This window comes from Apodemus sylvaticus, chromosome 7 (genome assembly GCF_947179515.1).
Source record: "Apodemus sylvaticus chromosome 7, mApoSyl1.1, whole genome shotgun sequence".
NCBI lineage: Eukaryota > Metazoa > Chordata > Mammalia > Rodentia > Muridae > Apodemus > Apodemus sylvaticus.
The window spans coordinates 115813384-115885472 of NC_067478.1; the positions used below are offsets into that span (position 1 = coordinate 115813384).

Genomic DNA, 72089 nt, shown 5'->3' on the forward strand with positions numbered 1-72089 from the left:
ATGTGTATTGATGGTGTGCTTTCAGACAGGAGCCTATCATGTTGGCCCTCTTAGAGGCTAAACAAACAGGTGAAAGAGCCAGATGCAAATATTTATATCCAACCAATGGACAGAAGACAGGGACTCCTTTTGTTGAGTTTGAGAAAGGTGGGAAGAAGCTGAGGAGGAGGGAGAATCAAAGGAAGAACATCAGTCTAAACTAACCTGGTCCACAAGATCTCTCAGATGTTGAGTCACCAATCAGGCAGAATACACTAGCTGATATGAGGTCCCCTACACATATACATCTGAGGACTGCCTGCTCTGGCCTCAGTGAGAAAAGAAGCACATAACCCTTGAGAGACTTGAGGCCCCAGGAATGGTGGAGGTCTGGTTCATTGAGGGAGGGGGTAGGACATTCTCCTGGAGATGGAGGAGGAGGAATGGCATTAGTAACTCTTAGAGGGAGGACCTTTAATGAGATAATAACTGGAGTATAAAAAAGTTCAAAGAATAATAATATTAATAAATAGAAAGAACTGATGATAATTAAATATGCATATATTTAAATATGCATATATATGCATATGTATTTTGCGCAACATTTTATTATTTTATTATCCTGCTTGTGGATGACTAGACTGGTTATATTGCCTCTCCTTGTTGATGGAAAAGCAATAAATATGGATTTGTCACTTTTTATGACAAGTATATAGACTTTTAGATGAAGTATAAACTGATATTCAGGATGCACGAACATTTATTTATTTATTTTCATTGTATATGCATGCATGTTTTATCTTCATTTACATCTATCATTTTTTCAAAACTTTTATTTGGAAAAATTGAATTTATAACATGAATATTAACTAGTATAGCTGAAGAAAAATGAAAATGTGTTATGAAAGCAGGAGCCCTTGATGTACAGTTCATCGGAATAGATATTAGGTTCACAGAAAATTCAGGAGTTGATTCAGGATTATTGCAAGTTACATAGAGATGTGTTTGATTTAACTGAATCTTGTGGCTGAATATGAGCTGCATTTCTTAGATTAGGCTATATGGTATGCACTGTTGGCATGAAGATCTCATTTGTAAAGGCCTAAAAAAATCAAAGAACTACAAAAATTAAACAAAGAGTGAAAAATTCTACAATGACCATCATAAATAGTACTATAACCTCCACCACAAGAGTAAAATTAAATGGAAGTTGAAGAAAAGTATATTGAATGAGGAATTCTCAAGTAGGTATTTATGTATCATATCTTAATATAGAGGATTCCATTGTATATATCTTTGTCACCTTGAGGAAAGTTCTATTTCTTATTACTTCAGATATTTTATCTTGAATAATTTTTAATTTCATCAAGTCACATCTGTATCATTTGAGATGATATGATTTCCTTCCTTATTAATATAAAATATTACATTTGTTTGTTAGGACATGATGCTAAGCATTGATTCTCTGAAATAAATTGTAAATGATCAATATCCATTATATTTTAAATTGTATTTATTATTTCAAATATTTATTTAGTCATATAATTTATCTTAATAACATATAACAATTATAGATCTTAGAAGGTGAGTTACTGGAGTTCTGTTTAGGGAATTTCTCCCTGTGCCAATGAGTTCAAACCTCTTTCCCAGTTTCTCTTCTATTAGATTCAGTGTGTCTGATTTTATATTGAGGTTCTTGATCGACTTGGACTTGAGCTTTGTGCAAGGTGACAAATTTGGGTCTATTTTCATTTTTCATAGACAGCCATTTAGACCAGCACCATTTATTAAAGATACTTTCTTTTCCACATTGTGTATTTTTTGGCTTCTTTGTCAAAGATTAAATGGCTGTAAGTGCATGGTTTTATTTCTGGGTCTTCGTTTATATTCCATTGATAAACATATCGGTTTCTAAACCAATATCAAGTAGATTTTATCACTATTGCACGATAATGTAACTTGGGATTATGGGTGATGATTTTTCCAGCAGTTCTTTTATTGTTAAGAATTGTTTTCACTATTCTGTTTTTTCACATTCAAGAAGGATTTGAGAGTTGTTCTTTACATGTGCTCGAAGAATTGTGTTGGGATTTTGATGGAAATTGCAGTGAGTCTGTAGATTGCCTTCAGTAGGATGGCCATTTTCACTATGTTAATTCTGTCAATCCATGAGCATGGGAGAATTTCAGTGCTATATAAAATAGATAGGGGGGAATGGGCATCTTGGTCTTGTCCAGCATTTTCATGGGATTACTTCAAGTGTCTCTCATTTAATTTGATATTGGATGTTGGTTTCCAGTAAATTGTATTTATTATGTTTAGGTATGGGGCTTGTATTGCTGATCACTTCAACACTTTTAGAATAAAGGGGTGTTGCATTTTGTCAAATGGTTTTTCAGCATTTAATGGGATGAATATTTGATTTTTTCCTTTTGGTATCTTTATATAGTGGATTCATTAAAAGATTTTAGTATATTGAACCAACCTTGCTTCTCTGTGATAAAGTCTACTCAATCGTGGTGAATGGTGGTTTTGATGTATTCTTGGATTTGGCTTTCAAGAATTATATTGGGTATATTTGCATCAATATTTATATGCCAATATGATCTGTAGTACTCTTTTTGTGTTGTGTCCTTATGTGGTTTGTGTATCAGAATGATTTTGGCTTCATAGAATAAACTAGATAGTGTTCCTTCTGATTCTATTTTATGGAACAGTTTGAGTAATTTTGATATTAGGTCTTCTTTGAATGTCTAGGAGAGTTCTGCACTAAAATCATCTGGCCCTGGGCTTTTATCAGTTAGGAGTTTTTTAATGACTTCTATTACCTTAGAGGATATGGACTTATTTTGATAGTTTACCTGTTCTTGATTTAACTTTGGAATATTGTATCTGTCTAGAAACCCATGCATTTCATCTTGATTTTTCAGTTTGGTTGAGTATAGGCTTTAGTAATAGGATCTGATGGGTTTTTTAAATTTCTTTTGTTTCTGTTTCTGTTATTATGCTCCTCTTTCGATTACTGATGTTTTTTTTTTTTTTTTTTTTTTTTTTTTTTTTTTTTTTTTTAGTTTGAATACTGCCTCAGGTTCCTTTAGTTAGATTCGCTAGGGGTTTATCTATCTTGTTGATTATCTCAAAGAACCAGATTATGGTTTTTATTGATTCTTTGTATCTTTCTCTTTGCTTCTGTTTGGTTGATTACTGCCTTGAATTTGAATATTTCCTGATATCTACTCCTGTTGGATATATATGCTTCCTTTTTTCTGGAGCACTCAGGTGTGCTGTTAAGTTGCTAGTGTATGATCTCTCCAGTTTGTTTACCGGGGTGATTAATGCTATGAATTTTCCTCTTAGTACTTCTTTCATTGTGTTACATAAATTTGGGTATGTTATGTCAGTGTTTTCATTGAATTCTAGGAAGTCTTCAATTTCTTTCCTTATTTCTTTCCTGACCAAGTTATTGTAAGTATAAAGTTGTTCAGTTTCTGCTAATATGTGGGTTTTTTGTTGTTATTTTGTTGTTGCTGTTGTTATTGAAGACCAGCCTTAGTCCATGGTGATCTGATAGGATTCATGGGATTATTTCCATCTTCTTCAATCAGATGAGGCTTGTTTTGTAACACATTACATGGTTGATTTTGGAGAACAAGTTGTATTCTTTTGTTTTAGGGTAAAATATTCTGTAGATGTCAGTTAAATCCATTTAGTTTATAACCTCTATTAGTTTTACAGTGTCTCTTTTTAATTTCTATTTCAATGACCTATACATTACTGAGAGTGGAGTTTTGAAGTCTTCCACTATTATTATGTGGTGTTCAATGTGCATTTTGAGCTTTAATAAAGTTTCCTTTAGGAATGTGGGTGCCCTTGCATTTTGAATCATAGATATTCAGAACAGAGTCTTTATCTTGGTGGGTTTTCCCTTTGATGAATATGAAGTAGCCTTCATCAATATCAGTAAAGCAAAGTCCATAGACAATAGGACAAATCGGTAACTCATTGGAAAAAACATCCTCACTAACCCCAAATCTAATAGAGAGCTAATATTCAAAATATATAAAGAACTCAAGAAGCTAAACACCACAAAAAAACACAACTCAATCAAAAATGGAATATAGAACTAAACAAAGAATTTACAAAGGAGCAATCTGGAATGTCTGAGAAGTACCTAAAGAAATGTTCAAAGTCCTTAGTATTCAGTGAAATGCAAATAAAAACAACCATAAGATTCAAACTTATACCAATTATAATGGTAAAAATCAAAACCTCATGTGGCAGAACATGTTAGTGAGGATGTGGAGAAAATGGAACTCTCCTCCATTGCTGGCGAGGTGGCAAATTGGTAATACCCTCTAGAAATCAATCTGCAGGATTCTCCAAAAATTGTAAATAAATCTACCTGAAGACAAAGCTTTATCTTTCTTTGGTATGTTCCCAAAAGGTGTCATACCAGGCTACTGGAGAATGTGCTTTACTATGTTCATAGTGGCCTTGTTTGTGATATCAAGAGGCTGGAAACAACCCAAATGTCCCACGACAGAAGAATGGATACAGAAAATGTTGTTCATTTAAACAATGGAATACTACTCAGCTGTTTAGAATGAGGACATTCTGAATTTTGCAGGCAAATGAATGGAACTAGAAAATATCTCCCTCCCATGTGGCAATGAGGTGTCCTCACTTGGGACCATTAGTTTGTGAACCTTTACTGAGTTTTGTGGACTTTCTCTTGGCTATTCTGTGATTATTTTGGATAATATCACTTACTAGTCAGTTTATACCATGAATGTCATTTTGGGTCTGAGTTCCCTGTGTTGTAAAGGGGGCAGAGAGGAGAAGAGGAAAACATTAGGTACTGGGGGGGAGGAGGTCCGAAGTCCTGAGGGCCAGTAGAAAGGATTGTAGCATGCAACCTCAGAGTGTAGAAGGTGGGGATACCATCCCAAAGGTGATAGAGACCTGGGAAATAAGAGATATTTAGGACTTCAATGGAGGGACATTAGGGAAATGTCCAACAGTAGGGGGAGAGAACTTACAGAGCCCACCCAGCAGAAAGACAGAGAATCAAGTGAGGTATGTTATTGCCATCCCACAGTCAAAACTCTGACCCATAATTTTTTCCTGCCTGAAACAACTGCAGGGGTGGAAAGGGAGAAAGTCTGGTGACAGACCCAAATTGTGATCCAGCTTAAGGGGAGGTCCCAAGGCCTAACACTATTACTTAGGCTATAGAGTTCTCACAAAAAGGGACCTATCATATCTGACCTACAAAAGACCCAACAAGCAGCTCAAAGAGTCAGACTCAGATATTTACACCCAACCAATGGAGAGAAGGTACTGACCCTTGTGATTGAATTAGGCAAAAGCTGGAAGAAGCTGAGGAGAAGACCTCTTCTATAGGAGGACCATCAGTCTCAATTAACCTGGATCCACAAGATCTCTCAAACACTGTAATACCAACCAGGCAGCATATACCAGTTGATATGAAGTCCCAAACACATATACAGCAGAGGACTGCCTGATTTGAGTTTAGTCAAAGAAAATCATCTAACCCTCAAGAGAATAGAGACCCTAGGGAGTGCATAGGTCTCTTTGGGTGGGTGGTGTATGGGGTGGGGACATCCTCATGGAGATAGGGCTGTGGGAATCAGGTATAGAATGGGGAACAGTCACAACTTAGAACAGGAGGGGAATACAATCTGTAGCATATAAAAATAAACTTTGAAAAAAGCACAGTAAGAAAAAGGTAATATATTCCTCTTAACCTTTATATGCTTCCTAGTGCATATCATCACGTGTCAGCATTAATTTAATTATAATTACATTAGTCTAATTACAATTTAATTAGTCTAAATCTTTCAAATGCTTAATTATACATATTATATTTTGAAATAATTGAACAAGAAAAACACTGATATATTCACCAATCAATATTGTATTTTATTAACACATAAAAATACCAAAGTACAAAAACACTAAAAGTTTCACAGTTAAGTCCACTATAGAACATCATCTCTACATATGGAATGAGTATGGGGTATCCAATGGAGGAGTTAGTGTAAGGACTGAAGGAGCTGAACTAACGCCATAGGAAGAACAAAATATCAAACAACCTGACTCCCAAGAGCTCTCAGGTGCTAAACCACCAATCAAAGTGTACACATCCAGAGACCCATGGCTCCTGCCATGTATGTAGCAGAGGATACCCTTGTCAGGATTCAGTGGGAGAGGCCCTTTTTCCTGTGAGGGCTCAGGAAATGCCAGGTTGGGGAGGTAGGATTGGGTGGATGGTGAGATGGGGGAATATTCTTCCTCATAGAAGTAGGGGGAGAAGTATGGGCTAGGGGATTCTGGAGAAGAAACTGGTAAAGAGAATAACATCTGTTTGGGTGGCTGGTGTATGGAATATATATCTATATATCTATATCTATATCTATATCTATATCTATATCTATATCTATATCTATATCATATCTATTTCTCTCTATCTCTATCTCTATCTCTATCTCTATCTCTATCTCTATCTATATCTATATATCTATATACTATTGAGTGAACTCTAATAGTCCATATACCAAATGTGACCAATAAAACTAATAAGATGTAATAAAGAGAAGAGAATATGGCATTTTTACCATCAGCTTTCTGAATCAGTGATTTCACAATCTCACTTCTGAGTGTATGTTAAATGTATTGTTTCCCTCTTGAGGTTAGAATATTAGTAAAAAACTAAGTCTAATGGGAATCTTTGGATATTGTTCCCATGGGATACATAAATTTTCAGAGTCAGACTATGACCACCTCATTAATGAACTTTTGTTGTTATAAGATAGCATGGGAGCTTACTGTATAACAGTGATTTTTTTCCCTCAAGAGGCTTTTGAATGAACTGATAGATCTATGGACTGAGAACAAACACTGAGCATCATCCAAGTATGATTCTGAACTTTACTCTTAGGGAAGAGAGCCAGGGACATCACTACTTCTCAGTCAAATATTTGTAGATGATAATGGGTGTTTTCATACAGTTATATCACAAAAACCAGTTAAAAAAGATTATGCATGAAGTTACAAGTTAGGCTACTTTTGCTGAGTGACTGACAATCTCTTAAAACAGTCTCAAAATAAGTTTGTGAGGACATTCACGTAGCTTCCATTAATATTGGCTTAATACTGGGCAGAAATCTACCCTTCTTCTATTTTTATAATGCATTAAAAATATTCAGATGTGTTTTTCTCCAAAAAACAAGTTATTGTGTCAGTGAAGAGATTTTAATGTTCACATTTATTTGCTAAGTCTTCCATAAAGATATTTATATAGCCTATATGACTGAAGAAAAGAATATTTCATTCCTTACTGTTCTAGTTACATGTTCAAGTTACAAGTAGCTAGAAGATCAGATGTAGTTTATTTCTTTTGATATTTAGAGATAATGTTCTAACATGACTCTCTCTCTCTCTCTCTGTTTTATTACTTTCTGATTACAAGGAAATAAGTTCCACACTACATGTTAGGTCACATCCTTAATTTCTTTCCCAAGAAACTTTTCCTAAGTAAAGTCAGATATTGAGGACTAGAAGCCTATCAATTGACCATATGGATTGTAAAAAGAACATCATCAGTTAATGACTGTGAGTAACTTCTTTTGTCCTTTCTTGTTTTTATTTAAAACTTTTCACAAAATGTTTAGAATGCCATTTATAGATACATTTAGAGAATATACTGGTTGAGGATATAGATGTTCAGAAAGCCTTATATTTCCGATCCAGTCTTTCTAATTCACTTTTAAACTTACCAAACTCTGAATAAGAGTGACTCATAATAACAATGGCAACATGTTAGTGTTTCCTCAGATTTAGCAGGTTTCTGATTATATAAACTGCTTAAAATGCAACAGATTTTAGAATTACTTAAGTAGAATGAAAATAAGAATAATAAGTTTGTATAAAATGACTATAAAATGGCACTACCAGGATTTTCCCTGAGTAAGGAATAAAATTCAGTTTTCTCCAAGTAGAAAACATGTGGAACTCAATCATGACTATATTATTTCCATATATTAAAAACCATTTAAAATAAGAAAATTAAAATATTAAAATATTTTGGTATTGATTGTCATGAAGTCAACTTTGCAATTTATATTATGAAGAAATAATTTTGAAAAACATTAGCCTGTACATGTTAAAAATTCTTTAAAAGTTCTTATCATGTAGATTTTTTCTAGAATATAATTCGTGTTTGAAGAAATTAGGATCTATGTTTAAAATGTTTGATATAGTATTTTAAAAACTTTTATATTTATACACACTCTGACATATGCTGACTAATTAAATATTGAAGTAGTTAGTGTTTACTTCTCTACCTACATAAAGAAGAGTCTCGCCAGGTGGTGGTGGTATATGCCTTTAATCCCAGGACTTGGGAGAGAGAGGTAGGTGAATTTCTGAGTTCGAGGCCAACCTGGTCTACAGAGTGAGTTCCAAGACAGCCAGGACTACACAGAAAAACCCTGTCTCAAAAAAAAAAAAGATTCTCAGAGATGGAGTCAAAATATTATTATAGGTCTTACCTCAAAAATAACCTCTGCTTAATGGTTGTGGTTACATATGTAATAACTAAAATGCTCCTGCTACCATTCCTGATGTTTACTGTCATGTTTTCTCTTCATCACTAATGATGATGTATTTTTATTTCCCTGTAACCTTAAGCTCAAATTAAAAACTTTTTTTCCATTAGTTGCTTTGGTTTGGATGTTTTATTATAACCACATAAAAATAAATCATGTGAGCTACATGTCATTTGTTACAGTTCCAGAGCCAAGGAGCCAGGCAGGAGTGAAGACTTGTCATAGATTTAAAACAGAATGTGGGAAATTTAGACACATTATATTTTTCTACCAGCTTAATTTATGTTTATGAAATTAATGCATGCATAAAAATTGATACTAGGAACTGATTCTGGAATTTGCTGAGTAGTTCAAAAAATTTGTGCCCATGCCAATTTTGGTGCCCATTGCTTTAGAGAAATAGGTTTACCATGTTATTTGTGATTTATTTTTCCCTTCTCTCTGTCTCTGTCTCTCTCTAGAAATAGCATGTGTTTTACTTTGTAATAGTACTGTCTGCCACTATATTTTCAAATGTTTCAATATTAATTGAAGAGAACTGAAATTTAAAACATAAGTGACATGAGAACTGGAGAACAAGTGTATGAAAACGTTGATAACTAATGCCAATTACAATAAAAATAAGGCATCCTAAAAAACTTAAAGGACTAGTTCTCAAGCTTCAAATATATCAAATTTAGTGACATTATTTACAAACTGCATTAATAATGTGATCCCAAAGAATATGTGAAAACTAAGAAAAAGATGTTACAGCAATTTTCAAACTCACCATATATTAATGAAACTGAGTAATTACTCCACATAATTCAGGTCATTTTTACCTTTTCATCTTGGTAATATCCATTAGCAATATGGAAATTTCAAACCAATCAGTTATTTCTGAATTTTTTCTCATTGGACTGACATATGCTCCAGACATTGAGTCATTTATCTTCAGCTTGTTCCTATCTATATATTTTGTTACCATCTTTGGAAACATTCCCATTATCCTGGCTATATACTTCGACTATCACCTTCATACACCCATGTACTTTTTTATTGCCAACCTGTCCTTTACTGACATTTGTATAAGCACAACAATAATCCCAAAGATGCTGTTGAACATTGAAACACAGAATCAGAGCATTACCTACACAGGCTGCTTGTCCCAGGTATGTTTTGTATTGATTTTTGGTGGCTTAGAAAGTTGTCTTCTTGCTGTGATGGCCTATGACCGTTACTTGGCCATAGTTCATCCTCTGAGGTATACAGTTATTATGAACCCTTGTCTCTGTGTGCTGTTAGTTTTATTCTCACTGTTTATCAGTACTATGAATGCACTACTACATAGTCTGATGTTGTTAAAACTGTCTTTCTGCAAAGACCAATATATCCTTCATTTCTTCTGTGAACTCGTTCAAGTAATCAGACATGCCTGTTCTGATACTTTTATCAATACCCTACTTATTTACACAGTGACTAGCATATTTGCTGGTGTTCCTCTTGTTGGGATTATGTTCTCTTATATTCAAATTGTGTCTTCCATTCTTAAGATATCATCAGTCCAGGGACGGAATAAAGCCTTTTCCACTTGTGGATCTCATCTCTCAGTAGTATCTTTATTCTATGGAACAGCTTTTGGAGTGTATATGAGTTCTGCAGTTTCTGACTCTTCTGTTAAAAATATGGTCTTTTCTATGATGTATATTATGGTCCCTCAAATGCTGAACCCTTTTATATACAGTTTGAGGAATAGAGAAATGAAGCAAGCCATGAGACACCTTCTCCTTTCTGTAGTCATAACATCTCCATAAAACGAGTTTACAGAAACAGAATGATAGAAATGTTGGTGAACCAGAGCAATCATTTAAATTGTCTAAACATATTTCTGTGGTACTTAACTTTTACAGCATATTCTTTTCTCTTTGTTTCTTTATTTCTCTCTTTCTTTCTCTCTTTGTTTCTTTCTTTGCTTCTTTCTTTCTTTCATTCTTTCTTCATTTGTGCTTTTTTTCCTTCCAGGGATATGAAAATATTCCATAAATAATTTTATGTGGTATTTTCAAGGTTCTTCTGGGCAAAAAGCAGTTGAGAATTTTGTTTTCTAAATAAAATTTTATTAGTGTGTTTCTGAAATGTAACCAATAATGACATATGTATAGATAAGAGGGATATGTAAATCACATTTATATGTCAAAATTGGAATGCATACTTATCTTATACTTTGGTTATAACCTATAGGGAGACTATGATCCACACTACCAGAAATTTAATATCTTGCAAATAATGACCAATAAAGACAGCAATCATTATAGAGTATACTACCACACACCTTGATTAGGTTTATTATTGTTTACTTCAACATTTTTATATTATCTGAGTGGCTTTAAATTTTTTGTGCTGTATTTTTCTGTTTTTAAATGCTGCTATAATTTCTCAAAGAGAAATGCATATTATCAAGTATATTGAGTATATTTAAAGCCATTTAGGCACTATTTGTACCTGTTAATTTTGATGAAAAGTTCTAGGGATTAAGGCTTCTTTAATTTCCACATCAATTCATGCTTTTGTAAAACATGATTTTGTTTTTTTGGGTCTTCATTTGTTTATTGGGTTTTTTCTTATTTTTTAAATAAGCTACAGGTATTTCACATAGACATGGTAAATCATTTGGTTTTTTTTAGGATAATAACAGATATTTATATGTGTGTTATGGTCTGTATCTAATGCAGTTTTTAAAAACTGGCTGTTGGCTAGGTGGTGGTGGTGCACGCCTTTAATCCCAGCACTTGGGTGGCAGAGATAGGAAGATTTCTGAGTTCAAGGCCAGCCTGGATTACAGAGTGAGTTCCAGGACAGCCAGGACTACACAGAGAAACCCTGTCTCGATAAACCACCACCACCAAACCCCCCCCCAAAAAAAAACCAAAAAAACAAACAAACAAACAAAAAAAAAACCTAATTGTAGTTAATGTTACTGATAACAAACAAAAGTTACATTTTCAATAAAACTATGAGCAACCTGTACTTAAATTTAATATATAATGTCAAAGAAATCATCATGATGATATCTGCATTTACAAATACACAAGAATTCTAAATGTCTTAAGTATTGGATATTATAAATGCAAAGAAATGGGAGCACAATTTTATACATGAAATGATTATTGGAATCTGAGCAAAAGTCCTGAGTGATTCAAAAACCGAATCCTATTGCAACATCTGGTGATTTTATTTCTTACTTTGCTTATATATTATGTTACTGCACAAAAATGTTTTATGATACAAATGCTACTGTGTTTTAAATATGTAGTACACCACATCAATTTAAATGATAAAATAAAATGTCAACAAAGTAACAATTTTTGAGGAAAATAATTAAAATTATTAAAATATATACATTATATTTATATACATACATAACCTACTAGGAACAAGATATAATGATATGTTCTTGACTTCTGATTGATCTGGGGATAAAATTTAGGACACATGATTCTATCATAAACTCTTTCCAAAATGAGATAATTTTCTAATTCCCATAATTTCTGATTATTTTGTCACTATTTGTTATGTACAACAGGAGACATAATCAAAAACTTCCAGGTTCTTATTGTACATGCTCTGTTCATTTTTACTGGGAATTCCCTTCTTCATACTCTTGTCTTGCTGCAGACATTTTTTGTGTGCATACTAGAAAAGACCAAACATTTTTTAAACTTCATTTCTGTATCATTTGAATTTTTTACTTTCTCTTTAAGTTTTTAATATTATATTTCCCTCACATACCTCATTTTCTCCTACACATTAAAAGCCTTTGTATTGTTTTGCATATGGATATGTTTATGATGCACATATACATGCACACATACACACAAACAAACAAAACACAATTACATGCACAGGTTTGTAGAGAAATTTTTAAGATGAACTTTTGGAAACTGCTAATTTTGTAGCAATTTTGATGTTGACACATGCATATGGAAAGTATTTTACCCCTCAATTTTTGATTAATTTTATAATGATTGGAAGACTTTAATATAAAGAAAGGGTATATCACAATTTGGAATTTGGTTCCAGGACTAATGTTTATGCCCATGTAGATGATTATACAAACATGAACATAAGAAGCACTAATAGATCTTTGTGTGTTCAAAATAAATGAATGTATAAATTCAGGGGAATAATTCATATTCAGGTATTTTTTAACATTAACTTGGACAATTACCCTTGGTTTTGACATTCAAGAATTGAATTATTTTCATTTAAAGAATATTTTTAAAAATTAATTAAGTTTTTATTTTAGCAAAGAACTTATTTTACTTTCATTCAAAATGTGATTTTGAAAATCCTAATGTGTGAGCACACAAACACATACACACATGTGATCACACACAATTGTATCATGTAATATAATCATGCTGTATATCCAAAGGATATATGATGTAATTTTGGTTTTGCTATAAGAACCAGTGTTATTACTTTAACTATTCTTAGTTGTCTGGATAAAATTAGAATGATTTTACTGTAAATGGTAGTGACAGTGCCTTCCCTAGTGTTATTACTTAGTTTGAAAAATATGCTTTGGTTTTCTCTTTTTTGCACAATATTGGTAACAATTCTGTCATATGTATTCTTTATTACATTCAGTTTTGTTCATTCAATTCTACATTTTTCAGTAATATTATATTTAATAGACATTCAGTTTGGCTAAGAACTTTCTTGGGCTGTGTTGATCAACACAATTTTCTTCAGAGGTATCTATTTCTTATTTATTTTTAAATAAATATTTTTTTCAGTGTACAATATAATTACAAAAATTTCTCCTGCTCATAATGCACTGAAAGCTTCTCATATATACCACTTCTCTTTATAAAATAATGGCCTGGAAAGGGTCCCACAGCCTCAGCAATCTTGACTCCTGGACAGACCAGACAGGCAACACCATGTACACAGAGATACCTGAGTTTAACATCGCTCAAGACACAGCCGTCCAGGCTTCTGCCTGTGCCCAAGGCCTGGGCAGCTCTGTGGGCCGTCTGTGTGCCAGTCCTGTCCTGGTCCGTTTGCCCTACAGAGTGATCAGCACTTAGAAAGGGTCCCACAACATCTGCCATCTTTGCTCCCAGATAGACCAGACAGGCAACATCATTTACAATGAGACAGCATGAGTATAACATTGCTTAGGGCAAGGCACACTATACCAGGGCTTCAAGGACACCCAAGAGTAGGGTAGCCCAGCAACAATCTGTGCCAGGGGAAACACAGTCATCCAGTGGTACGGAAATAGCCTTACAGGCTCACAGGAGGTTCAAGCACCAGCCAGTGACAACAGTACCAACTAACTCCAGAGATAACCAGATAGCAAAAGGCAAGCATAGGGATGTTACTGACAGAAATTAAGGGAATATGGCAGCGTCTGAACCCAATTCTCTGACAACAGCAAGTCCTGGATACCCCAACACACAAGAAAAACATGATATGGATTTAAAAATCATATATCATGATGCTATTAGAGGAATACAGGAAGGACCTATATAAATCTCTTTAAGAAATATGGGAGAATATGAATAAGGTAGAAGCCCTAACAAAGGAAACACAAAAATCACTTAAAGAAATTCAGGAGATTATGAGTCAACAGATAGGAGCCAATAAAGAGGAAATGCAAAAACACTTAAAGAAATGCAGGGAAAAAAATGGGTCAAAAGGCAGAAGTCATGAAAAATGAAACACAAAAACATCTCTTAAAGAATTACAGGAAAACACAAACAAACTAGTTTAGGAACTGAGCAAAACCATCCAGGATCTAATAACAGATGTAGAAACAACTAAGAAATCACAAAGGGAGACAACTTTGGAGATAGAAAACATTGGGAAGAAATCAGGGGTCATAGATGCAAATATCAACAACAGAATACAAAATATAAAAGAAAGAATCTCAGTTGTGAAAGATAGCATAGAAAGCATTGACTCAGCAGTCTAAAAAATGCAAAATGCAAAATGCAAAAAAAAAAAAACATGTAAAACAAAAAGTCCCTGAAATCCACGACAAAATGAGAAGACCAAACCTAAAGATTATAGATATAGATGAGACAGAGATTTACAATTTAAAGGGCCACCAAATATCTTCAAATATTTCTTCCACAAATTATGGAAGAAAACTTCCCTAAACTAAAGAGAGAGATGCCCATGAATATACAAGAAGCCTACAGAACTTCAAACAGACTGGACCAGAAAAGAAATACCTCCCGTCACATAGTAATCAAAACCCCAAATGTACAAATAAAGACTATTAAAGGAAGTAAGAGGAAAAGGCCAAGTAACATATGAAGGAAGATCTGTCAGAATTACACCATTTCTCACCGGAGACCATGAAAGCTAGAAGATCTTGGGCATATCGCATGCAGACTTTAAAAGAACACAAATGCCAGCCAAGAATACTACACCCAGCAAAACTCTCAATCACCATGATGGAGAAACCAGGATATTCCATGAGAAAACCAAAATATCACAATATCATTCCACAAACTCAGCCCTAAAAAGGATAATAGGTGGAAAACACCAATACAAGGAGGAAAACTACACCCTGGAAAAAGCAAGATAACCATGCAAATATAAAAATAACATCTAAAAGAGTAGAAAGTAATAATCACTATTCCTAGATATATCTTAACATAAATGGATTCAATTCCCCAATAAAAAGACATAGACTAAAAGACTGGATAGGTGAAAAAAGGACCCTACATTTTGCTGCATATAAGAAACACATCTCAGTGTCAAAGACAAACACAACCTCAGAGTAAAAGACTAGAAAACAGATTTACAAGCAAATGGTATCAGGAAACAAGCCAGAATATCCATTCTAATATCAGATAAAATTGACTTTCAACCTAAATTCTCCAAAAAAGACACAGGAGGCCACTTCTTAAAGGTCAAAGGAAAAATCCACCAAGAAGAACTATCAATTCTGAACATCTATGACCCAAATGCACGGGCACTCTAATTCATAAAAGAAACTTTAATAAATCTCAAAGCACACATTGCACCTAACACAATAATTGTGGGCGACTTCAACACTCTATGCTCCTCAATGAACCACTGAGGAAAACAGAAACTAAACACAAATACAGTGAAACTAATTGAAGCTTTGGACCAATTGGATTTAATATATATATATATATATATATATATATATATATATATATATATATATATATATATATATATATATAACATTTCATCCTAAAGCAAAAGTATATACCTATTTCTCACCACCCCATGATATCTTCTCCAAAATTGACAATATAATTGGTCACAAAACAGACCTCAACAGATATAAGAAGATGGAACTAATCCCATGCCTCCTATCAGATCACTATGTGGTAAGATAGGTCTTTAATAGCAACAAAATAGCACAACATACCCAAAATTATGGGACACAGTGAAGGCAGTGCTAAAAGGAAAACTCAGCACTGAGTGCCTCCAAAAAGAAGCTGGAGAGAGCATACACTAGCAGCTTAATGGCACAAATGGAAGCCCTTGAACAAAAAGAAGCTAATTCACCCAGGAGGAGTAGAAATCAGGAAAACATCAAATTCAGGGCTGAAATCAATCAAATAGAAACAAAGGGAGCCCTATAAAGAATCAACAAACTCAGGAGCTGGTTCTTTGAGAAAATCAACAAGATAGAAAAACCCTTAGCGGGACAAACCATAGAGCACAGAGGCAGTATTCAAATTAACAAAATTAAAAATGAAAAGGGAGATGTAACAACAGAAACTGAGGAAATTCAAAAAAAAAATCATCAGATCCTACTACAAAAGCCTATATTCAACACTACTGGAAATTCTGAAGGGAATGGACAATTTTCTAGACAGATACAAAATACCAAAATTAAATCATGATCAAATAGATCATATAAACAGTCCCATGATACCTAAAAAGATAGAAGAGGTCATTGAAAGTCTTCCAACCAAAAAAGCACAGGACCAGATGGTTTTAGTGCAGAATTCTATCAGACCTTCAAAGAAGACCTAACACCAATACTCTTCAAATTATTCCACAAAATAGAGCAGAAGGAACACTACCCAGCTAGTTCTATGAAGTGACAATAACACTGATAACAAAACCACACAAAGATCCAACAAAGAAAGAGAACCTCAGACCAAATTCCCTTATTAATATCGGTGCAAAAATACTCAGTGAAATTCTTGCCAACTGAATCCAAGAACACATCAAAACGATCATTCACCATGATCAAATATGCTTCATCCCAGGGATGCAGGGATGGCTCAATATACAGAAATCCATCAAAAAAACACATGGGCATTTCTTTAGATGCTGAAAACACATTTGACAAAACTGAGCATCCTTTTATGCTAAAAGTCTTGGAAAGAACAAGAATTCAAGGACCATACATAAACATAGTAAAGGCAATATATAGCAAACTGGTAGCCAACGTCACACTTAATGGGGAGAAACTTGAAGCAATCCCACTAAATCAGGGACTAGAGAAAGCTGCCCTCTCTCTTTTTATCTTTTCAATATAATACTAGAAGTTCTAGCCAGAGAACTCAGACAACAAAATGAGGTCAAAGGGATACAAATTGGAAAGGAAGAAGTCAAACTATCACTATTTGCAGATGATATTATAGTATACTTAAGCAACCCCAAAAACTCCAATAGAGAACTCCTACAGCTGATAAAAAAAATTTCAGCAATGTGGCTGGATAAAATTAACTCAAGCAAATATAGCCTTCCTATATTCAAAGAATAAACAGGCTGATGAAGAAATTAGGGAAATGACACCCTTCACAATAGCCACAAACAATATAAAGCATCTTGTTGTAACTCTAACCAAACAAGTCAAAAATCTGTATGACAAGAACTTCAGGTCTCTGAAGAAGGAAATCGAAGAAGACCTCAGAAATTGGAAAAATCTTCCATGCTCATGGATTGGCAGGATTAATATAGTAAAAAAAAAAATGTCCATCTTTCCTTAAGCAATGTATAAATTCAGGGCAATCCCCATGAAAATCCCAACTCAGTTCTTCATAAAGTTAGAAAGAGCAATTCTCAAATTCATTTGGAATAACAAAAACCCAGGTTAGCTAAAACTATTCTGAACAGTAAAAGAACTTCTGGGGAATCAGTATCCCAGACCACAAGCAGTACTATAGAGTAATAATGTTAAAAACTGCATGGTACTGGTAAAGTAATAGGTAGGTAGATCAATGGAATAGAAGACCCAGAAATGAACATACACACCTATGGTCACTTGATCCTTGACAAAGGAGCTAAAACCATCCAGGGGAAAAAAGAGCCTTTTCAACAAGTGGTGCTAGTTCAACTGGAGGTCAGCATGCAGAAGAATTCAGATTGACACATTCTTATTTCCTTGTACTAAGGTCAACTCAAATGGATCAAGGACCTCCACATAAAATCAGACACACTGAAACTAATAGAAAAGAAACTGGGAAAGGGCATTGAGCACATGGGCACAGGGGAAAATTTCCTGAACTAAACACCAATAGTTTATGCTCTAAGATAAAGAATAGAAAAATTGGACCTCACAAAATTACAAAGTTTCTGTAAGGCCAAGCACACTGTCAAAAGGACAACACAGCAACCAACTAACTGGGAAAACATCTTCACCAACCCTACATCTGACAGAGGGCTAATATCCAATATATAAAGAACTCAAGAAGTTAGACCCCCCCAAATAACCCTATTAAAATGGGGTACTGAGCTGAACAAAGAATTTTCACCTGAAGAACTTCTGAATTGCTGAGAAGCACCTTAAGAAGTGTTCAACATCTTAACTATATTAATCCTGCCAATCCATGAGCATGGAAGATTTTTCCATTTTCTGAGATCTTTTTCGATTTCCTTCTTCAGATATCGGAAGTTCCTGTCATATAGTTCTTTCACTTGTTTGGTTTGAGTCACCGCAAGATACTTTATGCTGTTTGTGGCTATTGTGAAGGGGGTCATTTCCCTAATTTCTTTCTCAGTCTGCTTATCTTTTGAGTATATAAAGTCTACTGATTTGCTTGAGTTGATTTTGTAGCCAGCCACTTTGCTGGAGTTGCTTATCAGCTGTAGGAGTTCTCTAGTAGAGTTTTTTGGGTCACTTAAGTATACTATCATATTATCTGCAAATAGTGATAGTTTGACTTCTTCCTTTCCAATTTGTATCCCATTGACCTCCTTATGCTGTCTAATTGCTCTAGCTAGGACTTCAAGAACTATATTGGAAAGATATGGAGAGAGGGGGCAGCCTTGTCCAGTCCCTGATTTTAGTTGGATTGCTTCAAGTTTCTGCCCATTTAGTTTGCTGTTGCCTATCGGTTAGCTGTATATTGTTTTTACTATGTTTAGATATGGGAAATGGAAGAAGACCTCAAAAATGGAAAAAATCTTCCGTGCTAATGGATTGGCAGGATTAATATAGTTAAAGTGGCCATATTGCCAAAGGCAATCTACAGATTCAATGCAATCCCCATCAAAATCCCAACCGAGTTCTTCATAGAGCTAGATAGAACAATGCTCAAATTCATCTGAAATAACAAAAAACCCAGGATATCTAAAACTATTCTCAACTGTAAAATAACTTCAGGGGGATTCAGTATCCCAGAGCTCAAACTTTACTATAGAGCAATAGTGCTAAAAACTGCATATTGGTACAATGTCAGGCAAGCCGATCAATGGAATAGGATTGAAGACCCAGAAATGAACGCACACACCTATGGTCACTTGATCTTCGACAAAGAAGCTGAAAGCATCCAGTGGAAAAAAAGATAGTCTTTTCAACAAATGGTGCTGGTTCAATTGGAGGTCAGCATGCAGAAGAATATGAATCGATCCATTCTTATCTCCTTGTACTAAGCTTAACCCCAAATGGATCAAGGACCTCCACATAAAACCTGACACACTGAAACTAATAGAAAAGAAACTGGGGAAGACCCTTGAGGACATGGGCACAGGGGAAAAGTTCCTGAATAGAAGACCAATATCTTATGCTCTAAGATCAAGAATTGACAAATGGGACCTCATAAAATTGCAAAGTTTCTGTAAGGCAAAGGACACTGTCAAAGGGACAAAACGCCAACCAACAGATTTGGAAAGGATCTTCACCAACCCTAAATCTGACAGAGGGCTAATATATAATATATACAGAGAACTCAAGAAGGTAGAACCTAGAGAACCGAATAATCCCATTAAAAAGTGGGGGTACCGAACTAAACAAAGATGTTTCACATGAAGAACTTCAGAGGGCTGAGAAACACCTTAAGAAATGTTCAACATCATTAATCATTAGGGAAATGCAAATCAAAACAATCCTGAGATTTCACCTCACACCAGTCAGCATGGCTAAGGTCAAAAACTCAAGAGACAGCAGGTGCTGGCGAGGGTGTGGAGAAAGAGAAACACTCCTCCACTGCTGGTGGGATTGTAAGATGGTGCAACCACCTTGGAAATCAGTCTGGCGGCTCCTCAGAAAACTGGGCATGGCCCTTCTGGAGGACCCTGCTATACCACTCCTGGGCCTATACCCAGAGGATTCCCCAGCATGTAATAAGGACACATGCTCCACTATGTTCATAGCAGCCCTATTTGTAGTAGCCAGAAGCTGGAAACAACCCAGGTGTCCCTCAACAGAGGTATGGATACCAAAAAAAAATGTGGTATATTTACATAATGGAGTACTATTCATCCATTAGAAACAATGAATTCATGAAATTCATAGACAAATGGATGGAGCTGGAGAACATCATACTAAGTGAGGTAACCCAGTCTCAAAAGATCAGTCATGGTATGCACTCGTTGATAATTGGATAATAACCTAGAAACTTGGAATACCCAAGAAATAATCTACATATTAAATGATGTCCAAAAAGGACAGAGGAGTGTCCCCTGGTTCTGGAAAGACTCAATGCAACAGTATAGGGGAATACCAGAACAGGGAATTGGGAAGGAGTTGATGGAGGAACAGGGGGAGGGAAGACGGCTTATGGGACTTGTGGGGAGTGGGGACCCAGAAAATGGGAAATCATTTGAAATGCAAAAAAGAATACATCGAATAAAAGAAAAGAAAAAATGTTCAACATCATTAGTCATTAGGGAAATGCAAATCAAAACAACTCTTAGATTTAACCTCACATCAGTCAGAATGGCTAAGATAAAAAACGCAGGAGACAGATGTTAGTGAGGATATGGAGGAAGAGGAACACTCCTCCACTGCTGGTGGGATTGCAAGCTGGTACAACCACTCTGGAAATCAGTTTGGTGGTTCCTCAGAAAACTGGGCATGACCCTTCCAGAGAACCCTGCTATACCACTCCTGGACATATACCCAGAGGATCCCCTGGCATGCATTAGGACACATGCTCCACTATGTTCATAGCAGCCTTATTTATAATAGCCAGAAGCTGGAAAGAACCCAGGTGTCCCTCAATTGAGGAATGGATACAGAAAATGTGGGATATTTACACAATGGAATACTACTAAGCAATTAAAACAATGAATTCATGAAATTCTTAGGCAAATGGTTGGAACTGGAAAATGTCATACTAAGTGAGGTAACTCATTCACAAAAGAACACATGTGGAATGAAGTCACTGATATTATCCCAGAATCTCTGAATACCCAAGACACAGCTCACATATCAACTCATTTCCAAGAAGGATGGAGAGGGCCCTGGTCCTGAAAGGCTTGATGCAGCATTGTAGGGGAGTACCAGGACAGAGGAGTGGGAGGGTTTGATTGGGGAACAAGCAGAGGAAAGAGGGCTTATGGGCCTTATGGTGAGGGGGGGAACCCATGAAAGGAAAATCATTTGGAATATAAACAAAGAATGTAGAGAATAAAAAATAATAAAAATAGTAAAAAAATGAAAATAAAATAAAAATAAAATAATGCCCCATTTATCATTATCATCATCATTATTTTTGTTATTGTTTTTGTTATATGTTACATCATATATATATGGATATACATATATGCATTTATATATTACTAAAAACATAAGTTAAATATACCAATTCTGTAAGATATTATCCAATTTAGTTTTTGCAGAGGTGATAATTTTGTCTTGGATACCCAACTATGTGGTGTACCCTATAGAAGACAGTTTCTTCTGTTCTCTGTAATTTCTTAATTGTCTCTAACTCATTTATTAGCTTTGAGACCTCATGGGATTTTCACAATTCACTTCAGCATGCCTATTGTCTGCTTTCAGCTTGAATTTAGGCAGTCACAGTCATGACACTGCGATGAAACTTTGACACCCTAGGAGACAAAATTTTATAGGAAATACTTCACTCTCCTTTGTCTAAGAATATTTCCATATCCTCTTTCGCAATGTTCTCTAAGCCTTATGATCAGTGTTAACATATGTGGAACTAGCTTCCACAATTCCATATTTTGATTGAATATACATCTAACCCACTCTATTTGTAAAGTTTTTCTTGGGGTATTATTGTGTTTTTCAATATTGCCTTCAGTTCAAATCCTCCTCATTTTTTTCCATCTATTTAATTCTCGTTTCAAGTCCTGAACAGCCTATATAATATATAAGCCCTATGTTTGTATATCCTTGGTCATTACAAAGGTATGTATTCATATAATTTCTTTCTTCATAATTTCATTGAGCTGATTCTTTTTATCACTTTGAAACTCCTTGAGATCTTTGATGAATTTTACAACTGTTCCCTTAAAGACTATGTCCTGGGCTTTGTTTATGTAATTATCACTAGCAAACATTTCTAACAAAAACTTTTATGTTTCAGAAAATCCCTGGCTTAATATGTCTTTTTCTATGTATTTTCAATACAATTCAAGCATGTAGACTTGTTTAAACAGAAGATATGTGGGTAGTTTTGGTTTAGACATGGGAGGAATTGAGATCTGCTGATAGGACAAAACTAATTTACAGGATTTATGTTCTGGGTTATGCTTGAGATTTTGGGATAGATATAACTGGGTGGAAAGCTTGTATGTGATATAGAAGGGCCCTGTGTTTTAGAAGGATAAGCAGAGTGGTTTCTCACAAAAGTCTAGAAGTTGGTTGCATAACTGGCATTAGTGGGCAGAATAGGATGGAGCACTGGATGTGGGACCTAGACTAGTTTTGATTGAATGGAAAGAGTGTCTACATGGCAAATTGGAGCAGGGTGACTTGCCTCAGTAAATCTGAAGAGGAATATATATGGACAAGTGGAGAAGTTGAAAATATTGAATGATATTAATAATACTGTTCATTATTAATTTTGTATTTGAGTCAAAACTTTTACAAATGGTATGACCCACTATTTAAATAGTATTTGAATGAAATTTTTCATTCTTCTCTGGTGATAACTTTAAAAATATTAATTTTAACTCAACACACTTTCTAATTTTATCTGTAGTCTCAAGTAATAGCAATTATAATTTATATTAGTCAACAGAAAGTATAAAACAAAACGTAAGGTCACAAAAATGATTCATAAAATATATACACTACATTTTGTTCATTCTTCTATCTTTATTTTCATTTACACTCTTATTATATACTTTACACGTAAGAGTTTTATGGATATCAAATTTAAGAATATAAATTTTTTTTTGAAATATTGATTTTGCCACCAAAATCATATTGAAATTTATAAAAAACTGAAGTATCTTTTCAATGTTAGAGTTTCAAACACCTTGCGTGTTAAATATTTTATACCTTGCCTAGTGTCATGAGATTAATCATTCTGAAAATTGACATCCTACATCTTTGTTCATTAAGTAAACATACATCTGGTATCTGAATAATAGTGAAGCAACTAAATGGAGCAATGATCTTTTTAGCATGCAGAGATACTCACCTATGACTCACCTAAATGCAGTCAGTGCTCTACTTAGGAAGCATAATCTACCTGTCTTAAGAGGTGATTTTTCTTCATATATCAATATTTCCTCAGTATGAATTAGATCTTCACTGTTTATTGTTTAAGTGAGATTTAAGATTAATTAAAAAGATGTTGCTTGATTTTATCATAAAATGAGAAATGTATGGAATGTAAAACAGAAAAGATGTTGAATATCACATTTCATGTGCACTGTCATACTTGTCTGTTATTCTCACACTATGCTGTTACTTACCTTAGTAATCACACAAATCTCATATATATATATGCATATATATCTCATATGTACAAATTATATATGTATATGAGATTTGCGAAATATGTGCATACTTATATTATATATATATATATCACATATTATATGTAACATATATATCATGATAGAAAGAAAGATAGATGATAGATAGATTGATAGATAGATATACAGATGTATATGTAATTTCTGTGTATTTGTGTGTGTTTTCACACATGTATTTGGAAGCAGTATTGAGAGTCCATTATGGGCTACACGTATCCTGACTAAGCAATGCACAGTGAGTGGATTAAAAGTAGAATATTTTTTTTAAATTCAGAAGATTACAAGTATTTTCTTACTGTAGTTATGTTATTACTAAGGACTCATGTGTGATAAAGCTGAATGATCTGATTTTAATTGTATTTTACCTTGATTTTTCAGTGATTTTACTGACAAGATGGAGCTGAGAAACCAAACAGCTTTTTTAGAATTTCATCTCCTCGGTATGACAAATGATCCTAAACTACAACCCCTAATATATGGTATATTTCTGTGCATATATCTTGTCACAATTCTAGGAAACATAGTCATCTTTCTGGCAATCTGCTCAGATTCCCACCTACACACTCCCATGTACTTCTTTTTATCAATTTTGTCTATTAATGACATGTGTTTAAGCACAAGCACTATCCCCAAAATGTTGGTGAACATTCAAGCACAGAATAATAAAATTAGTTACATACAATGCATCTCTCAACTCAGCTTTGTCTCAATTTTCAGTGGTATGGAAAATTTTCTCCTTGCAGTAATGGCCTATGACCGTTATGTTGCTATTTGTAAACCCCTGATGTACACAATCACCATGAGCCCCTGTTGTTGTGCTTTCTTTGTCCTGCTCTGTCTTTTGTTTAGCATTCTAGATGCTGTCCTCCACACTGTAATGGTGCTGCAACTGTCATTCTGCACAAACATGGAAATCCATAATTTCTTCTGTGAACTTGCTCAGATTCTAAAACTTGCCTGTTCTGATACCTTCCTGAATAACTTGCTTATATTTGTTGCAGTTTTCATATTTGCAGGTGGTGCATTCTCTGGTGTCATCCTTTCATATATTTACATTTTGTTGTCAGTCTTTAGAATGACATCCCAAACAGGAAAGAAAAAAGCCTTTTCTACCTGCACATCCCATATGTCTGTTGTATTCTTGTTTTATGGAACTGGTCTTGGTGTGTATTTCAGCTCCTCAGAAACTGAATTTACAAGACATTCAGCACTGGCATCAGTGATGTACACTGTAGTCCCTCAGATACTGAACCCCTTTATCTACAGTCTAAGGAATAGAGACATGAAGAAAGCCTTTCAGAAATTTATTGGTTGGATATCTTAGTTTAGCTCTGTGTTCTTTGACATAAATGAGGAACTTTTGAGAAATTAAATAATGTGCACTCCTTGCAAAGAAAAATGAGTGAGGATATTGGTGTTACACATTTGTAAAAGGAATAGATAAAATAATTACTAAGTATAATTTACCTTGTTTTCCAATATGCTGGCTTTGTCATGAAATATTTCAATCATTTTACTACACTTTATTACTTATAAGACATATTTATAGATTGTAGTCACAATTCTAATTTAATAAACAACATTTCACTATTTTCAGAAAAATATAAAACTGGTAATGTGGACAGGCATGGTCAGTACATAATAAGTACTATATCTAGAGAATAGATTAAAGATACAGCATGAACAGGATTAGGTGGATTGTTGAAGAATTAGACAGAGATAGTCTGAGGATCACTTATTCCAATAGTTATTGATAAGAACTATTTATTTTAAAATAAGTCTACTCATTGTATGCAGTCCATTTGTTTATAAAATTTTCAGCATTAGTAACTCTCAGTGAGTTTTAGATAGCTGGACACTAGCAATCTCATCAATCAGATAAGAAACATTAATAATGTATACTGTATTGTTAAAAAAAATCTTTCATGAAATTTCAGTTGATAAATTTTCCTTGTAAGGTTATCTCACAAATTAGTTTTGTATTAAAATGTTCTCAAAGTCTCTTGTTTGTGGATGGCTTGGCAACCTTCATTTGTGAGAGAAATTAAAATAATGAAAGAAGAGGTGAAGAGTAAAACTACCGTGACCGTGAGAACAATTCAAACATGAATTATTTTTAATTCACTTTGTAGTTTTTATATCATGATATAAAAAAAATGGCTACAGGAGGGGAGTAGGAAAGCACATATATGAAGAGAAAACTCCATTGGAGACCATGTCTGAACATTTGAATTTTTCAAATTGATTTTTTGTCAAAAGTCTTTAGCACCAAATTTTACTATGATATCTGTTACTATTTATTGTTTTATATGGGAATCTCATCCAAAGAGTCCTTTTTATATTTATGCTTCTTTTCTATGGGCAACTTCATTACATGTGATTGCCTTAGTAGGTCTTCAATAGTCAATTTTTATTTTACATTAATGAAACCTAATACTTTTTAAAAAATATTTTCTGAATATACACAGAAATCCACCTGCCTCTGCCTCCCAAGTTCTGGGATTACAGGCATGCACCACCATACCCAGTTTAAAATATTTTCTGACAACATTTAGTTCTGCATCAATGAATACTATTGAGCAAGTGTCTCTGTGGTAGAATGAAATATCCTTTGGGTATATGCCCAAGATTGGTAGAGCTGTATCTTGAGGTAGATTGTTTCCTGCTTCCAGAGGAAGTATCACATTAACCTTATAGTGTGCTGTACCAGGATGCATTCTTATGTTTTTAATTTAATTATTAATTTTACACTCCATATTTTATCCCCCACCCTATCCAGCATCCAACTGTTCTACATCCCATACATCCTCCCTACCTCCCTCCTCCACATGGATGCCCCCACCCTACCCCACCTGACCTCTAAACTCCCTGGGGACTCCAGTCTCTTAAGGGTTAGGTGCATCATCTCGGAATGAACAAATATCCAACAGTCCTCTACTGTTTGTATGTTGGGGGCCACATATCAGCTGGTGTATGATGTCTGTTTGGTGGTCCAGTGTTTGAGGGATCTCATAGGTCCAGATTAATTGATACTACTGGTCCTCCTACAGGGTCACTCTTCTCAGTGTCTTTCAGTCTTATTTAATTCAACAACAACAGTTAGCTGCTTCTCTCAATTGATTGGCTGCAAATAGCTGCATCTGATTCTTTCAGCTTAGTTGTGTCTTCCAGAGTACAGTCATGCCAGGTCCCTTTTTATGAGCTCTCCATAGGCTCAGTAATAGTGTCAGGCCTTAGAACCTCCCCTTGAGCTGGATCCCACTTTGGGCCTGTAGCTGGACCTCCTTTTTCTCAGACTTCTATCCATTTCCACCCCTGTAGTTCTGTCAGACAGGAAGAACTATGGGTCAGAGTTGTGAATGAGTGATGGTCCCCTTCTCACTCATTTTTTTAAATTTATTTTTTTGTTTTTTATTTATTCAATATATTTTTATTTACATTTCAAATGATTTCCCCTTTTATGCCCCCCCCTCTCCGAAAGTCATATAAGCCCCCTTCCTCCCCCTGTTCTCCCACCCACCCCTTCCCACTTTCCTGTTCTGGTTTGGCCTTATACTGCTACACTGAGGATTTCCAGAAATAGGGGCCACTCCTCCGTTCTTCTTGTACCACATTTGGTGTGTGGATTATGTTTTGGGTATTCCAGTTTTCTAGGCTAATATGCACTTATTAGTGAGTGCATGCCATGACTGATCTTTTGAGACTTCGATACCTCACTTTTTATGATGTTCTCCAGCTCCATCCATTTGTCTAAGAATTTCATGAATTCATTATTTTTAATGGCTGAATAGTACTCCATTGTGTATATATACCACATTTTTTGCATTCATTCTTCTGTTGAGGGATACCTGGGTTCTTTCCAGCTTCTGGCTATTATAAATAGGGCTGCTATGAACATAGTGGAGCATATATCCTTATTACATGCTGGGGAATCCTCTGGGTATATGCCCAGGAGTGGTATAGCAGGATCTTTCAGAAGTGAGGTGCCCAGTTTTCTGAGGAGCTGCCAGACTGATTTCCAGAGTGGTTGTACCAATTTGCAACACCACCAGCAGTGAAGGAGTGTTCCTCTTTCTCCACATCCTCACCAACACCTGTTGTCTCCTGAATTTTTAATCTTAGCCATTCTGACTGGTATAAGGTGAAATCTCAGGGTTGATTTGATTTGCATTTCCCTGATGACTAATGAAGTTGAGCATTTTTTAAGATGCTTCTCCACCATCCGAAGTTCTTCAAGTGAGAATTCTTTATTTAACTCTGCACCCCATTTTTTAATAGGGTTATTTGGTTTTCTGGGGTCTAACTTCTTGAGTTCTTTGTATTTATCGGATATTAGCCCTCTATCTGATGTAAAGTTGGAGAAGATCTTTTCCCAATTTGTTGGTTGCTGATTTGCCCTTTTGATGGTGTCCTTTGCTTTACAGAAACTTTGCAATTTTATGAGGTCTCATTTGTTAATTCTTGATCTTAGAGCATACACTATTGGTGTTCTGTTCAGTTACTTTCCCTCTGTACCGATATCCTCAAGGGTCTTCCCCAGTTTCTTTTCTATTAGCTTCAGAGTGTTTGGCTTTATGTGGAGGTCCTTGATCCATTTGGAGTTGAGCTTAGTACAAGGCCCTTCTCCCTCATTTAATGCCTTGTCTTCATGCTGGAGATGGGCTCTATTAAGTCCTCTCTCCCTACAGTCAGGCATTTCAACTAAATTCTCCCCTTTTGAATCCTGAGAATCTCTCACCTCTCAGTCTCTGATTCAATATAGAGGGTACCCCCCCCCCAACCTCATATCTATCTAGCTCGCTTATTTCCCTTCTTTCTCCTGGCCTTCTGGACTTCAGTCCTTTCCCCTTATCCAGATCACTTTGCCCCTGCCACTCTACACCTTAAACTTTCCCTCCCAGTTCCCTCTATCCCTCTCCACATTTGATTGCTTTCTTCTCCCTTCCAAGTGTTTCTAAATTTACTCACTTAGGCACTTCAGCTTGTTGAACTTTTTCAGTTCTATGGCTAATATCCACTTATTAGTGAGTACATAGTATGCATGACTTTTTATGTCTGAGTTAACTCACACAGGATTCTATTTTCTAGCTCCATACATTTGCTTGCAAAACTCAGAATGCCCGCATTCATAAAAAAGCTCAGTTGTATTTTATTGTGTAAATGAACCACATTTTCTGCATCCATCCTTCTGTTATGGGAAATCTGAGGTTCCAGCTTCGGGCTGTCACAATTAAGGCCACTATTAATAAGGAGGAACACATGCCCCTGTGGAATGGTGGGGCACCTTTTGTGTATATTTCCAAGAGTAATATAATTGGATCTTCAGGTAGATATATTTCCAATTTTCTGAGGAAAATCCAGATTGATTTCCTGAGTACTTGTACCAGTTTTCAATCCCACCAGCAACAGAGGAGTGTTCCTCTCTCTCCATATCCTCTTCAACATGTATTGTCACCTGACACCTTGACCCTATCCATTCTGATTGGTGTAGGTAGAATTTCAGTGTTGTTTTTATTTGCATTTCTCTAATTGATAAGGACTTTGAACCTTTCTTTAGGTGTTTCTCAGGCATTCACGATTCCCCCACTTAGTTGTGAAATCTTGATTTAGTTCCATACCCCATTTTTTGAATGTTTTGTTTGGGTTTTTGGTGATTAGTTTCTTGAGTTCTTTATAGTTTAATATTTTAGATATTAGCCCTCTATTGAATGGAGGATTAGTGAAGATTTTTTCCCAATTTTTGGGCAGCTGATTTATTTTATTGACTATGTTTTTTGCCTTATAGATGTTTTTCAGTTTCATGAGGCCCCATTTACCAATTCTTTATCTTAGAGCCTGAGCCATTGGAGTTCTATTTAGGAAATTTCCCCCTGTGCCAATTAGTTCATGACTCTTTCCCATTTTCTCTTAATTAGATTCAGTGTATCCAGTTTTATATTGAGGTTCTTGATTCATTTGGAATTGAGCTTTGTGCAAGGTGACAAATACGGGTCTATTTTCAGTTTTTTTATGTACAGACAGACAGTTAGAATAGCACCATTTTTAAAAACTGCATGGTATTGGTACAGTGACAGGCAGGAGGATCAATGGAACAGGATTGAAGATCCAGAAACGAACCCACACACCTATGGCCACTTGATCCTCGACAAAGAGGCTGAAAACATCCAATGGAAAAAAGATAGCCTTTTCAACAAATGGCGCTGGTTCAAATGGAGGTCAGCATGCAGAAGAATGCGAATTGATCCATCCTTGTCTCCTTGTACTAAGCTCAAATCCAAATGGATCAAGGACCTCCACATAAAGCCAGACACTCTGAAGCTAATAGAAAAGAAACTGGGGAAGACCCTTGAGGACATCAGTACAGGGAGAAAGTTTCTGAACAGAACACCAATAGCATATGCTCTAAGATCAAGAATTGACAAATGGGACACCATTTTTTAAGATACTTTCTTTTTTCCATTATATAGTTTTCACTTCTTTATCAAAGACCAAGTGTCCTTAAGTGTGCAGCTTTATGTCTGGATTTTCAATTCTTTTCCATTGATCAATGTGTCTATATCTGTACCAGTACCATGCAGTTTTTAATCACTATTACTGTGTAGTAATTTTGAGGTCAAGGATGGTGATTCCTCCAGCAGTTCTTTTATTGTTAGGAATTGTCACTATTCTGGGTTTTTTGTCTTTCCAGATAAGTTTGAAAATTGCTAGTTCTATGTCTTTGAAGAATTGTCTTGGAATTTTGAGGGATATTGCATTGAATCTATAGATTTTCTTTGGTAGGATGGCCATTTATAATATGTGAATTCTGAAAATCTATGAGCATGGTAGGTCTTTCCATTTTCTGAGACCTTCTTCTATTTCTTTCATGAGAGTCTTGAAGTTATTGTCATATAGGTCTTTCACATGTTTGGTTAGTTACTCCAAGAAATTTTATATTATTTGTGGTTATTGTGAAGGGAGTTGTTTTCCTAATTTCTTTCTCAGACTGTTTATCAATTGTGTATAGAGAGACTACTTATTTATTCAAGTAAATTTTTATCTGCTTACTTTGCACAAATTTTTTATCACATGAAGAAGTTTTCTGGTAGAATTTTGGGGGTTTCTTATGTATACTATTATATCATCTGCAAATAGTGATACCTTTATTTCTTTTTTGCCATTTTGTATTCCTTTGATCTCTTTTTGTTGTCTTATTGTTCTAGCTAGCACTTCAATTACTATATTAAATAGATATGAGGAGAGGGGACAGCCTTGTCTTGTCCCTGATTTCAGTGGGATTTTTTGTAGTATGTCTCCATTTAATTTGATATTGGCTGTTTGTTTGCAGTAAATTACTTTTATTATATTTAGGTATGGGCCTTGAATTCCTAATTTTACCAATACTGTTAACATGAAGAGATCTTGTATTTTGTCAGATGATTTTCTGTATCTAAGTAGATGATCATGTAATTTTTTTCTTTGAGTTGGTTTATATAGTGAATTATGTTAATGGATTTTCATATTTTAAACCAACCTTGCATTTCTGATATGAAGCCTGTTGAATCATGGTGAATGATGGTTTTGATGTGTTCTTGGATTTGGTTTGTAATTTTCATTGAGTATTTTTACATTGATATTCATAAGCAAGATTGGTCTGAACTTCTCTTTCTTGGTTGAATTCTTGTGTGGTTTAGGTATCAGAATAATTGTTGCTTTATATAATGATATAGTTAGTCTTCCTTCTCTTTCTATTTTGTGGAATAATTTGAAGAAAGTTGGTATGAGGTCTTCATTAAATGAATCCAGCCCTGGACTTTTTTTGGTTGGGAAGTTTTAATGACTTCTTCTATTTCCTTGTGTAATGTGGACTTGATTAAATAGCTTACCTGCTCTTGATTTAATTTTGGTATATGGTATCTGTGTAGAAAACCCTCCGTTTATTCTTTATTTTTTAAAGGTTTTGTTGAGTATAGGCTTTTATAGTAGGATCTGATGTATTTTTTGAATTTCCTCCATTTCTGTTATGTCTCCCTTTTCATGTCTGATTTTGTTACTGTGTTTTTTTTTTTTTTTTTACTGCCTCAGCCCTTTAGTTAGTTTGAAACCCAATATTTTAACACATGTTAAGTGAACAGAAAAATAAAAAAATAAGAGAAGTGTAAACATTTAACACATGCTGTTGGTCAACTTTGCAGTTAATGAGAAACATTTTATACAGGATTTCCTAAACTGTCATTGCCCCAAATATTTTTTTTTTCTATAAAGAGATCACCTTTCAAAACAATTACATTTGATTATAATATGAATGATTAAACTAGATAAAGTAATCTGTTTACCATAATTTCAAATCAAGTTCAATTAATATATAAATCTGTATTAATTTAAAGGATAAAAAATTTTATGTTAATAAAATATGCTTTATCATAATATAGTCTCAGAAGTGTTCTGTATGCAATAGTTCACTTGGGAAGTATAAAAGGCTTTTTCTATAAAATATAACATGAGATATGCTTTCATAATAATTTGTTGTGTATTAATTGCTTGTATTTGTTTCTTTTTTACTTTAATTTATTATTGCATATTTCATTTATTTACATTTCAAATGTTATTCCTTTTACTGTTTTCCCTTCCAGAAACCCCATATCCCTTCTACCCCTACCCCTGCTTCTGTGGGGGTGCTCCCTAATATCTCCTCCCATTCCTATCTCCATGATTTTCCCCTACACTGGGGTATCAAGCCTTCACAGGACCAATAACGTCTCCTCCCATTGTTGCTTAACAAGTCTATCTGCTCCAAGTTGCAGCCATGGGTCGCTGAATGTGTAGACTTTGGTTGATGGTTTATTCCCTGGGAGTTGGTTGATATAATTGTTCTTCCTATAGGGTTCTAAACACCTTCAGCTTTGTCATTCCCTTCTCTAACTCCTCCATTGGGAAAAACTTGCTCAATCCCATGGTTGGCTGCAAGCATTCACCTCTGTATTTGTTAGATTCTGGCCTGGCTTCTGAGGAGACAGCTATATCAGGGAGCCATCAGCAAGCACTTCATTGCACCTGCCACAATATTGTAGGATCCCTGAATCGGGGGGACCCCACTCAAATCTCGGGTCGGCGCACACCCAAGGAAACACGAGAGACCGGCTTGATGCAAAGACACGAGGCAGTTTAATATCAGAGCTCCAGAACAACACGTGTCTCACACAGGAGACAGAGGGGTCAACCCTGAAGCTCAAAAGCTAGGGGTATATATAGGAAAAGTCAAGGGGGTTTTGCGCGCTTTTACATGATTGGTTAATTCATACATTGGGGGAGAAATTGGCACACAATTACATCATCAGGCAGTATGTGCAGAACGGCGCATCAGCAATGTAGGAGAGTAGGAGGCTTGTCTCTTGTTAGCAGAGGGCCTGGTTAACATTAAACTACATCAAAGAGGAGAGGGTGAGGGGGATGGAGTCCAGGTAGCTCATGACTCAGCTGAGGTTGCTTAGGCAGTTTCCTTATCTTTATGGTTGGTTAGTTTTTAACAACCTTGAATGGACCATCCTGCTATTCTAACAACCTTGAGAGGGCCAGCCCACCAGGACTTGTCTGGGCTTGCCTGGGCTTGTCTTCGGCCTGTTCCTGGTCTGGACCATGGATTCAGTGAGGTTTTGACTTCTTTCTATTTCTAACTTCCTTCATCCCCCCCCTCTTCTTTTTCTTCATAATTTTAATCTTAGAATTCTAGGACTCAGTATCTCTGCTGGAAAAATGGTATTCATATTCATCCTCTACTTTGACTATGGGTTGATACTGCTGTTACAGAACCATAAGCTGCATGGCATTTATTCTATTCCTAACAAAAGCAAGGCCTTTATTTAATAAACAAGGGCCAAAGATTAAAAGTAGACATATAATAAGTATAGGTCCCTCAAGGGCAAAGAACAAGGTTGTCATCCACGGCAACTTGTAGTACCATAATTCGAACCATCCCTGCTGTTCTCCTCATTCCTGCTTTCTCTTTTCAAGTCTTTCCCTTAACTTCTGCATAGAATCTCTGACTACTCCTGTATGGTCTGCATAGAAACAACACTCTTCTTTTAAGGCTGCACATAGCTCTCCTTCCTTTATGAATAACAGGTCCAAACCTCTTCTATTTTGTAATACTACTTCAGATAATGAGGTCAAAGATTGCTCTAAGGCATCAACGGATTTTTGAAGCATTTCTAGATCCTCAGTTACAGCTTCTTTTAGAGATTTAAAAGACTGGGCTCCTTGTCTACCTTCAACTAGGGCTGTTACCCCCATTCCTACTTCCACTGCAAGACCAGCCCCCAGCACCATACCTATGGTCAGGGAGACTGGTTCCCTCTTCATTCTTCCGTTGACATATTCATCTAAAAAGGAAGCAGGGTGATAATACATTCAAGGTAAAAGCTGAACCATGACACAAAAATCATGAGTGGGATCAAAAACACTAGTTGACACACAAGGGATGAGCCCTATATTACAGGCCCACCAGCCAGTCGGGGAAGGTACAAGGTAGGACCCCATCGTTGTCTTACTCATGGAGTGGGTTCTGCCACACAGATGTCGTTGGGAGGGAGGGGGGTTCCCTAGACAATGTCCAGTACTCCCTCCTGATGTTGTTACCTCAGTCAGGGTCAACTTCTTTCCTGTCCCCCATGACAGGAAACATGATTAGTGGTTTCATTGACTTCCCCATTAAAGGCAATTCCTTCATAGTAGGGGGTCCTGACGACAAGCATAACCAGCAGTCAGCAGTTGCATGTGGGTTGGAGCTGTTTAGGACATAAAAAGCTCCTCTGACTAGGTTAAACAGTCTCTACCCTGTTGATGGATATGTAGGGATAATGGTTGAGGGTTCGCAGGGGAGGATGGTGCAAAGAGGTCTCACCGTATTCAGAACAGATGGGGTAGTTACAGGGGCCAGGTGTTTGGGCCTGGCCGGGGGGGCCTTGTTCTAGAAGAATCTTGTTAAGTCCCACAGGAACTTGGGCTGGACTCTCTATTTGGAGTTGGATTGATATCAAGGACCCAGGTTTATTCCCATGGTTGTAGTAAACCAGTCCCCAGGACAACCCATTTAGTCAAGTAGCTAAGGGAGTGCGTTTCCCTGTGTCAGTGAACCAAATCCTTATATAATCCAGGTCCCTAAGAGAACAGGGATTGTCTGCATATAGGGGAAAAGTGACGTGCTGCCATGGTCCTGGATTTGGAAAGGAAAGGGTTATATGATCGGCTGAGTTGACAGACCATTTCCAATCTCCATCATTTGAGGTTAAACAGCTCCAAATCCTACAAAAGAATTCATCTGGCTTTCCACAACCCCTAGAGGCAGTGGCCCCAGGGCAGGCATAAAACCCCTTGCTCTGAACAATGTTATGGGGATTACTCTTGGCGGTAGGATTCATGGATCAAAAACAGAATCTGAGATCCGGCCACCAGGTGCCTGGAGGTGCAATAGTTTGGGTTCTGCCTATAATTTGTCCCGTGTTAGTATCTAGTACCTGCCAAACCAGTGATAGAGGAGCATGGGATTATCAATCCTCGGTGGGGTGCAAGCGACGTAGACTCAGCCTAAGAGGATTACCAGTCCTTTCCAGTGTCCATTCATGCTGATTAATCCTTGGGGGTGCCTTCTTGACATGTGAGGAGTGGACCCAGGTAGGAATTACCTCTACCTTCACAGCGATGGGTGTAGTCAACAGTACCAAGTAGGGTCCTTTCCACCATTGCTCGAGGTTCCCTGCTTGGTGCCTTCTCACCAGGACTGCGTCCCCCACTTCAAACTGGTGCAGCACCAGCAAGTTGCCAGAGATGTAGTTTTCTTTCAGTTGCTCCCAGATTTCTTTTCTCACGATCTTGAAAGCCTTCAGTCGAGCTAGAAGGCGAGTCAGAGGAACGGAGGAGGAGAACACATCAGGGCAAGCTCTATTTTCTGTGGTCATGTAAATGGGTGTGGGTGCATCAAACATTAATTCGAAAGGTGTTAGACCTGAAGCTCTGGGAGTGTTTCGAACCCAGAATAGGGCGTAAGGGAGAAGGACTGTACAATTGTTCCTGCCAGTCTCCAAGGTCAATTTAGTTAAGGTCTCTTTTAGAGTTCTATTCATCCTTTCTACCTGTCCTGAACTCTGTAGGCACAATGTAACTTCCAATTTATTCCCAGCTGTCTGGCCAATCCCTGACTTACCTGGGCAATGAAGGAAGGTCCTTTGTCTGAACCGATTACCTTAGGTATTCCAAAGCAGGGAAATATTTCTTCAAGTATCTTCTTGGCCACCACATTAGCTGTCTCTCTCTTGGTGGGACATGCTTCTACCCACCCTGAGAAAGTGTCTATAAAAACTAGAAGGTACTTATTGCCATATCTGGCCTGTTTTAACTCAGTAAAATCAACTTCCCAATAGGTCCCTGGTCTATCCCCTCTTAAATGTATTCAACTATGGGTCTTGTTTGGCACTGCGATAGTGAGTGCACAAGCTTGACAATTCTTTGTCTTAGTAGAGAAGACTCTACTAAGTCTTCTACCATCTTCTGAAGTTGTGGAAAATGATAAAGGTACTTATCAACCAGCTTTATCATCTTTTTCCCTCCCAGTGGGTAAGACAGTGTATGTTGGTCAAATATTCTAGCCCCTCTTCTCTTGTGAGAGTCTGTTTTTCTAAGATCTCTTCGGCTGGTTGTGATGAGGCTTTAATTGTCAACATTAGGGGGCCCTGTACTGCATCTTTAGCCACCTGGTCTGCCTTTTGATTCCCACTTTCTACTGGCCCAGTCCCCTTCTGATGTCCTGGACAGTGGATGATTGCCACTTTGTGGGGCAATTGGACAGCTTCTAGAAGACTGAGAATGTCTTCCTTATTTTTGATCTCTTTTCCAGTGAAAGTTAATAATCCGCACTGTCGGTATATCGCCCCATGGATGTGAGGTGTTGCAAAGGCGTACTGGCTGTCAGTGTAAACATTGACAGCTTTTCCCTCTGCTAGTCTCAAAGCCTGGGTTAGGGCAATAAGCTCTGATTTCTGGGCTGATGTTCCTTCTGGTAGGCTACTGGCCCATATGACAGACTCCCTATCCACTACCACTGCCCCAGCTCTGCACTTACCTTCCACCACGAAGCTGCTTCCGTCAGTGAATGAAGTCATTGCCCCGGGCCAAGGTTGGTCAGTTAAGTCTGGCCAAGTCCCAGTTTCCTCAGCCAGTATATCTCCACAGTGATGTATGGGGGCTTTGTCAGCTTCAGGCAGTAAGGTGGCAGGGTTGAGAATAGCAGGTGGAGCGAAAAAGTCACCCACTCAGTCAGCAACAAACTCTGGTAAAGGGTCATCCTGTTGTTAGTCATCCAACGGTCTGGGGGCTGTCGAATGATGCTTTCAAGGGCATGTGGGGTCACTATGGTCACATTCTGGCCCATGGTCAGTTTGGCAGCGTCTTGCACTAGTACGGAGGTAACTGCTATTGCCAGTACACAGGAAGGCCATCCGCTGGCCACTGGGTCTAGTTTCTTTGACAAGTAGGCTACAGGGCACTTCCAGGGTCCTAAAGTCTGGGTAAGGACACCCCTAGCCACTCCACTTCTCTCATCAATGTATAGGGTGAAGGGTTTCTTTAGGTCAGGCACTGCTAGGACGGGGGCCTGTAGCAGTGCCTTTTTGAGAATTTCAAAAGCTAATTGGTGTTCTTGTGTCCAGATAAATTCCCCTTTTCCTTTTGTCAGGAGGTATAAGGGGGCTGCCAGGGTTGCAAACCCCAGAATCCAGAGTCTGCAGAATCCTGCCATCCCCAGGAATTCTCCTACCTGGCGAGGTGTGGTTGGGGTCGGGATCTGGGTCACTGTCCCTTTTCTGGCTTCTGTGAGCCATTGCTGTCCATTCTTCAGGGTATATCCAAAATAGATTACCTCAGTCCGGCACAGCTGTGCCTTTTTAGCTGAAACCCGGTACCCCAACTCACCTAGCTCATCCAGGAGATTCTGAGTCCCATACTCGCATTTCTCACGTGTCTCTGTAGCCAAGAGAAGATCATCCACATAGATCAAGAGAGTCGTCTGTGGATTATTGGCTCAAAAAGGGGCTAAGTCCCAATGCAGGGCCTCATCAAACAGAGTTGGTGAATTTTTGAATCCTTGAGGCAACCTAGTCCAAGTAAGCTGTCCAGTTCTGCCATTCTCAGTGTCTCACCATTCAAAGGCAAACAAGGCCTGGCTTTTAGGGTGTAACCTCAGGCAAAAGAAAGTGTTTTTAAGATCTAACACTGTGTACCAGACTTGTTCAGGCGGCAGCGTGCTGAGTAGATTATAGGGGTTTGGTACGTGGGGTGTATGTCCTGTATTCTCTTATTGACCTCTCTAAGGTCTTGCACAGAGCAATAGTCACCCATTCCCAGTTTCTTTACTGGGAGGAGGGGGGTATTCCAAGCAGACTTACAAGGGACCAGGATCCCTTCGTGGATTAGCCTGGTGATATGAGGGCGTATGCCCTCCTGTGCTTCTTTTCCCATGGGGTACTGTTGAACCCTAATGGGAGTGGCTCCAGATTTGAGCTAGACTACTACGGGGCGGGGGGAGGTGCCTCGCCATTCCCATTCCCCCTGTCTCAGCCCAAGCCTGAGGAAAATGAGCAAGCCAATCCTTCAGCCCCTCAGGGGTGGCAGTTTTCCTTTGATAAATACGATATTCTTCTCCTAATTGCAAAGACAGCCCTAAGGTCTGAGGTGCTGTAGCGCCCCAGGACAATTCTGGTCTGGAGGGGGCAAAAGTTATTTGTGCCTTTAACTTGTTTAGCAAATCTCTTCCTAGTAGGGGCATAGGCCATTCAGGGATGACCAGAAATGAATGAGTTACTAAGTTTTTTCCTAAATCTACCATCTGAGAGGTGATCCATGGATAGGATTTTTGCCCTGTAGCCACGATTACCAGTGCCTTTCATTTCTTACCTTTCCAGAGGGGTCTTCAACACCGAGTATTCTGTGCCCATATCGATTAAGAAGTTTATGGGAGTCCCCTCCACTTGTAAGGTTACCCTAGGCTCGGGGAAGGGAGCCGAGCCCCATCTCCCCTAGTCTTCATCATCCTCGAGGGATAGCACCTTTGTCTCCTGCTTCTTCATGGGGCACTCACTGGCCCAGTGTCCTTTACCTTTACAGCATGCACATTGATCTTTCTACAGGTGCGGGTGGTCTCTTCTGGGTCTCCTTGGCCCCTGCCATCTTCTGCCCCCCAGGTTCCCTAGCTGTCTGTTCCTGTCTCTTCTGTCCCTGTCTTCTACTGTGGCCAGTATTCTAGTCAGGGTCTTTTCTTGCTTCTACTCTCTCCTATCCTCATCCTTTCTCTTCTCTCTCTTCTCTCGTTCTTGTTTCTCTTCCTCTGTCTCCCTCTTGTGATATACTTTCTCAGCCTCTCTTACCACATCTCTTACAGTTTAATCCTGCAGTTCTTCAATCCATTGCATTTTTTTCTAATGTCAGGGGCTGACTGCACAATAAAAGCCATAATCATGGAAGCTCGCTGCGCTTCAGAAGTAGGGTTGAAAGGAGTATACCTTCTGTATGCCTCCATGAGCCTCTCTAGAAAAACAGAAGGGGGGTCAGTTGGCCCCTGCATGACCTCTCTTACCTTAGCCAAATTTGTGGGCCTACTTGCGGCACCTCTGAGACCTGCCACTAGAGCCCAGCGGTAATTGGACAGCCGTTCCCTACGTTGTACCATGTTAATATCCCATTGAGGACGCGTCAAAGGGAATCCTTCATCTATCCCCTCAGGGGTCTGGACAGGGTGCCTGACATTATCTCGGACATTCTTGTGAGCCTCGAGGAAGATCCTCTCTTTCTCCTCAGTAGTGAACAAGGTCTGTAAAAGTTGTTGGCAGTCATCCCAGGTGTGCTGATGCGAATACATCAGGGACTCTATCAGTCCTGTAACCCCTGCCGGATTATCTGAAAAAGGAGGGTGATTAATTTTCCAGTTATAGACATCAGAGGAAGACAAAGACCAATACTTTATAAGCTGTAAGCCATTCTGGTCATTTGGGCCTGGGGGTGCACCAACAGCTCTAAGGGGAAGTGCCACCATGGAGTCAGCTGGTCCCTCAGGGGTGGCTCTCTGCCGACTTCTCGTCCCTGTGGAGGGGCCCTCCCTTTCTCCAGCCTCAGGGGCTGGAGCCCAGGAGAGGGCCGGTGGAGCTGAGGGTTGGGGTTCCAGTTGCGGGGCTTGACGATAAGGTGCGGGTGGGGGCGTGTGCCATTCAGGGAGTCCCTTTATCTCAGGGTAAATCTTTGGGGTAGGTGCCAGTGCAATGCTTCATCTACCATCTTCTTTTGGCTGTGGTTTTGGCTTCTCGTCTGCAGCACCTTCCCAGACAGCAGCCAGGATCCTAGAGCTGGAACAGTGGAGAGGAAGAAATGTCCAGACCCACTCAGGTGGGGATTGTGCCAGGTCCTCCCATACCGTGATGTATGGCTGTTGGTCTGGGTGTGATCCTGGTCCTTCCTGAGAGACAATGGCCTTCACGGCCCTGATAGTAGGCAAGTCAAAAGTCCCTATGGGTGGCCAGCCTACTCCAAAAGTAGGCCATTCTGAGGTGCAGAATGTCTGCCAGGATTTTTTCTTAACTTCCACTGGCAAATTCTGTCCTCTTGCCCTAACATCCATCCAGTGGTCCTTAGTCAAGGACAAAGGGGTCGTCACCATCTGTCCCATGGCAAGAAACAAGAAACACAAAAACAGAACACAAACAACACACACTAGTATGTCTAAACACACTTGCCCATGTCTGGTATTGAACAAACAGCCAAACACAACCTCTGATGGGGTAGGATTTTGCACTCTCTCCTTCTCCAGTAGAAGGAGCACTCTCTCCTTCATTCCGAAAAACCACAGTCAGGTTCTCCTGACTGTTTCCCACCCTTGGAGCATCCTCCAGGGTTACAGCCTGTGGTCCTAGGGCGTCCCCCTTCCGCAGCCACTGGGTCCTTAAGACCTATGGTGGCAGCTGTGAATCAACCACAGAGCAGGATTCCACCTCTGCTCAGATACAAATGTACAAATCGAAACTGAAACACAAACACAGCGGCACCACACTCAAACACTCAAACTCATACAAACATACCTCCAAGGGGTCTTCGGGGTTCCTGGGTGTTGTGGGGATCCTGGATGAGCCCCCACAATGTAGAACCCCCAAATCAGGGAGACCCCACTCAAATCTCGAGTTGGCGCACACCAAAGGAATCACGAGAGACCGGCTTGATGCAAAGACTCGAGGCAGTTTAATATCAGAGCTCCAGGACAACACGTGTCTCACACAGAAGACAGAAGGGTCAACCCTGAAGCTCAAAAGCTAGGGGTTTATATAGGAAAAGTCAAGGGGGTTTCCCGCGCTTTTACATGATTGGTTTATTCATACATTGGGGGAGGAATTGGCACACAATTACATCATCAGGTAGAATGTGTAGGACGGTGCATCAGCAATGTAGGAGAGTGGTAGGCTTATCTCTTGTTAGCAGAGGTCCTGGTTAACATTAAACTACATCAAAGAGGAGAGGGTGAGGGGGATGGAGTCTAGGTAGCTCATGACTCAGCTGATGTTGCTTAGGCAGTTACTTTCTTTATGGTTGGTTAGTTTTTAACAACCTTGAATGGACCATCCTGCTATTCTAACAACCTTGAGAAGGCCAGCCCGCCTGGACTTGCCTGGGCTTGCCTGGGCTTATCTTTGGCTTGTTCCTGGTGTGGACCAGATTCTGTCAGGTTTTGTCTTCTTTCTATTTCTAACTTCCTTCAATATCTGTGTTTGGTATCTGTATATGGGATGGATCTCAAGGTGAGGCTGTCTCTGGAAGGCCTTTCCTTCAGTTTCTGCTCCACGCATTGCCTCCATATTTCCTCCTGTGAGTATTTTGTTTCTGTTTCTAAGAAGGACTGAAGAATCTACAGTTTCGTCTTCCTTCTTATTGAGCTCCATGTAGAATGTGAATTGTATCTTGGGTATTCCGGGGTTTGGGGTTAATATCCACTAATCAGTGAGTACAAACCGTGTGTGTTCTTTTGCATTTGGGTTACCTCACTCAGGATGAAACCTTATAGTTCCATCCATTTGCTTACGATTTTCAAGAAGTCATTGTTTCTGATAGCTGAGTAGTACTCTATTGTGGAAATGTAGCACATTTTCTGAATCCATTTCTCTGTTGAAGGACATCTGCTTTCTTTCTAACTTCTGACTATTATAAATAAGGCTGCTGTGAACATAGTGAAGCATGTGGCCCACTTATTTGTTGTAACAGCTCTTGGGTATATGCCCAAGATAGTATAGCTGTGTCCAAAGGTACTATGTCCAATTTTCTAAGAACCTCCAGACTTATTTCCAGAGTGATTGTACCAGCTTACAACCCCACCAGCAGTGGAGGAGTGTTCCTTTTTCTATTCCCTTGCCAGCATCTGCTGTCACCTGAATTTTGATCTTAGACATTCTGACTGCTGTGAGGTGTTGATTTGCATTTCACATAGTGACTAAGATTATTGAACATTTCTTTAGGTGCTTCTCAACCATTTGGCATTGCTCAGTTGAGAATTCATTGTTTAGTTCTGTACCTCATTTTAATAGGGTTATTTAGTTCTTTATAGTATAACTTCTTGAGTTCTTTGTTTATATTGGAAATTAGCCCTCTGGGTAATGCAGGATTGGTAAAGATATTTTACCAATCTATTGGATACCATTTTATCCTATTCTTGGTGTCCTTTGCCTTACAGAAGTTTTGCAATTTTCTGAGGTCCTGAGAGACCCCAAATCAATGTTTTTCGACCCCTAACTACCCCAGCACAGAGTAACTTGTTTTTCTGATTTCACCTTGAGAAAGATAATCCACCCTGTGACAGGAACTAGCTCACCACATTCTGACACATCTGATGACTGGCCCAATGTTTAACTATACAATGCCCCAAGGACATTTGCTCCAGATAATCTCTAACCTTCCTTAAGTCATAAACTATTGCCTGACTTCCTCATTCTGTATTTTTTCATTCCTTGCATGTTTTGTCCTCCACCCCTTGCCTTGTTTTCGATTTTTGACCTCCACACTTTGCCTTGTGATTTTTCCCCTTTAAATACCCCTGACTTCAGTTGCACAAGGTCTCACAGTCCTCTACCCCTGCGTGGCGTACAACTATGGACCCCAGAACTCTGGAATAAAGATGTTCTTGCTATTGCATCAAGACCATTTCTCATGAGTGATTTGGGTGTCGCCTTCCGAGGTGTAGGGCACTGTGGTACCCTCGTTTTTTTTGGGTCTTACATTTTGGTGCATTGGCCAGGAAGTGTGACTACCCTTTACACACAAGAACCAACTTGGAAGTAAGGGGATCCCCTCTGGAATGTATGTGTGCTGCCTGATGTCTCTGTTCTGAGTGTTCTGAGTGTATGTCCTGTTCTATTTTCAGAATCTGAGGAGATGCGCACTTTTGGTGGGCAGCTGTCTTCTCAGATTGTGAGGACCAGAGGACCATGGTGAGTGAGTATATGTGCTCGGTAGACCACAGACTGCGGGCCTGGGAGAAAACCCAAGATGTTTCAGGGGAACTCCAGGGATGCCTAAAAGATTTCCATCTGGTTGTTGTAGAGGATATTCAGTAGTTTTACTGAATTGGAGATCTTGTACACCCTCACAGCCATCTGGTATTCTGATCTGATTCTGTCTGTCTCGGTGCAGATGAATACTTGTCAGTCTTTGTTTTGTGGGTCTTTGTCTACAGTTTAACCATTAGACGGGTACCGTGTGGTTTGTTTTCTGTCTGTCTCACTGTTTATCAAAGTCGGGGTCTGTAAGCCTGTTTAAAAATTTTGGTTTTGCTTACAAGCTTCTGGGACTCAAGGAGCCTGTCTGGTGCAGTAAGTTCGACTGGGAGCTGCACTAGAGTTGAGACCATGGATCTGTAAACAGCAAGGCAGTAACAGTGGGAGCCATGTTTTGCTGAAATCTGGTTTATCTGGTTCCTGCAGCATGTTCAGGGGCCCCTGGTGTCTGAAACTGTGCCCCTCTAGGGGCCAATTGTGTGATTTTCCTTGCTTTGTGTTCTTGAATCTAGAGGTCTGACGGTGGGAGGTCAAGCTGTCTATGTGGTGCTGTTTTGTATTGTGTTCTCTGTTTTTGGACTTAGATGGACAATATTGTTTGGAATTTAGACCGACTGAAAAGCAACTCTCTTTTTTCTGTGGCACCAAAGTCAGGTCTCATGACTCAAGTGCAAGGAGAGACAAAATACTTGGGCTCTGATGCAGTTTTCTCCATGATGGACAGAGATAAGCAGGTGCTGCTATGGTGGATGGCACAAATGTAATCTGGTTAGAAGAAACTTTACCCCTGGCATGTCAAGGCAGAAAGTGGAGCTCCTTGCCCACACCAAGACCCTAGAACTTGAACCAGCAAGAAAATCAACATCCACACGGATAACAGGTATGCCTTTGCCACAGCCCACATCCACAGGGATATATACCAATAGGACTTCTCACACCATAGGAAACCAACAGAGAATCTTGGTCCTCTTAGATGTCCTAATGAAGCCAGCAACTGTGAGTACTATTCACTGGCCAGGACGTCCAAAGGGAAAAGACTCAATGGGCAATAACTAGGCAGAGTAAGTGGCTCCAGGAATGGATATACAGGAGCCTATACTGGCTATGTGTCTGTAAGAGATACCCATTGGGAAATAGGACAAAATTAAGAAACAGCCTCACTTAAAAAAGGACTGAGATTGCTGGCCACCCTACCAACTATTACCAAGAGAAGGTGCACACAAGGAGGTAGAACTATACTCCCCAGAAAGTAAGCCAAAGACTCACTAGGCCAAATGCACAGATGGACTCATTTAGGGGATTAAAAACCTTGTCCTGGCAGTTAAGGGACCAAACGTATATATTTATGACGCAGGTTTTCGGCTAGAGAGATAATAAAACAATGTGAAATATGCCAGCAAGTAAATGTTTATAAAGAGTAAACAGGGCAAAATATCTAGAAGAGAACACCCTAGAGTATATTAAGAGATTTTATAAAAGTTAAGGCAGGAGAATATGGTTATAAAATACCTTCTAGCATTTATAGATACGTTTTCTAGATGGGTTGAGACTTTCCCCAGTAAGCAGGAAACAGCTGCCAAGGGTAGAAGAAAATTTCCCGAGTTTCAAAGTGCCAAAGGATCAGACAATGGTTCTGCTTTTGTTTCTAAAGTAAGTCAGAACTTGAGAGATATTGGGGACTAATTGGAAACATTATTGGAAATACTGTCCCCAGGGCTCAAGGCAGGTAATAAACAAAACCCTATGAGAGACCTTAACTAAATTGACCTTGGAGACTGGCTCAGGCTGGGTGGTGCCTCTCCCTTTGTTTCTGAAGATCCCTTGCCATTTTAACCTGAACCCCCTAGAGATCCACTTTGATACCCCAACTCCTTTGGTGTCCACCTCCCAGGAGGTGTCCCATAATATGAGATTTGCCTTAAATGCTCCATGAATACCAGAGACTCCTCACTGCTTCCAGATAGGTGACTGGATCTGTATAAGAAGGCTTCAGGAACAGTTTCTGAAACCATGATGAAAGAAACACTCACCAAATTGATGACAGAGACTGGTGTTAATGAGTAGATAGCGCTCCTACCCTTTGTGTTCTTTAGTCTTTGATCTCTAGGCTCAAGTCCCTCAAGTGGGTAAAGCAACAAGCGTGGAAGCAGCTCCAGGAAGCATACTCAGGAGAAGGAGACTTGCAAGTCCCACATCACTTCTAAGTTGGAGACTCGGTCTACATCAGACGCCACTGTGCAGGAAACCTTGAGACTCAGTGGAAAGGCTAGCTCACCACATTCTCGACACATCTGATGACTGGCGCAATGTTTAACTATACAATGCTCCAAGGATGTTTCCTCCAGATAATCTCTAAGGCATGAACTATTGCTTGACCTCCTCATTCTGTATTTCCCCATTCCATGCATGATTTGTCTTCCACCCCTTGCCTTGTGATTTTTTTCCCCCTTAAATAGTTCTGACTTCAGTTGCACGGGGTCCCACAGTCATCTACACCTGCATGGTGTACGACTGTGGACCCCAGTACTCTGGAATAAAAACGTTCTTGCTAGTGCATCAAGATCGTTTCTCATGAGTGATTTGGATGTTGACTTCCAAGGAGTGGGGAACTGGGGTGTCCTCAGTTTTGCGGGTCTTACAGTCCCATGTGTCAATTGTCGGTTTTAGAGCATAAGCCATCAGTGTTAATTTTAGGAAAATTTCCCCTGTTCCCATGTATTCAAGGCTCTTCCCCTATTTCTCTTCTATTAGTTTTAATGTATCTGGTGTTATGTGGAGGTCCTTTATCCACTTGGAATTGAACTTTGTACAAATAGTTAAGTATCGATTGATGTGCATTCTTCAACATGCTGACTGCCAGTTGAACAAGCACCATTTGTTGAAAATGCTGTGTTGTTTTCCACTAAATGTTTGTAGATACTTTATTTTTATTATTCGATATATTTTTTATTTACATTCCAAATGATTTCCACTTTTCTAGACCCCCACTCCACTTATTAGTGAGTGCATACCATGATTCAGCTTTTGAGTCTGGGTTACCTCACTTAGTATGACGTTATCCAGCTCCATCCATTTGCCTAAGAATTTCATGAATTCATTGTTTCCAATGGCTGAATAGTACTCCATTGTGTAGATACACCACATTTTTTGCATCCACTCTTCTGTTGAGGTATACCTGGGTCCTTTCCAGCTTCTGGCAATTATAAATAGGGCTGATATGAACTTAGTTGAACATGTATCCTTATTACATGCTGGGGAATCTTCTGGGTATATGCCCAGGAGTAGTATAGCAGGATCTTCTGGAAGTGAGGTGTCCAGTTTTTGGAGGAACTGCCAGACTGATTTCCAGAGTGGTTGTACCAACTTGCAACCCCACCAGCAGTGGAGGAGTGTTCCTCTTTCAACACATCCTCGCCAACATCTGCTGTCTCCTGAATTTTTAATCTTAGCCATTCTGACTGGTGTAAGGTGAAATCTTAGGGTTGTTTTGATTTGCATTTCCCTAATGACTAATGAAGTTGAGCATTTTTAAAGATGCTTCTCCACCATCTGAAATTCGTCAGGTGAAAATTCTTGGTTTAACTCTGTATTCCATCTTTTAATAGGGTTATTTGATTTTCTGGAGTCTAACTTCTTGAGCTCTTTATATATATTGGATATTAGCCTTCTATATGATGTAGGATTGGTGAAGATCTTTTCCCAATTTGTTGGTTGCCGATTTGCCCTTTTGATGGTGTCCTTTGCCTTACAGAAACTTTGATCAAAGATCCAGTGACCATAGTTCGTTGGATTAATTTCTGAGTCTTCAATTCACTTCCTTTTATCTGCCTGCCTGTCTACATGCCAATATCATACAGTTTTGTCACCATTACCCTGTAACACAGGTCAGGGATGATGATTCCACCAGAACTTCTTTTACAGCTGTGAATAGTTCTCATTATCCTCGGTTTTGGTCTTCAATAACAAGAAAAACAACAGAAAGCCCACTTACACCTGGAAATTGAACAACCTGCTATTCAATGATAACTTGGTCAAGGAAGAAATAAAGAAATGAAAGATTTTGTAGAGTTTAATGTAAACAAAGGCAAAACATACCCAAACGTATGGGACACAGTGTAAGCACTGCTAAGAGGAAAACTCTTAGCTCTGAGTTCCTGCAAAAAGAAGCTGGAAAGATCATACACTAACAGTCTAACAGTATAACTGAAGGCTCTAGGACAAAAAGAAGCAAATATGCCCAAAAGGAATAGACAGCAGGAAATAATCAAACTCAGAGCTGAAATCAACCAAGTAGAAACAAAATGAACTATACAGAGAATCAACCAGTCCAGGAGATGGTTCTTTAAAAAATGGACTAGATGCTGGGAGGTGGTGGTACACGCCTGTAATCCTAGCACTCTGGGAGGCAGAGGCAGGCAGATTTCTGAGTTCGAGGCCAGTCTGGTCTACAGAGTGAATTCCAGGACCGTCAGGGCTATACAGAGAAACCCTGTTTCGAAAGAACCAAATCAAAAAAAAAAAAAAAAAAACCCACCAAAAAAAAGACAAAAAAACAAAAAACAAAAAACAAAAAAAAAACAAAAAACAAAAAACAAACAAAAAAAACAAAAACAAAAACAAAAAAAAATTGAAGATAGATAAACCTTTAGCCAAACTAACCAGAAGGCACAAAGACACTATCTAAATCAGCAAAATCAGTAAGGAGAAGGGTGGCATAAGAACAGATACTGAGGAAATCCAAAAAATCTTCAGATCCTACTACAAAAGCCCAAGTTAAATAGTTCAGGATCAGATAAATGACATAAAGATTCCCATAACCCCTAAAGAAATAGGAACACTCATTAATAATCTCATAACCAAAAAAAACCTCTCAGTACAGGTTGGCTTCAATGCCGAGTTCTATCAGACCTTCAAAGAAGACCTAATACCAATACTCTTCAAATTATTTCACAAAACAGAAACAGATGGAATAAATTTCTATATCTAACTCTATGAAGAAATGAGTTGGAAATTTGTTGGGAATTGCATTGAATCTGTAAATCACTTTAGGCAAGAATCCCATCAATCCATGCTCATAGGAAATCTCATTCTATCTTCTGAGTTGTTCTTTGATGTTTCTCTTCAGACATTTGTGATACGTATCTTTCACTTTCTTGGTAGAGTCACAACAAGATATTTTATATTATTTGTAACTATTTTGTAGAGTGTGGTTTTAGTATTTTCTTTCTCAGCCTGTTTATCTTTTAAGTAGAGGAAGGCTACTACTAATGTCTTTGAGCTCATTTTATATCCAGCCACTTTGCTGAAGTACTTTATCAGGTTAGTTGTTCTCTGGGGTCACTTCAGTACACTATACTATCATAAAATTTAGGGCCACTTAATTATACAATATTATCATATCATCTACAAATAGTGATATTTTGGCTTATTCCTTTCCAATTAGGATCCCACTGACCTGCTTTCATTCTGGCTAGAATTTTGAATATAATATTGAATAGGTGGGGAAAGACTGGGCAGCCTTTCCTAGACCTTGATTTTAGTGGAATGCTTCAAGATTCTCTCCATTTAGTTTGATGTTGGCTACTCGTTTGCTGTATATTACATTTGCTATGTTTAGGTATGGGCCTTGAATTCCTGATCTTTCCAGGACATTTACCATGAAAGGGTGCTGAATTTTGTCATATGCATTCTCAGCATCTAATGAGTTGATCATGTCTTTTTTTCTTTGAATTTGTTTATAGAGAGGTTTATAATGATGTTTTTCCATATATTCAATCATTCTTACATCCCTTTGATGAAGCCTACATCATCATGATTGATGATTGGTTTGATGTGTCCTTCAAGTATGTAAGAATTTGATTGAGTATTTTTGCATCAATAATCATGAGGGATATTAGTCTGAAGTTCTGTTTCTTTATTGGGTTTTTATGTGGTTTAGTTATAAGTGTAATTATGGATTCATGGAGTATCCATTCTAATATCAAATAAAATCGACTTTCAAACAAATGTTATCAAAAATGTTAAGGAAGGACACTTCATAGTCATCAAATGAAAAATCTACCAAAGTTACTTCTCAATTCTGAACATCTATGTTCCAATTGCAAGGGTACCCATATTAATAAAAGAAATGTTACTAAAGTTCAAAGCACACATTGCGCCTCACACAATACTAGTGGGAGACTTCATCACCCCACTCTTCCAATTGAAATATCATGGAAACAGAAAATAAACAGACACAAAGTGAAACTAACAGAAGTTATTAACCAAATGAAATTAAAAACATAATTATAGAACATTTCATCCTAAAACAAAAGGTTATACTTTCTTCTCAGCACCTCATGGTACCTTCTCCAAAATTGCCCATATTATTGGTCACAAAATAGGCCTCAACAGATGCCAGAAGATTCAAATAATTTCATGTATCTTTTCAAATCAACACAGATTTATGCTGGCCTTCAATAACATAAGAACAATAGAAAGCCCACATGCACATGGAAGCTGAATATCATTCTACTCAATGATAACTTTGTTAAGGAAGAACTAAAGAAAGGAATTAAAGACTTTTTAGAATTTAAGAAAATGAAGGTAAAACATATCCAAATTTGTGTGACACAAAGAAAGCAGTGCAAAGAGGGAAAGTCATATCTCTGAGTGCCTCCAAAAAGAAGCTGGAGAGAGCATACACTAGCAGCATGACAGCAAATCTGAAAGCTCTACAACAAAAAAGAATCAAATACACCCAAGAGACTCCCCTTGGGTAAGAAGAGGGCAGGAAATAATCAAACTCGGGGCTGAAATCAATCAAGTAGAATCAAAAAGAACTATTCAAATAACATAACAAGGAGCTTATTCTTTTAGAAAATCAATAAGATTTTCAATCAATATAAACCCTTATCCAGAATAACCAGATGGCACAAAGAGAGTATCCAAATTAACAAAATTAGTAACGAAAAGGGAGACATCACAACAGAATCCAAGAAAATTCAAAAATTATCAGGTCCTACTAAAAAAAATCCTATACTCAACAAAATCTGGATGAAGTGAACAATTTTCTACACAGATACCAAGTACCGACATTAAACCAGTATCAGGAAAACCACCTAAATAATCCCATAACCTCTACGGAAATAAATGGCCCTCATTAAATGCTTTCCCCACCCTAAGAAATAAAATAAAATAACTTAAAAATATAAAATATAAAACCAACTGAGGACCAGATGTGTTTAGTGTAGAAGTCTATCAGATCTTCAAAGCAGATCTAATACCAATACTCTGCAAACTCTTCTACAAAATAGAAATGGAAGGAACAGTCAAATTCTGATGGGTGCTTTGAGTTCCTTATTTGATTCATATTTTCTATCATGCATATACATAAATATATATGTTGTATATATTCTTTACTTGGTTTTGTTTTATACTTAATGAAGTCTTTTTAAAAGTTTAACGGTATTATACATCATTTCCCAATTGTAAAAGAAAAATTAGTACATTAAAAAATATAGTCATTCATTTTAATTCAGGTACTTTAACAAGTATACTAGAATATCAATTTTAATTATATTTTGTCTTTTATAACTTGCCCTTATTTAGAAATTGTTTTTCTGTGGGTTTGTATGCATTCATCAAAATTGTCTCATCAGATATATTGACAGAAATAGATGATTAATGGCCATTCTTTATATACATTGCTACCTATCTTTAAAAAAAAAAATCTACCAGATGTCTGTAAAAATTGGATAGTGGCTGTAAATAGATACCTCAACTATTTTTATACTAAGATATATAGTTGTATCTTATAAATATGGCATATAATGTGGTTGAGGCAAACATTGAAGCATAAATGTCTTTCTTGGATGTTATCTTGTCAATGTATATAAAGCCAGAGAAAACCAATATAGTAGGATATACATTTTAATTATTGAAATAATTTTTGAATTATGCTGATAGTGTTTAATTACCAGCACTAAGACATGGTTCCATGATAATTATTCACAGAAAAATCTGGATTTTTCTCATTCATGGATGTAATTCTCTATGAGTTACTTTATATATGTACAGGTTTGAAACTTTGTCTCTCTATATCTTATACACCACTTTTCACTCTCTTTCAAATTGAGGGGCTGCTTTTATCTTGACTGTTGTACATCCATGTGTGTGTACATGCATATGCCTTTATATTTCTAAACATATTAATTTAACCAACTCAGAATAAAGATCCTTTAATGTATATTTTCAGGTTGGACTGGTTTTATATAACCAAATTGTTTACAGTTGCCTGGAGAGGACTATCACTTCGGTACTTAACATCTCATAGTTTCCTATAGTTTTTTGTGTGTGCGTGTTTTGTTATTTTTATTTATTCCTCTTCATGATAACATGTCTATTGCTGCTGTGTTTGTTCATCTCCTGTTTAGGCAGCCACGATTTTGAGGCTTCATGGATGTTCTTCATATCCCTAGGAGAGATAATCTCAAAGTAAAATCCTTGATCTTCTGGCTCTAAGAAACTCTCCATCCTTTCTTTTACAGTGATCCCAAAGCTTTTACCTCATGGATATGTTTGATAGATATAGCCTTTGTGATAGATCTCCACAATTCTGCATTATAATTGTTTCTCATTTTCAAGAATGAGCTCTGTATGTTTCCAAGAGTTGTTTTCTTGATGATGGGTAATGAACACACTTTTCAGTAGACATGATGGTAAATTCTTGGAATGTATTTAGAGATTATGCTGGTTTAGTAATGTGGTAGCTGTGAGTTTTTCTCAAATACCCATGGCTACACTAGCCCTGGGTAGTTGACTAGGTTTTTAGTACTATGCACAGTTTCTCTCTTGTTCAACATGTCTTAAGTCCAGTAAAAAGCTATCCACTACCTCCATATTATGTGAGGCATAATTCAAACTAAGAATGCAATTAAGTCATGTTGGTCATTGCGGTTCACAGGTGGAACAGCTAGGAAGAATTGTTGTTTGGTTCTCTTCTTTGGTGTCTTTCATGACACCTTCAAGTACCATGATACATAGTCCCCAGGGAAGAGGATTTCACGTAATTTCTGCAGGGAATCGTTATCAAAAGTACAAATGTAATAATTGAAGTTTGTGCTTTCTTACAGTTCTCATTTTATTTAAGATTCACACATTTGAATTTCATTCTTTTATTATTACTTAATCTTTTTTACACACTCCAGTTTTTTCCACATCCAAGTTAAGCCACTGATAGTTCCTCATCCGTTCCTTAGACTCCCATCTCCAAGAGGATGTCCCCACCTTCTTGCACACCCCACCACAACTACCCCCTGACAGGGCCTCAAGCCTCTCAAGGCTTAGGTGCTTCTCTCAGTGTGGTCATAACAGGCAGTCCTCTGTTTTATATGTTTTGGGGGGTCTCATGTCCGCTAGCTGCCTGTTTGGTGGCTCAGTAAGTGTCTAAGATATCTCACGGGTCAAGATTAGCTGAGATTGCTGGTCTCTTTATGGCGTCACCCTCCTTCTCAGCTTCTCCCGGCCTTTCCCTAATTCAAATACAGAAGTCCCAGTGTTCTGTCTATGGGATGGCTCTTAGTACCTGCATCTGCGTCTTTCAGCTGCTTGTTGGGCTTCAGGAGCAGTACCATGCTAGGCTCCTATCCGTAAGCACGCTTTGGTATCAATAATAAATAGAGTCAAACCTTGGAGTTTTCCTTGAGTGGGATCTAAATTTGTGCTATTCATTTTCACTCAAACTCCTTTCACACAGACACTGTTCTATGTTTGTCCTTGGAATTCTTTTAGATGGGGAAAATTCTGGGGCAGACTTTTTGACTGTGGTATGGCAATCCCATCCCTATAATTGATACCTTGTCGTCTACTGCAGAAAGAATCTGCAAGTTTCCTGTCCCTATGGTTACATTTTTCATCCAAGGTCTCCCTCTGAGTCCTGAGCGTCTATCACCTCCCAGGACTCTGGTATATTTTAGAGAGTACCTTTTGAGGTAGCATGTTTCCATTCTTTGTGTTAACCCTCAGGGCTTCATTCTTGATTCCTTCTCACAATACCCAATGGTGTTGCCCTATACCCTTTCCCACACAGGTCCCTTTGCTCTTCATGATTGCTTCTCACTTCCAGCTAGGATTGAAGAATCCTCCATTATGCATTTCAACCTGATGAACTTTTTGATTTCTTTGGATTGTATACTAGATATTCTGTACTTTTTTGGCTAATATCCACTTATTAATGAGTACATACAATTTGTGTTCTTTTGGGTCTGAGTTACCTCACTCAGTATGATAATTTCAAATACCATCCATTTGCCTACAAAACTCATGATATCCTCACTCTTAAAGCTGAATAGTATTCTATTATGCAAATGAATTACATTTTTTTGCATCCATTCTTTTATCATAGGACATCTGGGTTATTTCCAGCTTCTGGCTATCACAAGTAAGGCCACTATGAACATAGAGAAACATGTAACCTATGGCATGGTGGGAAATCTTTTGAGTATAAGCCCAAGAGTGGTATAGCTGTGTCTTCAGGTAGTTCTACAATTTCCTGAAGAACCTTCATATTGACTTTCAGAGTTGTTGTACCAGTTTTCAATCCTACCATCAATGAAGTATTCCTCTTTCCCCACATTTTCACTAACATGTGTTATCACCAGTTTTTGATCTTAGTCATTCTGATTGGTATAATGTAGAATCACAGAGGTTTTTTTTTTTTTTAATTACATTTTCCTGATCACTAAAGTCTTTGAACATTTCTTTATTTGCTTTCTCGTTGTTGGAGATATCTCTATTTAGATTCTGTTTACTTTTTTATCACATTTTTTGGTTGGTTGTATGTCTTTTAGGGGTATATATATATATATATATATATATATATATATATTAATTTTTACCCAAAATCTTCTTCTTTAATTTCTTTTCTTGAGAGACTTGAAGTTCTTGACATACAAATATTTCACTTATTTGGATAGTGTTTACACATGAGATTTTATTATTTGTGATGACTGCTAATGGTGGTCTTTCCTTAATTTCTCTCTCAGCCTGTTCATCATTTCTATAAAGAAAGGCTCCTGATCTCTTTGGGTTAATGTTATATCTACCCATTTTATGGAAGTTGTTTATCCACTACAGACGTTCTCTGGCAGAATTTTTGTGGTTACTTTTACACACCATCATATCTTCTGCAAATAGTGATACCTTGACATCTTTTCCACTTGAACTACTGTTGTTTTCTTATTGCACTAACTAGAACCTCAAATACTATATTGAATAGATACTGGGAGTGTGGATGTCATTTCTTTGTCCTTAGTTTTAATGAGATTGCATCAAGTATCTCTCTATTTAATTGTTATTTCATGTCGTTTTGCTGTATGCTGATTTTATTATGGGCCTTAAATCCCTGATCTTTTCAATACTTTTAACATGAACGTGTGTTATATTTTGTCAAATGCATTTTTCCCATCTAATGAGATTAAAATTTGATTTTTTTTCCTTCGAGTTTCTTTATAGAGTGGGTTGCGTTAATGGATATTTTTACATTGAACCAAATTTGCATTTATGGGATGAAGCCTACTTGATTGGGGTGAATGATTTCTTATGCGTTCTTGGATTTGATTTGTAAGAATATTATTGAGTATATTTGTGTTGATGTTCTTAAGCGAAATTGTTCGAAGTTCTCTTTTTTGTTGTGTTTTTATGTGGTTTTAGTGTAAGTACATGTGGCTTCATGGAATGAATTAAGTTGTGCTCCTTCTGTTTCTATTTTATAGAATGATTTGAGGATTATTGGTGTCATCTTTTGTTTGAACATCTGGTAATATGTTCTGTACTAGAGCCATTGTCCAATGGGCTTTTAAAATTAGGAGGGTTTTAATGAATTTTTCTGACCCGTCCAGCAGGTCCAGTTATTCAGGGTTCCAAGGGGTGCTACCTGAGGGTCAAAGGGGGGGAGAGAAAAAGGAGATCAGGCAAGGAGGGGTTCAATTGTGAGCTCTCATTTAATTTTCTGGGGTACACATGTTTTAAGCTCTCAGAGGAAGAGCTCGCGTTGAGGCAAGAACAAAGGAGGGAGGAGCATTCTTGGCAGTTTCAGCAGGAAGAGATAAGGGTCCTCCAGTGGAGACATCTGATGTTTGCATAGTCTGGAGTATCCTGCGGTTATCTCAGGACTTCCCTTCAACGATCAGTTCATGGGGAGAGGCTTTTCTTTGTTTTACTCAGGACCTTTGCCCTGCTAGCCCTCTGGGCTGTTAGTGAGGGTCCATTATGGCTTCCCACATTTTCTCCCTTTCCTTATATTAGAAGTGGTAAGGTCTGGGCAGAAATACTGGGCAAGGGGGCCAGACAGATAATGTGTAGCTGTCTCTGTCTTAAGATCGACCTCCCTATCCCCAGCCTTACCTGTCATAGGTTTACCTTCTCATCCTCAAGGCCCTGTGTCTTAGGTTGGTCAGTGGATGGAGGAAGTTGCCCGTCCTTAAGATGGCTACGTTGGGTCAGCTCCTCCTTCAGATAACCCCAGGGATGAATAAGTGGAAGCCAAACAAATTTTCACAAAAGGAGCTTATTGAATTGAGCCTCTCTGTGGTGGGTTTCTAACGAGCCATCTCATTTCCCCGGGTCCATCATTTCCCCTCTGTCCAGTCGATGATACTGTACCAATACATAATTCTTGGGTAGGGTGGAATCCATTTGTGATTTAATGAAGTGGGTTAATCGTTGAAAAGCCCAGGGAACAAAGGAGATTAACAGTAATAACCCTATGAAGTGTCCTATAATAGAAGCTAGTAGGGTGGAAAGCCACGGGAACGTGGCGAACCAATTTTTCTAACAAGACTCCTGCTGTTCTCGTTCTCTTTTGCGTTTCTCTAAACATTCTTTTACTCTCCTCAGACTGTCATCTACCTGTCCTGTCTTGTCCACATAAACACAGCATTCTTCCCTTAAGGCTGCACAAAGTCCTCCCTGTTGTAAGAAGTGCAGATCAAGACCTCTCCTATTTTGTAATACTATTTCTGGTAAGGAGGCAACAGAATCTTTTAAATTGGCTAAATCATCTCTGAGTTTGGCCATGTCCTTATCAATGGCAGCACTAAGTAAATGATATTGTTGTCGATTCTGTTGAGAGGTAACAAGTGAAGCAATGCCTGTGCCTGTTCCAGCTGCAACTCATCCTAGAATAACAGCAAGGGTGATAGCCAAAATAGGTTCCTTCTTCTCCCTATGGGACATCTCAACATTCTCATCCCAGAAGTTTAAAAGGTCTCTTGGCTCCTGAATGCTAAGTCTTGGAAGTAATTGTACCAGCACACAATAATTGTGATGCTGTATGAATTTAGATATTATAATATAGGTAGTCAATCCTGAGGAACATGCCAAATAGGTATAATTTGGGGCTAGCAAATACTCATAAAGATTGTCAATAGTTATGGTATGGTTGCATATCTCTAACAATTGTAGAGGGGGTTAGCATATGTTCTCCCAGAACGCAGCTTCCTATGGCAGATACCTCTGTGAAGGTGAATCCTAAGAAATTTTCCTTTAAACCCTCAGAATCATTGGTATATGTAAAATTTCCAAAAAGAGCAATGCCCTCATAGAATGGAGGAGAGGCCGAAAAACATATCCAGCATTCTATATATTTAGATGAATTAGTCTCCTGTTCCTTAAGGAGCAAAGCAGAGGCAGATGCACTAAGGATGGAAAGAATTACCTGAGATGATGACACGGGACCCCGGGGGATGGTAGGTTGGAACAAGATAGTCAAGGAAGAATTATGTGGAGCCTGGGTGGCTGATGGATTCCTAGACTCTGGGGCTCCTCTGGGTGACGAGGGGGCAAATTTAAATAATTGATGATTAGGTCCAATGGAGGCTTGATGTATATAGGTTAATGTCTTTTCCAACTGTAATTTAAAGGAAAGACATGGGTGTTTGCCTTCTCTATACGTACATGGGCCTCACTCAGCTCCTCTTGAAGCTTCCCAAGCAAATTTCTTTCAATGGCCTATAAAAGTTATTTGTAAGTTATTACACTGGGACTCACATCGTAGAAAGTAAGGGGTGGGCCCTCTTGAGTAGGGGTTCCCTCACCATTGGTCATAGGTTTGACCTTGTGGTGGGTTATATCTCTTGACCTGAATGAGGTCCCAAGAAGAGGAGGGATTCCAATAGGTGTCACCCGTGGTCTCACAGTCCCAACAGGCACAAAAGTATTTGTCACGGTAACCACATTTCTGTCCTAAGGATCGGTCTCGGTGGCCTCCCGGGCAAACATAGATAGGTGTAATGGCCAAGAAAATCAGGCCCATTTATTCTAACACCCAGGGGGAACTCTATACCTTCTGGTATTTAGGGTCTCTCTTGAGAAGTCTGTTCTGATTTATCTGCCTTTATATGCTATTTGTCCTTTTTTCTTACATCTTTTAATAATCTTTCTTTTTCTGTGCATTTTGTGGTTTGATTATATCTGATGACAGTACTTCCTTTTCTGGTCCAGTCCACTTGGTGTTCCATTTGCTTCTTGTAAATCTATGTCCACCTGTTTCTTTAGGTTGCCTAAGTTTTCTTCTATGATTTTGTTGAAGACATGTTTTGGTCCTTTGAGCTGGGAACCTTAATTTTCTTCTATTTCAATTATTCTTAGATATGGTCTTTGCATTGTGTCACAGATTTCCTGGAAATTCTGGGTTAGGAGTTTTTTCTTTTTGAAATTATCTTTGACCTTTGTGACAGTATCTTCTCAAATATCTTCTATATCCAGGTTTCCCTCTTCTCTCTCTTGTATTCTGTTGTTTATGCTTATATCTGTATTTCCTGACATCTTTTGTAGGTTTTCCATTTCCAGGTTGTTACCATTTGTGTTTTATTTATTGTTACTTCTACCTTTAGGTCTTGGGTTGCTTTGTTCAATTCCTTCACCTGCTTGATTAAGATTTCCTATATTTCCTAAAGGTATTTATTTGTTTACTCTTTAATGGCTTTCACCTTTCTACCTGTGTTTTCCTGTATTTCTTTCAGTGAGTTATTTATATCCCACTTGAAGGACTCTTTTATCTTCATGAGATAGCATTTTATGTTAGCATCCTGGTTTTCAGGTGTGTTGTTGTATCCGGGCCTGGCTATGTTAGGAGAATTGGGTTCTTGTAATTCCAAAGTATACTGGCATCTCTTGTTTATGGTCTTTTGCTTCCCTCTCATAATCTGCTTGTATCTGGTGTTAGCTGGTCTGCCTATCTTTGTCTGGAGCCTGCCTCATATGTCCCTGGATTGCTGCAGCTATCTTGTGAGGCCTGTGACCTTGGCTCTAGAAGACTTCCTGTGAGGCCTTCAGACTGTTGTATCATTAGAAGGTCAGACAGGCTACTGATTTCATCCCTTGCAAGAAGATGATCTCCAGAGAGACTTTCAGACTGTGCGTTCTTTAGAGGAGCAGACAAGCTGGTGATTTGACTCAGCAGAAAGAGAGTGCCAGGAAGAGGAGTGGGGATTGTGGGGTGGGTTTGGGTGGGTGATGGGTCATATCTGCTAGACTGCTTGGGGTTCCTAGTTTTTGTTGTTGTTTGGGAGGATCCCTTACCTATTGCCCTTCATGCACTATAAGTCCCGGAAAGCCTTCAGACATTAGGCTATTCAGAGAAGCAGGCAAGCTGGTGTTCTGCCATTGCAAAAAGCGCATGCTGAAAGATACATACATAGTTCTATGTCATTTAATCTTTATCAGTGCTCTGTATTAAAACACATACTTAAGCGATTTTGACTATAAATAATTTTGATAGAGTTAAATTTTTCAAAATAACTGGGATCATTTTGAAGGGTTCAGTAGAAAGATTACTAGAAAGAAAGAAATTTTTTTATCATATCAGGACATTTGAATATATGTATTTACAGCATTAAAGACACTATGCATAAAATCTGCCAAACAAAATGCAGGAACATACATAAATTCCATTGATCTACCTGCCTGTCTCTGTACCAATACCATGCAGTTTTTAACACTATTTATTGCTCTGTAGTATTGCTTGAGGTCAGGGATACTGATTCCCCCAGAATTTCTTTTGTTGTTGAGAAGAGTTTTAGCTATCCTGGGTTTTTGTTATTCCAGATGAATTTGAGAATTGTTCTTTCTAACTCGATGAAGAACTGATTTGGGATTTTGATGGGTATTGCATTGAATCTGTATATTGCTTTTGGCAAAATGGCCATTTTAACTATATTAATCCTGCCTATCCATGAGCATAGGAGGTTTTTTTCCATTTTTTGAGGTCTTCTTCCATTTCCTTCTGCAGAGTCTTGAAGTTCATGTCATACAGATCTTTCACATGTTTGGTACGAGTCACCCCAAGGTACTGTATACTGTTTGTGGCTATTGTGAAGGGTGTCATTTCCCTAATTTCTTTCTCAGCCTGCTTATCCTTTGAGTATAGGAAGGCTACTGATTTGCTTAAGTTGATTTTATAAACTGCTACATTGCTGAAGTTGTTTATCAACTGTAGGAGTTCTCTAGTCGAGTTTTTTGGGTCACTTAGCTAGACTATCATATCATCTGCAAATAGTGATCGTTTGACTTCTTCCTTTCTAATTTGTGTCCCTTTGACCTCCTTATGTTGTCTAATTGCCCGAGCTAACTATTCTCAACAACAAAAGAAATTCTGGGGGAATCAGTATCCCTGACCTCAAGCAATACTACAGAGAAATAGTGTTAAAAACTGCATGGTATTGGTACAGTGACAGGCAGGCGGATCAATGGAACAGGATTGAAGATCCAGAAATGAACCCACACACCTATGGCCACTTGATCCTCAACAAAGGGGCTGAAAATATCCAATGGAAAAAAGATAGCCTTTTCAACAAATGGCGCTGGTTCAACTGGAGGTAAGCATGCAGAAGAATGCGAATTTATTTATCCTTGTCTCCTGGTACTAAGCTCAACTCCAAATGAATCAAGGACCTACACATAAAGCCAGACACTCTGAAGCTAACAGAAAAGAAACTGGGGAAGACCCTTGAGGACATCGGTACAGGGGGAAAGTTTCTGAACAGATCACCAATAGTGTATGCTCTATGATCAAGAATTGAAAAATAGGACCTCAAAAAATTACAAAGTTTCTGTAAGGCTAAGGACATGATCAAAAGGACAAATTGGCAACCAACAAATTGGGAAAAGATCTTCACCAACCCTACACCAGATTCAGGGCTAAAATCCAATATATACAAAGAACTAAAGTAGTTAGACCCCAGTAAACCAAATACCCCTATTGAAAAATGGGGTATGGAGTTAAACAAAGAATTTTCACCTGAAGAACTTCGGATGGTGGAGAAGCATCTTATAAAATGCTCAAGTTCATTAGTCATTAGGGAAATGCAAATCAAAACAACCCTGAGATTTCACCTTACACCAGTCAGAATGGCTAAGATTAAAAATTCAGGAGACAGCAGGTGTTGGCAATGATATGGATATAAAGGAACACTCCTCCACTGCTGGTGGGGTTGCAAATTGGTGCAACTACTCTGGAAATCAGTCTGGCAGTTCCTCAGAAAACTGGGCATGTCACTTCCAGAAGATCCTGCTATACCACTCCTGGCCATATACCCAGAGGATTCCTCAGCAGGTAATAAGGATACTTGCTCGACTATGTTCATAGCAGCCCTATTTATAATAGCCAGAAGCTGGAAAGCACCTGGGTATTCCTCATCAGAAGAATCAATGCAAAAATGTGGTATATCTACACAATGGAGTACTATTCAGCCATTAGAAACAATGATTCATGAAATTCTTAGGCAAATGGATGGAGCTGGAGAACATCACACCAAGGGAGGTAACCCAGTTTCAAAAGATCAATCATGGTATGCACTTACTAATAAGTGGATATTAACTTAGAAAACTGGAATACCCAAAACATAATCCATACATCAAATGAGGTACAAGAAGAACGGAAGAGTGGCCCCTTGTTCTGGAAAGACTCAGTGTAGCAGTATAGGGCAAAACCAGAACACGGAAGTGGGAAGGGGTGGGTGTTAGAACAGGGGTAGGGACAGGTGCTTATATGACTTTCCGTGAGTGGGAGGGCCAGAAAAGGGGAAATCATTTGAAATGTAAATAAAAAATATATCAAATAAAAAAAAAAGAAAAGTCAAAAAAAGAAAAGTCAAAAAGGAAGAAAGAAAGAAAGAAAGAAAGAAAGAAAGAAAGAAAGAAAGAAAGAAAGAAAGAAAGAAAGAAAGAAAGAAAGAAATGGTTCCAAGAAAGAAACTGGAGTAGCCATTGTAATATTAAATAAAATCTACTTTCAACCTAAAAGTATCAAAAATGTTAAGTAAGGATATTTCATACTCATCAAAGGAAAAATCTACCAAGAAGTCCTCTCAATTAGGAATATATATACTCCAAATAAAATAGTATCCACATTCATAAAAGACAATTTACTAAAGGTCAAAGCACATATTGCATCTCACACAATAATAGTGGGAGGCTTCAACACACCACTCTCATCAATAGACAGATCAGAAACTAAACAGAGAAAAAGTGAATCTAACAGATATTATGGACCAATAGATTTAACTGATGTCTATAGAATATTTTATCCTAAAACAAAAGTATATACTTTCTTTTCAGCACCTCATGGTACCTTCTCACAAAAATGAGCATATATTTAGTTACAAAACACTCCTCAACAGATATGAGAAGATTGAAATAATCCCATGCATCCTATCAGATCAACATGCACTAAGGCTGATATTCAATATTTAAAAAAGAAAAAGAGAAAGTCCACACACACATGGGAACTGAACAACACTCTACTAAATGGCAATTAAGAGATGGAAGAAATACAGAAAGAAACTAATACTTTTTAGAATTTAATAAAAGAGTAGTCACAGCATACCCAAACATAAGGGACATAATGAAATCTGGGGTAAGAGCAAACAAAACTCATAGCTCTGAGTGACTCTAAAATGGATTTGGAGAAAGAAGCTTGGAGGCACATCTGAAAGCTCTAACAAAAAAGAAGAAAATACACCTACAAGTAGTAAGAAAATAATCAAACTGGGCTTAAATGAAATAATAAAAAACAAAAATAATTATACAAAGAATCAACCAAACCAGGAGCTGGTTCTTCGAGAAAATGAACAAGATAGATAAATCCTTAGCCAGACTAACCACAGGGCAAAGAGACAATATGCAAATCAATAAAACCAGAAATGAAAAGGGAGACATAACAACAAAACTGACAAAATCCAAAAAAAATCATTAGATCTTACTACAAAAGTCTATACTGAACAAAATAGGAAAATCTGGATGAAATTTTTCTAGACAGATACCAGGTAAAAAAGTTAAATCAGGATCAGAAAAATGATCTAAACAGTCCCATAATCCCTGAAGAAATAGAAGCAGTCATTAATAGTCTCCCAATCAAAAGAACCTGAAGATTAGACAGGTTCAATGCAGAGCTCTATCAGACCTCCAAAGAACTAACACCAATACCGTTCAAACTATTCCAAAAAATGAAAAGAAAAGGAGCACTTCCCAATGTGTTCTACGAAGCCACAATTAATCAGATTCCTAAACCACTGAAAGACATAACAAAGAAGGAGAACTTCACACCAATTTTATTGATGCAAAAATACTCAATAAAATTCTTGCAAACTGAATCCAAGAACACATCAAAACAATCAACCTTCATAATCAAGTAGCCTTCAACCCAGGGATGCAGGGATGCAGGGATGCAGGGATGGTTCAATATACAGAAATGCATCAAAGTAATCCACTATATAAGCAAACTCAATGAAAAAAACCACATGATTATTTCATTAGATGATGAGAAAACATTTGATGAAATCCAACACTCCTTTATTATAAAAGTCTTGGAAAGATTAGGAATTCAAGGCCCAGATGTAAATATAGTGAAACAAATATACAGCAAACCAGTAGCCAGCATCAAACTAAATGGAGAGAAACTTGAATCAACCCACTAAAATCAATGACTAGACATCGCTGCCCACTCTCTTCCTACATATTCATTATAGTCCTAGGCAGAGCAATGAGATGACTAGAAGAGGTCAAAGGGTTACAAATTGGAATGAAAGATGTTAAAATTTCACTATTTGCAGATGATATGATAGTATACATAAGTGACCCAAAAATTTGACCAGAGAACTCCTAAACCTGATAAACAATTTCAGAAAAGTGGCTGTGTATAAAATTAACTAAAACAAATCAGTGGCCTTCCCCTACTTATAGGATAAACAGGCTGAGAAAGAAATTAGGAAAACAACAACCTTCACAATAGTCACAAGTAATATGAAATACCTTAGTGTGACTGTAGCTAAGCAAGTGAAAGATCTATATGAGAAGAGCTTCAAGTCTCTGAAGAAAGAACTCAAAGAAGATCTCAGAAGATGGAAAGATCTCCCATGCTCATGGATTGGCAATATTAATATCATAAAAATGTCCATGTCTCTGAAAACAATCTACAGATTCAATGCAATCCCCAAGAAAATACCAACTCAAATCTTCATAGAGTTAGAACAATTTTCAAATTCTTCTGGAAAAACAAAAACCCAGGATAGCAAAAACTATTTTGAACAATTAAAGAACTTCTGAGGGAATCACCATCCCTGACCTCAAGCTGTACTACAGAGTAATCATGACAAAAACTGTATGGTATTGGTACAATGGCAGGATGGTAGAGCAATAGGTTTTGGTACAGTGAGAGGATGGTAGATTACTAGATTAAAAAAAAAATGACTACCCAGAATGAACTCACACACTAATAGTCACTTGAACTTTGAAGGAAGGAGATAAAACTATCAAATGGAAAAAATTACAGCATTATTAGCAACTGATGATTCAAAAAGCAGTTAGCTTGTAAAAGAATGCAAATTGATCCATTCTAATCTCATTATACAAAGCTCTAGTACAAATGGATCAAGGACCTCCACATAAAACCAGATACAATGAAACTTGTAGAAAACAAAGTGGGGAAGAGCCTTGAGCACATAGGCACAGGGAGAAATTTCCTAAAGATAACTCTAATAGCTTTTACTCAAAGATCAAGAATTGCCAAATGGCACCTCATAAAATTGCAAAGCTTCTGTAAAGCATAGGATACTGTCTATAGAACCAAATGGCAACCAACAGATTGGGAAAGATCTTTACCAATCCTAGGTCTGATAAAGGGCTAATATCCAATATACAGAAAGAACTCAAGAAGTTAGACTCCATAGAATCAAATAACTCTATTAAAAATGGTGTACAGAGCTAAACAAAGAATTCTCAACTGAGAAATACTGAAAGTCTGAGAAGTACTATAAAGACATGTTCATCATTCTTAGTTATCAGGAAAATGCAATTCAAAACAACTGTGAGATTCCACCTCACACCTGTCAGAATGGGTAAGATAAAAATCTCAGGTGACATTAGGTGCTGACAAGGTTGAGGAGAAAGAGGAACACTTCTACATTGCTGATTGGATTGTAAGCTCACACAACCACTCTTTAAATCAGTTTGGTTGTTCCTCAGAAAATTGGACATATACTTGTAGACCCAGCTATACCACTGCTAGGCATATACCCAGAAGATGATCCAACATGTAACAAGGATAAATGCTCCATTATATTTATAACAGTCTTATTTATAACAGCCAGAAGCTAGAAAGAACCCAGATATTCCTCAACAGAGGAATGCATACAGAAGGTTTTGTACATTTACACAATAGAGCACTATTTAAAACAATGACTTTAAGAAATGGATGGAACTAGAAAATATCATCCTGAGTGATCACAAAAGAACATAAATGATATGCACTCACTGAAAACTGCATATTAGCTTAGAAGCTCAGAATATCCAAGATACAATTCACAGACCACAAGGAACTCAAGAAGAAGGAAGAAAAAGTGTGGTTACTTGTGTCCTTCTTTGAAGGGGAGAGAGAATACCCACTGGAGGAGATACCAAGATAACATGTGGAGCAGAGACTGAAAAAAGGCCATTATAGACTGCCCTACCTAGAGATCCATCCTATAAACAGTTACCAAACCCAGACACTATTGTGGTTGCCAATAACTGCTTGCTGATAGGTGCCTGAAATAGCTGTCTCATGAGACGCTCTGCTAGTGTGTGACAAATGCAAAGGTGGATGCTCTCAGACAACCATTGGAATGAGCAATGGATCCCCTTGAAGGAGCTACAGAAAGGACTCATGGAACCAAAAGACAGTATGAAACAAACAGTAAGTACACCCAGAGCTCCCAAGGACTAAACCACCAACTAAATATTGCAAATGGAGGGTCCCATGTCTCCAGCCACATAAATAGCAGAGTATGTCCTTGTTGGACATCAAGGATAGGACAGACCTTGGACCTGTGAATGCTCTACTGTGAGGGAATGCCAGTACAAGAAAACAGAAGTAGGTGGGTTGGTGAGCAGGGGGAGGGGGATGGTATAGGGGGTTTTCAGGTTAACAAGGAAAGGGGATAACTTTTGAAATATAAATAAAGAAAATATCTAATACAAAAAGAAGTGGGCAAAATAAATTTATTGAAATTTTTACATGTGAAAGGTATTTCCATTTAAAGTACAATATCATGCTCAATAAAAATTTAGAGTTTAAAGCTATTTGCTCTTCTCTCATTGGAGATAACTACATATGCTTCCTATATTAGCTTTTCTACATATTTTGTCATATAAATTAATAATATATAACCACAAAAGCTAATACATTGAAATTATGTATTTTGATTTGGTAAAGCATACACAAATTCTTATTACTGATGATTAGCCTTTAAAATACAATAAGAAGAAAATGAATTATAATAAGCAATTTGAAGTGAGATGAAAAGAACAAAATTATTTTCAGAATTCTTATTTATGGAATTTATTGAGGAGATGTTTATATAAGCATGACAACTATCAGGCTAAACTTCTGTTAAAGATGAATAGATAAATAACTTACTCAAATTCATAATGCTATACTACTACTAACACTACTACTACTATTCATAAAAGAGAAATCAAGTGTTTTATATAAGTATGAATAAGAATTTTCAGAAAAATATGTTAGGAATGGGCAGAGAATCTTTACAACTTTTTGGTAAATCATTGTATTCATAATGTATTTTATCTCTTTATTTGTATTTATAAATTAAATTAGGAATGCATACAAGTAATATAAGAAGTTTTAGATTCACAAATATGATCAAAATAAGGAGGAAAGGAGTTGGAGAGGAGGGCAAGAAAATTAAAGGACACTTTACTGATATATGAAAATACTACAGTGAAACTTCAATTGTTATCAGTGTTAACTAATTCATTAGAATGAGGCCTATAAATGTAGTCTGTAAATGTTAGTAAAAATAATAGGATTGTAATGTGACTAAGGTGACTGGCACCAAGAATTAAAACTAGAAATACAATTCTCAATCCCTCATGATGGAAAGAAATAAAAATAAACAACTTCTTTGCCTATTGTCCCACAATTACAGAAATACAATGGGAAAATCACACTCAAAAAATGTGTGTGTGTTGTACAAATAAAGAGGCAGTTTATAGATAGTTAATAAGATAGATTAAAATGAAATGAAGTAAAATGCTGATTACTTTTAAAGAATGTTAAAAACCTTCCGATATAAGCATTAATGAATGTCTGTAATTTCATAATACAAGAATATTTATTCTTATATTATGTACGAATATATAACTGTTTTCAGATTTTGAATTCAAATAAGTTCCTTGAAAACAAAGAATAAACAACACAAGTAGAATGCCTGAACTGAATAAAAAATATCAATGGTTTGTGTGAAAAAATTGTTAATTTGAGGAGCAAAAAGCAGAGGACACTCTGTGATAGAAGAACAGACAGAGAGTTAATAAGTCACATGTCCTCAAGGCCTGTCTTCGTGCCTAGTAATAATTATAGACTTGCACTCCTGGGATCACATGAAATAATATTTATATCTGCATTATAATGAGGACATTTTGATATCAACACCTAGGAATTTGGGACTCTAAGAGTCAGAGAGACAGATACTCATTCAAAATACCTGAGCTATAAGCTAGCTACAGTCTCTCTGGTACTGACTATCCACTTGTTTTATAACTTGTGAGTTATTTTTGCACCTGTCTTACCTGAGAAGGGACTGCCTGGCTTCACATGTTCTGTGAAATGTTGAACATCATCACTCTTTATGAAAAGACAGAGTTTGTAAGTACTTCATTAATATATTAGCATAAATATGGATGTTTTATACAATTGTACAAAAAAAACAGTGAAAAAATACATAAGTGTATACTGGGAAACAAGTGCCAGTTAGTCTCCTGCTCAATAGATTCTTACACACACACTGCTACCAACATCAAACATACTACTATTCTTATTGTCTCTAGCCATCAAGGACAATTTTCTTCTCAAATATCAACCTTTCTCTCCTCAAGTTTAATGACCCAGTGAACATCATGGATAGATGTTCTCTCAATCTGTACAATTTAACTATATATAAAATTCAGAATATCCTAAAGTCTCCTTTTTTGGAGAAAATACATATGCAGAAAAAAATAGAGTAATATCATAAATTCTGAAAGCTGAGATATTCTATAGATATTTTAAATCATTCTCATATGTGCCTTTGCACAATTTGCTCTAGAAAGGTTCCTATGGGTTCCTATGGTTCAGGAATATGGTCTAAACCAGATTTCTGAATTATTTTTATTTTTATTTTTAAAATGCAGACAGTGTTCTTGTTGTCCATAAGGTTGTCTCTGTCTTTCTGAATCTGAGGACATAAAGCATCTCATTTATTATCTCAGGTGCTCATCAAATTATTTTCTAGCATGAACAAGTTCATATATTTTACCTAGAATTTAAATGCAAGTGTTTCTGACTCATGTTAGATTTTCAAAAGCATAGATTAACTATTAAGTATGTGACATATTCCATAAAGTTTAATGATTTAGAACTTTGTAAAATTTTGTAGTGTGACAAAATGAATGCCATTGGAAACTAGAAAATGGAAGTGAGCATAAATCATTAGTCAGCAAATAAAACTTTTAATTTATGTATTAAAAGAGAGGTTTTTTTTCTTCTTTCCCTTCTAGGTGTTTATTCTCACACTTTATAAACATTTCTGAATTTTTAACAAATTCTACAGGTCATTTACTTGAAGCAATAAGTAAGAATAGAGCATTCCAGGAATTGTCATTTCCATAAAGTTAAATCTAGCAAAGAATCTTTAAACTTTCTTGTCTCATTTGCAGAAGAATTATCAGTCTAATGGAATCCAGAAACCATTCATCTATTTTAGAATTTCTTCTTCTTGGACTAACTGGTGATGCTCAACTCCAGTTCCTTAACTTCAGTCTGTTCTTGTGCATATACTTGGTGACTGTATTAGGAAACCTGCTCATCCTCTTGGCTGTCAGCTCTGATGTACACCTACAAACACCAATGTACTTTTTTCTATCTAGCCTTTCCATTAATGATATCTGTTTAAGCACAAACACAATACCAAATATGCTCATAAACATGATAACCCAGAATCAACATATCACTTACACTGGATGCCTTACACAAGTTTGGTTTGTGTTGGTTTTCACTGGACTGGAAAACTGTCTTCTTGCTGTGATGGCTTATGATCACTATGTTGCCATTTGTCACCCGCTGAGGTACTCTACAATAATGAGTCCTTCCTGTTGTGTCCTGATGATTTTACTTTCTCTGCTCCTTAGCCTTGTGTTTGGTCTCTTGCACACTCTGATGGTTCTTCACTTGTCTTTCTGCACAACTGTAGAAATCCCTCATTTCTTCTGTGAACTTGCTCAGCTTATCAAGCTTGCGTGTTCTGATACTCTCATTAATAATATCCTGGTATATTTTGCATCTTGTGTATTTGGTGGACTGCCTATCTCTGGAATAATTTTCTCTTACACTCATATTTTATCAGCAGTTCTAAGAATGCCATCATCTGGGCGAAGATACAAAACATTTTCAACTTGTGGATCTCACCTTTGTGTTGTCTCCTTGTTCTATAGCACAATTTTGGGTGTGTATATCAGTTCTTCAGTGACTGACTCTCCTGAAAAGGCTGTAGTGGCTTCAGTCATGTATTCTGTTGTTCCTCAGATGTTGAATCCATTTATCTACAGCCTGAGGAACAAGGACATGAAACAAGCCCTGAGGAAATTCATCACACGTTTTGGAGCTGTTTTGTCATGATATTTGAATTCACAGAAGAATAACGTAAAGTTTCTTTTTTTTTTTTTTTTTTTTTAAACTTTGAACAAGCTTTGTTGGAGATTCCAGGAAAATGTAGTTTGGAGAAGACATACAGGGAAAGAACTGATGAACAATTTCTGTCTGATTGCTTGGTTAGTAATGCAATATTTGAGAAGTAGAATTGCTACATATTTAAAATTAGTACTTAGATTTTACAATGCATGAGTAAATTACTATGAAATAATCTTTTTTTATTCGATATAATTTATTTACATTTCAAATGATTTCCCCTTTTCTAGCCCCCCACTCCCCGAAAGCCCCTTAAGTCCCCTTCTCTTTCCCTGTCCTCCCACCCATCCCTTCCCACTTCCCTGTTCTGGTTTTGCCAAATACTGTTTCACTGAGTCTCTCCAGAACCAGGGGCCAGTCCTCCTTTCTCCTTGTACCTCATTTGATGTGTGGATTATGTTTTGGGTATTCCAATTTTCTAGGTTAATAACCACTTATTAGTGAGTGCATACCATGATTCACCTTTTGAGTCTGGGTTACCTCACTAAGTATGATGTTCTCTAGCTCCATCCATTTGCCTAAGAATTTCATGAATTCATTGTTTCTAATGGCTGAATAGTACTCCATTGTGTAGATATACCACATTTTTTGTATCCACTCTTCTGTTGAGGGATACCTGGGTTCTTTCCAGCATCTGGCAATTATAAATAGGGCTGCTATGAACATAGTAGAGCATGTATCCTTATTACATGGTGGGGAATCCTCTGGGTATATGCCCAGGAGGGGTATAGCAGGATCTTCTGGGAGTGAGGTGCCCAGTTTTCGGAGGAACCGCCAGACTGATTTCCAGAGTGGTTGTACCAATTTGCAGCCCCACCAGTAGTGGAGGAGTGTTCCTCTTTCTCCACACCCTCTCCAATACCTGTTGTCTCCTGAATTTTTAATCTTAGCCATTCTGACTGGTGTAAGATGAAATCTCAGGGTTGTTTTGATTTGCATTTCCCTAATGACTAATGAAGTTGAGCATTTTTGAAGATGCTTCTCCGCCATCCGAAGTTCTTCAGGTGTGAATTCTTTGTTTAACTCTGTACCCCATTTTTTAATAGGGTTGTTCGGTTTTCTGGAGTCTAACTTCTTGAGTTCTTTATATATATTGGATATTAGCCCTCTATCTGATGTAGGATTGGTGAAGATCTTTTCCCAATTTGTTGGTTGCCGATTTGTCCTCTTGATGGTGTCCTTTGCCTTACAGAAACTTTGTAATTTTATGAGGTCCCATTTGTCAATTCTTGCTCTTAGAGCATACGCTATTGGTGTTCTGTTCAGAAACTTTCTCCCTGTACCTACCTACATATTTAAAATTAGTACTTAGATTTTACAATGCATGAGTAAATTACTATGAAATAATCTTATTAAAAACAGTTTGAGGCAGATATAACTTTAGTGCTCTTCATGCTAAGCAATCATGAATGTGGAATAGTGACATTGTAACAGTGCTCAGAGATAATTGTTTGTTAATACATGTAAATGAAGAAACACTCAATAATAAGTCAATTAAATGTATGAATGTGAATGTTTATGGTGGTTCCTTTTATTGTTATGGACATTGTTATAATTATTTTTCCTGAACACTGGTACTACTCTATATTCTTTCATATTAGCATTGTATATTTTAATCCATCCCAACCAGCAGGAATAAGAGTCTTGAATTCCATTGAGTTATGGAAAGATTGGGACTGTAAAGGCAAAATAAATAGCTCAAAGGTCTTGCATAAGATAGTGACTTATGTCAAACAAGCGAACAGAAACTATATAATATTTACAGGAGGACAATGTCTAAGATGAGCAGAACACTAAATCAGAAAGTGTTGGCAAAGGGAATGCAGTATATCTAAGACAAAGCTGCTTTATTTTTTTTTAATATTTTTATTTTCTATATTCTTTGTTTACATTCCAAATGATTTCACCTTTCCCAGAACCCCCTTCCCCATATGTCCCATAAACCTTCTTCTCTCCATCCATTCTCCAATCACCTCCCTCCTTTTTCTTTGTCCTTATATTCCCCTCCAATGCTAGATCAATCTTTTCCAGGATCAGGACCTCCCATCCTTCTTCATGGGAGTCATTTGTTATACGATTTGTTCCTTGGGTATTCAGGGCTTCTGGGCTAATTAATATTCACTTATCAGAGAATGGATTCCATGTGTATTCTTTTTGTGATAGGGTTACCTCATTTAGGATGATATTTTCCAGATCAAACCATTTGCCTAAAAATTTTGTGAATTCATTGTCTCTAATTGCTGAGTAGTATTCCATTGTGTAAATATACCACATTTTCTGTATCCATTCCTCCTTTGAAGGACATCTGGGTTCCTTCCAGCTTCTGGCTATTATAAATAAAGCTGTTATGAACATAATGGAGCATGTGCCTTTATTGCATGCCAGGGAATCCTTTGGGTAGATGCCCAGGAGAGGTATAGCAGGGTCCTCCGGAAGTGTCATGTCCAGTTTTCTGAGGAACCTCCAGACTGATTTCCAAAGTGGTTGTACCATCTTACAGCC

At 37.5% G+C, this 72089-nt stretch overlaps 3 protein-coding genes and 1 pseudogene across 3 annotated transcripts; 3 read left to right on the forward strand and 1 right to left on the reverse strand.

The window, feature by feature from the left end:
- Positions 1–9457: 9457 nt before the first annotated feature.
- LOC127690159 (olfactory receptor 7G1-like) lies at positions 9458–10402 on the forward strand. Its single transcript, XM_052189708.1, has one exon. The coding sequence runs from the start codon at positions 9461–9463 to the stop codon at positions 10400–10402; it is 942 nt and encodes a 313-aa protein (XP_052045668.1). The 5' UTR covers positions 9458–9460.
- A 13772-nt stretch (positions 10403–24174) lies between these two features.
- LOC127690160 (olfactory receptor 7G2-like) lies at positions 24175–25104 on the forward strand. The gene has a single exon (XM_052189709.1). It carries the CDS (start codon positions 24175–24177, stop codon positions 25102–25104), a length of 930 nt encoding a protein of 309 aa, XP_052045669.1.
- Positions 25105–33746: 8642 nt separating this feature from the next.
- On the reverse strand, positions 33747–40464 carry LOC127689827 (uncharacterized; annotated as a pseudogene).
- A 28109-nt stretch (positions 40465–68573) lies between these two features.
- LOC127690161 (olfactory receptor 7G2-like) lies at positions 68574–69518 on the forward strand. Its single transcript, XM_052189710.1, has one exon. The coding sequence runs from the start codon at positions 68577–68579 to the stop codon at positions 69516–69518; it is 942 nt and encodes a 313-aa protein (XP_052045670.1). The 5' UTR covers positions 68574–68576.
- Positions 69519–72089: the final 2571 nt, after the last annotated feature.

What these genes read in the sequence shown, in the direction of transcription:
- LOC127690159 (XM_052189708.1), top strand. Translation starts at nt 9,461, where the DNA reads ATGGAAATTTCAAACCAATCAGTTATTTCTGAATTTTTTCTCATTGGA.
- LOC127690160 (XM_052189709.1), top strand. Translation starts at nt 24,175, where the DNA reads ATGGAGCTGAGAAACCAAACAGCTTTTTTAGAATTTCATCTCCTCGGT.
- LOC127690161 (XM_052189710.1), top strand. Translation starts at nt 68,577, where the DNA reads ATGGAATCCAGAAACCATTCATCTATTTTAGAATTTCTTCTTCTTGGA.